The 69,941-nt window shown below is 35.9% G+C and overlaps 8 protein-coding genes across 11 annotated transcripts in view; 5 read left to right on the plus strand and 3 right to left on the minus strand.

Annotated features, from left to right (window-relative positions):
- The first annotated feature begins 70 nt into the window (after positions 1-70).
- On the plus strand, positions 71-3,462 carry LOC117632570 (double-stranded RNA-binding protein 2). The gene is made up of 3 exons (XM_034366096.1): positions 71-670; positions 1,708-1,927; positions 2,466-3,462. The coding sequence occupies exons 1-3, from the start codon at positions 425-427 to the stop codon at positions 3,233-3,235; spliced, it is 1,236 nt and encodes a 411-aa protein (XP_034221987.1). The 5' UTR covers positions 71-424; the 3' UTR covers positions 3,236-3,462.
- An 11,965-nt stretch (positions 3,463-15,427) lies between these two features.
- Positions 15,428-23,028, plus strand: LOC117630959 (homeobox-leucine zipper protein REVOLUTA). The gene is made up of 18 exons (XM_034363842.1): positions 15,428-16,645; positions 16,943-17,102; positions 17,530-17,609; positions 17,714-17,804; positions 17,945-18,040; positions 18,150-18,263; positions 18,359-18,442; positions 18,596-18,751; positions 18,830-18,904; positions 19,406-19,512; positions 19,656-19,839; positions 20,351-20,539; positions 20,708-20,788; positions 21,124-21,258; positions 21,420-21,757; positions 22,045-22,150; positions 22,281-22,430; positions 22,693-23,028. The coding sequence occupies exons 1-18, from the start codon at positions 16,413-16,415 to the stop codon at positions 22,840-22,842; spliced, it is 2,529 nt and encodes an 842-aa protein (XP_034219733.1). The 5' UTR covers positions 15,428-16,412; the 3' UTR covers positions 22,843-23,028.
- Positions 23,029-24,383: 1,355 nt separating this feature from the next.
- On the minus strand, positions 24,384-26,645 carry LOC117632691 (CASP-like protein 5A2). The gene is made up of 3 exons (XM_034366240.1): positions 26,006-26,645; positions 25,726-25,858; positions 24,384-24,919 (listed from the first exon to the last, which is right to left on the minus strand). The coding sequence occupies exons 1-3, from the start codon at positions 26,218-26,220 to the stop codon at positions 24,728-24,730; spliced, it is 540 nt and encodes a 179-aa protein (XP_034222131.1). The 5' UTR covers positions 26,221-26,645; the 3' UTR covers positions 24,384-24,727.
- A 2,371-nt stretch (positions 26,646-29,016) lies between these two features.
- Positions 29,017-30,959, plus strand: LOC117632873 (39S ribosomal protein L41-A, mitochondrial-like). The gene is made up of 4 exons (XM_034366476.1): positions 29,017-29,068; positions 30,126-30,276; positions 30,383-30,447; positions 30,614-30,959. Exons 2-4 carry the CDS (start codon positions 30,132-30,134, stop codon positions 30,680-30,682), a joined length of 279 nt encoding a protein of 92 aa, XP_034222367.1. The 5' UTR covers positions 29,017-29,068; positions 30,126-30,131; the 3' UTR covers positions 30,683-30,959.
- Positions 30,960-34,680: 3,721 nt separating this feature from the next.
- On the plus strand, positions 34,681-43,922 carry LOC117629917 (serine/threonine-protein phosphatase 6 regulatory subunit 3-like). 2 transcript variants are annotated; one of them, XM_034362585.1, is made up of 19 exons: positions 34,681-35,090; positions 35,834-35,937; positions 36,153-36,239; positions 36,379-36,454; positions 36,544-36,618; positions 36,713-36,766; positions 37,440-37,499; positions 37,587-37,703; positions 38,324-38,418; positions 38,518-38,726; positions 39,239-39,336; positions 39,613-39,716; positions 39,901-40,066; positions 40,356-40,478; positions 40,735-40,817; positions 41,123-41,264; positions 41,437-41,466; positions 41,694-41,764; positions 42,704-43,922. In XM_034362585.1, the coding sequence occupies exons 1-19, from the start codon at positions 35,052-35,054 to the stop codon at positions 43,515-43,517; spliced, it is 2,547 nt and encodes an 848-aa protein (XP_034218476.1). In that variant the 5' UTR covers positions 34,681-35,051; the 3' UTR covers positions 43,518-43,922. The 2 variants fall into 2 exon arrangements, with proteins under 2 accessions (XP_034218476.1, XP_034218475.1); XM_034362584.1 differs by having other exon boundaries at positions 34,727-35,090; positions 42,701-43,891.
- Positions 43,923-45,448: 1,526 nt separating this feature from the next.
- LOC117632256 (ubiquitin-like protein 5) lies at positions 45,449-46,054 on the plus strand. The gene has a single exon (XM_034365694.1). The coding sequence runs from the start codon at positions 45,603-45,605 to the stop codon at positions 45,822-45,824; it is 222 nt and encodes a 73-aa protein (XP_034221585.1). The 5' UTR covers positions 45,449-45,602; the 3' UTR covers positions 45,825-46,054.
- An 8,288-nt stretch (positions 46,055-54,342) lies between these two features.
- Positions 54,343-58,687, minus strand: LOC117631510 (auxin response factor 18). Of its 2 annotated transcripts, XM_034364717.1 has the most exons (5): positions 58,367-58,687; positions 56,931-58,262; positions 55,029-55,933; positions 54,807-54,872; positions 54,363-54,626 (listed from the first exon to the last, which is right to left on the minus strand). In XM_034364717.1, exons 2-5 carry the CDS (start codon positions 58,035-58,037, stop codon positions 54,545-54,547), a joined length of 2,160 nt encoding a protein of 719 aa, XP_034220608.1. In that variant the 5' UTR covers positions 58,038-58,262; positions 58,367-58,687; the 3' UTR covers positions 54,363-54,544. The 2 variants fall into 2 exon arrangements, with proteins under 2 accessions (XP_034220607.1, XP_034220608.1); XM_034364716.1 differs by having other exon boundaries at positions 54,343-54,626; positions 56,931-58,643.
- Positions 58,688-68,083: 9,396 nt separating this feature from the next.
- LOC117633257 (GATA transcription factor 10) overlaps positions 68,084-69,941 on the minus strand; it is a 3,674-nt gene continuing 1,816 nt past the window's right edge. For both annotated transcript variants that reach the window (XM_034366979.1, XM_034366980.1), the window contains exon 3: positions 68,084-69,039. In XM_034366979.1, the coding sequence (XP_034222870.1) occupies positions 68,392-69,039 (648 nt within the window). In that variant the 3' untranslated portion in view covers positions 68,084-68,391. The remainder of the gene's footprint in view (positions 69,040-69,941) is intronic.

Genomic DNA, 69,941 nt, shown 5'->3' on the forward strand with positions numbered 1-69,941 from the left:
TTAAACTCCCCCAATATTTTATAATTACATCCCAAAAAGAAAAACTCCACTCTCCAAAATATTACCCCCCCTCCTTCCTCTTTTCTCCCCCCCTCCCTCTCTCTCTTCTCTCTCTCTCTCTCTCTCTCTCTCTCTCTGCTTTTTTCAGCTCCACATCCCCCAACTCCAAAGCCCCAAACCTCTTTCTCTTTCAAACTCAATTTCACATCCCCACCCCAAAAAAACCCTAAAAACCTCTGATCTTAGCCGGTCCCATTTCTCGCCGGCCCCCCAAAACCCAAACCCAGCTTCGACCCGACCCGAAATCGGCGCCGATCCGATCCGGGCTCCTCCCATTATAGCACCCGAACTCGGGGCTCCGAGAAGAGTCGGGTCGGAGACAGAGAGCGAGAGAGAGAGGCAGGATAGAGTAAGGGGCGGAGAAATGTACAAGAACCAGCTGCAAGAGCTGGCCCAAAGGAGCTGCTTCAATTTGCCTTCCTACACGTGCATTCGGGAAGGTCCAGACCACGCGCCCAGGTTCAAGGCCACCGTCAACTTTAACGGCGAGATCTTTGAGAGCCCTCAGTACTGCTCCACCCTCCGTCAGGCCGAGCACTCCGCCGCCGAGGTCGCCCTCAACTACCTCTCCAATCGCGGTCCCTCTCACTGTCTCGCCGCTAGGATTCTGGTCAGTTCTCTCTCTCTCTCTCCTTCTCCTGTCGCCGTTAGGGCTACGTTAGGGTTTTGCGCGCGTGGTTCTCAGTCGCCGCTCAGTGGCTTTTGGTTGTTTGCTCGCTTTCTCACTGATAATTTAGTTTCTGAACTCGCAATTGAAAACAATACTTTAAAATTTTTAATTTTTAATTTTGTTTTTTAATTTTTAGTTTTGGTTTTCTTTTTCTATTTGTGTTGCTAATGTGCGCCGTGCAAGTGATCAAGCTTGTCCTGAGCACAGGAGTTGTGTGGGAGTCGGAGGTGTAGATCACTGGCCGGCCGGGATGGGGCTTTGGGGTTGGGAACTTGGGTAATGACGGAAGTAACCCCCTTCTTTTTGTACTTGGGGTTCTTAAAATGCAGTTAGATTCTCTGAATTCTGAAAAGCTGACCACCGTGTGAAATGGAAATGTCAGTAATTAAATCATTCAACAGGGGGTATTTTGGTCATAAAAATGTGGGTTTCGAGAGTCAACTTTATGGAACCTGTTCTTCCTCGTTGACCGCCTGATTGGTTGCCGGGAAAACAGAGGAAGTCTTTATTTTTATTTTTTTTAGATTCTTCATACTAATGATATTATAGGGAATTGTTTCAATTCTTAAGTTGACATGTGTATTGGTGTATTGGGAGGAAATTTGATCTCATCAAACTTGACAGTGTAGTTTTTGATGGAAGTTGAATGCATTTTAGTTGGATTAATAGGTATCAAGGAAGTTGAAATGCCCATTAAACTTTGTTTCCATGCCTTATCAACTTTTTGGGTTGGTTGCAAATTGATAGGACACCTAAACTATGTTCCCTTTCAAACGAATCTTGGAAACATTGGTTATTGTATTGCTGAAATTAAAATGTTGCTACCAAATATTATTAGTTTTATCGGGTCAGTGTAATTTTCCCAATGTCATTGTCACTTTCAATCTGCATGGTGCACTTTGATTATTCGTATACAATGTTTTTGTACTTTAATTAGTTATGTTGTCTTGATACTGATAAGGCCTTAATTTTCTCAGGATGAGACGGGGGTTTACAAGAACCTCTTGCAGGAAATTGCTCAAAGAGTTGGAGCTCCATTACCACAATACACAACGTTCAGGTCTGGCCTTGGCCACCTACCTGTTTTCACTGGGACAGTTGAATTGGCTGGAATCACATTTACAGGGGAACCTGCTAAGAACAAAAAACAAGCTGAGAAGAATGCAGCAATGGCAGCTTGGTCATCTTTGAAGCAATGTGAGTGGTGGTCAGGCTTATATTCATCCCATTACATTTACGAATTACACAACATATAGTTAGATCCTTACCCCATAGTTGGAATTTGATTTTACTTTAAGATCCATCTTAATCAAGTTTTTTGAACTAATTTGGTGCATTTTTTAATGCTAAAACTTATTTGGTGCATTAAACAACAGTCTTCATTGGAGCTCTTGCTTAGTTTTTAATGTTCTCAGTTATTGCGACCTTAAAGGGTTTCTGACTTTTTATCATTCCTATCTGTATGATATTAAGGCATCTTCAGCAACTCATTATAATTCTGAACTCATCTATGAAATTGATGTCACTTATGCCCCTATGCTCCTCTTTGAAGTCATTCTTACACATCATGTTCTTTTTACTGTTCAAAAAATAAATAAAATATAAATGGAGCAGTTTACCTCTGTGTCATCTTTACATATTAAAGTTGTAAGCTTGGTGACATAATTTTGGAGAGTCCAGATCAATGTCTAGGAACTTCTGTGTTAACTTGAATCACATGTTTTCTTTTGGCCAGTGGCAAAGGAAACTGCAAGTTCTTCATCTGAACCAGAGAACAATGATGAGCTGGAACAAATCACTATAGCACGAGCCTTGCTCACTTATCGTTTGAAGGAAAAGATGGCAAATCCAACTGCTCCAATACTATTTCCGAAGAAGTTTCCAGTTCATAACCCCAGACCTACAAGTCCACAGCCTCCATCTGCTCACACCTCAAAAATACTGCCCTTAATTTGCCAAAAGCAAGCTCCTCGCAGCAGACTCCAATCAAATGCAGCAAATGATAATCGTATCCCATCATCACAGCCTTCTCCACTAGAAAGCCGTGTTTTGCGTCCCCATAGATTCCCTGCTGCAGGAGCAGCTCCCTATGTTCCCATCCGACAATTGAGGACTCCTTGCCATGGGATTGCACCGCCAGTGACAATAAGGACAGCAGTGCCTGTGTTCTCGGCACCACCACTTCCGCCACCTCCTGTGATGCCCTGCCAGGCAATGCGTGTCCCACCACTACGAGTGGCTCCACCTGTCACTATGAGGCAGGCTGTGCCTGTATTTTCTGCTCCACCGATTAGAAAAGATGATCCACCAACCACCCGGAAAGAAGATCCTCCAATCATTGTGAAAGAAGATCTTCCAGTCATTCGGAAAACAGATCCTCCTGCTGTTATTGCTTCTTCCCCACAGAATGATTTGATAGCTCAAGTAGAGGAAACTGGAAGCGCATCTTCAAACAGTTTGCAGGAATCCAAGACAGTGCAAAGCTTGGAACAACTAAAAATTTGATGGTGATCGGGAAGAACTTAGTGTATGGGAGGAAAAATAGTTGTGTTGCCCTTAAGTTTGTTTTGTCATATTTCTCATCTTATTATATGTGTTTTATTTTCTTGCCCATCTTTTCTTAATCTTCTACCCTTTTTTGTTTTGTTTAAAGGTACAAGTTGGCAGGTTGGTTTAGAATTAGCAATCTCATATTTATGCGATTTAAGAGTAGCTGTGTCAGTTTTGCTCCAGTTACTAAATTCTGCATTTAGTTGTAATATTCATGCCATTGAAGAAGAGCTTTGTGCTGGAGATTAGGGAGGGAGGAGACATGATATAGCATATTATATTAGTAATTCAAATTTCTCAAGTATATAAGGGGAAAATATATTTAATGTGACAACAGGCTGATCAAAAAATTAAATCAACAGGAGTTCTCAATTGTGGATCCTACAGTTGGGTTGATCTCTTATTTATTATATATGAACGCCCTTGCATATCAAAAATTCAAGTGAATCAATCTAATCATTCTTTGAATTTTTTACCATTTGAATTTGAGCCTTGTGGGTGAAGTTACATGCTTAGGCCTATTTTGAATTAACACATGGAGAAGTCATTGGATGCACAGATAGCCCAATGCTTTTCGGGATATCTGGGCCGAATCCTTTCCTCAAAACCATACTTCATCACCACAACATGGAAAAGGTTTTCTCAAGCCCAGCATGCCAAGTTGAAGGCTTTATGGTTGTTGTCCACACACATGATCCAAAACCTTAATGGAAGGGATCAAACATTTGGAGTTCTACATGCATGTTATGGTCTGTTTGGTTGGATTGGAATTCCCTACCTCTTCAAATTCATAAAAACTGATATGAGAGAGAGTACTTAATTTTAAGTCAGTCTAAGAATTCAAGCATTTTTTGAAAGAGCATTGGCTTGTTATTATTAATGATATGAAAGATAATATGGAGCACCCATCTTCAATGCAAAAACAGTATAATTTGGGAACATATTCTTAATATGCAAAACAAATCAAACACAGGGCCAACAAAGTTTAGCCTAGTGAAAAAGAGCATTGATTTGCAAATAAGTGGTATTAGGTTCGAACCTCCATGACACTTAGACAGTGTGTATGTGAGAAATTCCCTTCCCCTTATAGTTAAGACTAACGCTTGTATTATAAATATATAAAAAAATTCAAAACCCAGCTAGTCTTTCAAGTCCTATATAATATTTTTTTTGTCTCTTCTTAGTATTATTTGGTAAATGCCCACAAGGATTTGGTTCTTAACTCTGTGAACATAAAGACTGTGGTGTATATATATATATGGTAGTCTTCTGCTCTTTTTCCATCCACCTATTCTTGAATGTGGTCACACCTAAATGGACCACAAGGTTTTGAAAGCAAGCTTAAAGCAAAGCATGTCCTTAATTTCTTGAAATGAAGGAACCAGAATACCAAAATGTAGCAAAACAGAGGGTAGAGAGATGAATGCTTTATATGAAAATGGTTATTCTCACTCATTTATTGTCATTCAAACCATACTGTCCTTTACCACCTGTTAATCTGTCATGTCCCTCAACCAACCAGCCAATGAATCCCATCAATCTTTAATTTTAGGTAGAAATGGTTCATTATTGAAAGAGGAAAGGAAACTATACAAAATCATCCCACTTCAATTGCTGCATCAGAATCTGCAGGTAATATTTTTACCCACTTTGCTTGGTTATAAAAGTGCACCAATTGGTACTGGACAGATTTCTCAAGACACCCCAAGTGAATAGGTAAATTCAACCACAGTAAATAGAGGCTTGGTAAATTTATTTAGGGTTTAAACAAGTGTCATCAAATCAAACTAGATTTTATGGTGCAGTGGTCCAAATCAACTACAACTTTGTCTTGCAAATCTTGTGGGTACAATTCATTTAATGCATGTTTTTAAGTTCATCCATATATTCCACAGTCAAACTCCACATCAGTTTCTGATAAAGAGGAATCAGCCATGACCAGATCTTGAAGCATCCTGAGATGAGAAGAATATGAAGAAACTTATGTTTTAAATTGGATCCCTTTAAAGTTAGGATTTAGATCCATGTGTTTTATAAAATCAAAGTGCCTAGTTTATGTGTTTTTTTTTTTTTGTGTGTGTGTGTGTGGTAATTAAAGGTCTGTTAAAGTCAGGTAGTTATACAATGGATTACTTTCTTTTTGGCTAAAGTTGATCGCTAGATCCAATGCTCTCAAAAAGGACTTTGTCATATAGTGCTTAGAATAGTGGTCTTAGGGGTACCCCTCTTCTAGAAATTCTATTTTGCATATAGCATTCTTTTCTTTTTCTTTTTCTTTTTCTTTTACTTTTTTACGGTGACTAATTACGTAACCAGCATATGAGAGGTGATTATAAAAAAAGCGCCGTGTATTCTTGACTAACATGTAAAAAGTGATTTAGAAAGAAATATTGATTGCATATATGTGTTGTATGCTAGAAATTTTCACTCTAGGGCAAAGTGGCTTCGAATTTACTTGAGCAAAACCCTAACCAGCTGTTGCATCTTCATCCATTTGAGGGTTAAAAGCTTTTAGGGTGGGAAAAGAACAGAGCATGAAGAGTGAAATGATGTAAACTAGGGGGTCAATCATGTGTACCAAACAAGCAAAGGTTCAAAGGCAGAAAGAGGAAGAGGAGAGAGAGAGTGGCTTGCTTGGGGTGGGCCCAAGTCTCCACTTCAACGACACCAACCCCTCAACAAAAGCCACGTCAGCATTCTATTGATTTACGCAACAACGAATTTTTTTTAAAAATATGGGGCCAGGTCCAGACAGGATGGGCCCACATGATTGGACTGGAGATGGGGCCCAAAAGGGGTTTTTAAGAAGCACTGGCAATATTCCTTTCCTATGAGAAAAGCAATGGCTCAAGGCAAAAGGAAAGAGAGAAAGAGAGAGAGATGGGAACCCTCCACCCATTAGGAAGAAGAACATCAAGCAAATAAAGCAAAAACCAAAAACAAAAGGGAAAAACAAAAAAGAATTAAGGGATGAGGGGGACAAAGTGGAAGGATGTTAATCCCATCATCTAAAGTTTATAAAAGAAAAGAAAAAAAATATACCCATTTGACTTTGTTATAATCCCATCATACCCCATTCATTGTCTACTATTTATATGCAAACAGTTAACATACATGTCATGCATAGCCCACCTACCATGTGCTATATGCTTCTCTTTTGCAACATCAATCTTTCTACTTTCTTAAGCCTTGTGTTTTTCAAGCAAAAGATATTCATTATCTTTAGGATACTGATTGCCTCCTTACTGCGAATTAAGGTAATTCATCAAAAACACAAAAAGAAAAATTTATGCAGATATATCACACTATTATTGATAGGAATGTAAGAACTTCTATTTACATGATAAGAATGAAAGTATGTTCCTTATTTTTATCAAATTTTACCCATATTTTAGCCAAAAGTTCTAGTGCCGTCTTGTTTATTCTTTGAATGTATGATCTTGATTCACAGTGTAAAATTAATATACGGTTTTGATTAGCTCTAATTAAGAGTGTGGGAGCCACATTAGCCCCCCAAGATCTTGCCCATACATGAAGAAAAAGAATATACTTGGCTCCCCTTTCCCCTCCATGTGCATGAAAGAGAGAATTATGTCTGAACTGATTATGTATGCACAATCATGCCAACAACACCATATCCATATATGGGGCATGAAAGAGCTTTTCAATGCTCAAAGTCAAATTCTTTTACTTTTTTTGTTTATATATATTTGTTTTTCTTCCAAATTCTTTTGTTCCACATGTTCTAATCCCATCAGCATGCTTGGAGGGTAGGGAATGCAAAGTCATATTGGGCAGACATCAGACTGGAATATGTAACCTTTTTGTTGAATTTGGGTTTGAACCTAAGCTTCCCATTATCAGATCCGAACAAAAAACATCTATTCCAGTTATAGTACCCAGCCACTTACTCATACCAATCAAGAAAAAACAAAATTGAACAACTCTTAAAACCGAATAATAAGCAAATTCTATTTTCCCTTTTTTTTCTCGTTACTATTTATCTCCAAGCAAACAAACAACCCTATTTACAATACGTCGTTATCACGAGAATAAGTAATTTTCATATAACAGCAATGTCATTATTACAGTATCTCAATTTATAACATTCATGATTATTTTAAAATACCGTCACAATAACATCTCTAATCGAAAGTAAGTTTCCTACCATTAGCACATGACATCTATGAGATTTAATAGGAATGCATAAATGAATGGGCAGAGAGAGAGGATCACACAGGATCTCTTGATATGACAAGTTCTAAATTTTCACAGACGTGCGGGATTTGTTCCTTACGAATTTTGTGCTATTTTTGGAGTACATAATTCTTTCTTTTGCAGTGCTTTCATCATGCCTCCATAAGGATCAAAGATTCACGATCCGCAGGCTGACAATGCTTTATTACATAATTATATTTGTATTTTTTTTTCTTTTGGTTGCCATCCTTATTAATATTATCTTATCTATTTTTTTACATTAAATCAACAGCTTTTTGGTTATTTTCATATTATTTAATTACAAATAATTGTTCAATAATCTTTATCCAAAAACAAGTGGACTTAAAATATGAACATTGGACACAGGATAAAGTTGGGATGGCGGCCTAATGACATTTTTATATTTGTTAATATCACAAACATTTGTATAAAGTTCAAACTAGGAATGCAGGTCATGCGGGTCAAGAGACCAACAATGAGCTTGACCCAAAACGCTAAAATCAAATCTTCAAATTTTATTCATGAATAAACTCAATCAAATTTATAGGATTGTGTACAGTTTCGATTCAATTGGTTCTATGGCCGGAATTGACCATCGATCTAGTAATGTCAGCCGGTTTTGGCAATTTTTTTAGTAAAAATGCCTCCTCTAGTAAGGTCAATCCATGATACAGATTTGAGATATCCAAACGAATTGAGTAGAATTTAAATAACAAATTCGCCTTGTACAATTTCATACTTATAATATTATATGATGCAAATCCATTTTGGTTGAACTTGAACTTGTGATGCACCCCTATTTCATATCTATTAACCATTTTCAATATCCACAGCTCAGTCCCATAATTTAGTGCTTAAATAATAAAGACTAAAGGCGAGCTAAAATTTATAATTAAGAAACACATTGTCATATCATTTGGTATATAAAATTTAAAATTCTCGAACAATCATAATTATATAAACCACAAATTTAATGAATGTAGAATTACTCTTTAAAACATCGGCCACAATGTGAAATGGAAAATGTTCGAAACATTTTTCAAAGACGTAATTTGACCTATTTTTACCATTTGCAAGTCTACACATATGTCTTGAACCTTTGTGGTCAAAACACACAACTCTTCTCGTGTGGACTTACTGTGGAGGTCCATCTTGTACTTGGTGGATTCTCTATTTCTTTGAAACTATTCTATCTCCCCTGTTCTGTGCACTTCTTTTTTTTTTTCTTTTTCTTTTTGGCGAAACAATAATAATCATTGTGCACTTCTTCAACATAAACATTTTTTTTTCTGGGTAAATTAGGTGGTAAAAGACGAGAACACCCTCATTCAGAATACCGTAGAAGAACATATTATGTAGCGAGGGGCCCCTCCTTCCTCGAATTCAGCTTCAAACCTTAGACTGCATATTATCATGCTGCTCGTAAATGTACTCAACTTCAACGAAAGTTTCGCTACATTTAATATTTTGACATGGTAAAATTATACACGGCACGAGTTTGCACCAAAAAATTGTGGATTCAAGTTGGAGCTTATCGGATTGGATTGGATTGATAATGGGTGGATTTATTAGTCACCCGTTAAGGTAACAGCAATAAGATGGTCATTTGTTTGAACCATTAATAAAATTATTTTAATATTTATTTAAACATTGTTTGTAGTTTCTAATATTTTTCACTTTTTAAATTTAAAAAATATTTTATTTCGGGTTTCTTTAGTTATATTTAGTATTTTTTGTGATTTTCATTGATTTTTGTTGTTGTTTTAAATTCTTTTATTACGGGTAAAAGGGTGGTAACGGGTTGAATTGGGTGCTTAATGGGTTGAAGTCAAATCAATATTTGTCATCTTAATGTTGTCTAGTGTCAACCCTATAAGAAAGTGAATCATGTCGGATAGGATCCAAAAACGAAAACATCAATCTTTATAATAAGCTTTTCTTATACGGAATATTATAGAAGTTCTTAAGTTCAAATTATCATTGCGGAAATAATAAAAATAAATAAATGAATAATTAAGTAAATATATTATTATTTTCGTAATCATTTTTTTTTTATGTTAACAATGTTACCAATATATGTAGCTCGTATTGGAAAAAAAGAAAAAAAAAAGAAGAAGAAGAAGATGCATGTAGCCATCGAGAAGCAACACACATCCCCTTTGATGGTGAGCAATCTGATCAATTTGGCAAATGCAAATTCTTGATGGGTTCACACCTCCATGTCCTGCACTCTAGCCCATGCGATCACCACTTTTTTTCTTTCTTTAAATGTATTTTAGTTTCTACAAAAATAAACAATCATTGTATCAAAAAGATTAATTTCAACCTGATGTGCAAAATAATAGTATTTTATACACGTTGCTGTTGCTTGTGATGCAAATATAGCCTTTTGGTATTTGGGTATTGCTTCTTTATTCATAAAACAGAAAGACATTTACTTGTCCAATGCAAAAAAAGAAGAAGCAATAATTAAGTCAAATTGAGTATGTTTTCTCATGAAGACACATTAATAATAATAATAATAATAATAATAATACATGTTTTTGCATATGGTTTGGGATTATGGGAAGCATGTGAGATTACTTTTCACGCATGCGAAAAGCAAGTGAAAAATGGCACAAACAAAAAATTATTTAATAAAATCCCCATTATTTTTTAATTAATATTAAACCTTAAATTAAAGAATGCAGCAAAATGGACAAATCGTATTCTTTTTTAAGAATATTTGAAGTTTTTGTATTTGATATCAAACGTTAAAATGCCACCGGCCAAAAAAGCTAACGTGCGCCGTCCGTTCCGGCTCCGCCGAAAAAAATTCTTAATCGTTATATAATTTTTCAGATTAAAAAAAAAACAACTTTGTTAAGAAACAACGCCTTGGAACCTCATATTCAAAGCCGCTGGTCCTCCTCCTTCCTCTATTTTTGGCTTTATAAAATGTTTTTCATATTTGGGAACATTCTCTGGACGTCCACTTACTTTAACTTTTATTATTTCTTTAGATGTTAAAATAATCATTTCCCCTTTTTCTTTTGGCCAAATGCAACATATTCTACATGCCTACTAAAAAATTAACTTATTGAGTATGAGAATGTTTTAACGATGCCACTTTATGCATCTTCTTAGGTACTATTTGTACTTTAATGGGTTAAATGACATTATTTCCTTTTCAACGGAAAATTGGGTTATTTATCTCTTTTAATTCTCAACAATACAAGCGTTGAGCACTTTCACACAAAAACAAAACTGAGAAGTATTCTTTTAAAGACTTTTTTGTTTTTGTTTAAGTTGAATATTACATTTGTTACATAAAATTAGGAAGTACTTGAGTGATGAGTGGATATAAGGATTTTTCTTTTTTAAACAAGGATATAACAACAACAACAAAAAAAATGTGTTGAGAAATTCTAGAATTGCATTTATAATTCAATTAAAAAAGTCACTAGCCACAAATGACCTTTAGGCCATGTTTGGCATACCTCCTTGGATTGGCTTTGATTGGACTAGCTTAAATAACACTCATAACCCATGTTTGGTGTATCCCTTCTTTAAGTGAAATGAGACTAGAGAATCCGGTCCTACAAAAAACGCTTCACTCGTTGGCACAAAATAGAGAGCTCTGAAGAGGTGCCGCTAAATAACGAAGTCGTTATCGAGTCTGCCTTTCTCTTCGACATTGCTTTGCTCTCCTCCTTTCTCTTCGACGTTGCTTTGGCTGTTGCTGCCTTAACTAAACAAACACAGGTACAAGTGGTGCCTTGGTCGTGTTCTATCGGAAAAACAAAACACCCAAACTCAAATTCTCATCCAACTTCAATTTCTCAATCAACCATCCAAAAAAACACACTCTCAGTCTCTCAAATCTCCAATTGCACCTTTGGGTGTTGACATTTCTGAGAGAGTGACATAGTTTGGGAAAAATTCAAGGGATGAAGATTTTGGATTCTTGAAAATAGAAGAGGATTAATGGTGGGCAATCCAATAGGACCCCATCATCATCACCATCATCCCCATCTTGTTTGTTTTGTTCATGTTGGTCAAAATTCGATGGCTTTAATTAGGGGCAAAGTGGGGGTGATAGGGAGAGAAGAGTCATGGTTGTGTTTATGGAAAACATGGCCTGTGTGGTTTAGGGAGTTCGGCAAATGAGTTTGGAGAGGTAGGAAAATGGGTTTGAAGAGGATCATTGGTGAGGTGACGGAGAGATGAAGGAAGAGAAGATATTTGTGGTTTTCTTTCATTTTTAAATTTCAAATATTTTATTATTTTAGCTATTTTATTTATTAATTGTATATATCTACTAAGATGTTATTATCTAGGTTTTTTACATTAGAATTTAATTATTGTTTTAATTATTTTTAAAACATAAATAGCAAAAATACACTTGAAAATAGCTCACATATTATTATTTTAAAAAAATATTAGAATTTTAGCCTTTAAAAAAAGGTCAGAATCCCTAATTAAATTTAAATATTAGAATAAATTTTTTTTAGTCTGACACAATAGGTCTTCACTATTTTTACAATCCAGCTTCTTAGTCCGATGTAGCACCAAACGTAAGTCAGTACTTATTCCAGCTTAAGTCAATCCAAGCCAATCCTAGGATTTAGTCCAATATATAACAGTCTGCCATATTAAACGACCCATTACAGTAATGGAGTGATTTAACATCAAAATTAATACAATCTGGTGCGCCTCCACTAACGATCATGCATGATCGAAGAAACTCTGACATAGACATCCTAACTAAGATTGCAAACACAGAATAATCGAAAAGAAATAAAGCTTGAAAAAATCAAGCCAAAACAATACAAATAAAACTCTCACAAAGGAGAAATGAAAAACTCTCACAAAGGAGAGGTGAAAGGCTCTCACAAAATGAGAGGTGAAAAGCTCTCACAAAAGGAAAGTGAAAACTACACAGAGAACCCAAAAAGTGTATGCGACTTATTCCAAATATAAAGAAACTGCAAAAAGGATGGTGATGGATATCCGAAGCCAAAACACGGGTGGAGATCCGACGCCGAAACATAGCCGCATGTGATGGTTGGAGGAAAATCATAACAAAATGAAGACAAATAGGGGAAACCTTATGTCTCTAAAAATGGGGGAAGAGGAGAAGGGAGGAAGAGAAGAGAGATAGGGAAGGAAGAACAACGGCTTCCTCCCTTCAAAGTGAAAACGACTCTAAGAGTGTTTTTTGGGAGAGAAGGATATAACGAATTCAAGTTGAAGGAAATTCTAAACTAGAATGAAATGTCATTAGAAAAGCGCATGATTAAATGAATTTCCTTATTAAAAGCCAACTATATGTGTCATGTATATGTTTATAATGACATAGGACATGTGTGGAAGATGAAAAACATTTGGCAAATAAACGTACATGTTTGATGTTTTTAATAGGTATCTTTAGGTGTAAGGAGTTTGTAGTTCAAGTGGTTAAGAATATTTACTCATGCACTTGAGGTTTTATGTTCGATTGTTTTAAAGACCAAATTATTTAAGAGTAAAATTAAAAAATTACATATAGAAAAGGGTCCAATTGCATCTTTATTTGTTTCAAGCACCATATGGAGTAATTAACGCAAAAAATTGAAGTGTCAAAATATTTTAGATGAACATGGTGCTTCAATAAAATACTAAAATGACAACCATCAATTGAGTGGTCAAATGGTTTTAGATTCAAGTGATTTTTTTTACATAGATGATCTTTGAAGGAATACCTAAAAAATAGACGTTTGAATCATTTAAATACAATACGGAGTGAGCCATACAAGGTAACTATCAATTGAGTGGTTAAATGGTTTCGTATTCAAATGATTTTTTGAAGAAATACCTAACAAATAAATTGTTTGGATTATTGAAACTAGCCTCTCCACACGCGCTTCCGCGCCTGTTAGGGGATTTTTTTTAAAAAAAATTTAAAATTTATTTTAGAATAAAAAAAGATACTGGGTAGTTGTGTTCCATAAAAATATGATCCATTATCCGAATTTGCTTTTTTAATTTTATTTTTTTTAAATATGAAAAGTATGAATTTACCATATTATCATCATTTAATTAATAATTTCAATTCTTAATATTTTCATTAACCAGGGGCATTTTTTGGTATTTTGAATGTTTCACCATTCTCTGCATTTTGCTTTATATATAGAATATAGATAATAATTTCAATTCTTAATGTTTTCATTAACCAATGACATTTTTTGGTATTTTGAATGTTTCACCATTCTTTATCTTTAGCTTTATATATAGATACAATACAGAGTGAGACCTATAAGGTATCCCTTACATAAACTTATTTGAGCAATACTTGAATTCGTTATATAATTTCAACTCTCACCTGCCATTACTATCCTTATAGCCCGAAAAAAAAAATTTCCATTATTATTCATAAACTAAATGCAACTCATTAGTACAGTATTACTGACTGTAATTTAATAGTCATATCAAATCGCAAAGTCCTGTATTTGAGTCCTAGCATCCGTGTAGTGTGTGTGAGTTTAGTATGCTATCGCCCATTTCAACAGGAAAGGTCCTCCAAAAAAAAAAAAAAAAAGTCATATCAAATCAGTACCAATCCTCTTTTTCCTTCGTATGGCAAGACAATGACATTTAGTTGTGAAGAAATTTGCACTCAAATCACCACACGACAATCTAACTACTAAACAAGGAAGGCATATTATCTTGCGAAGGAAAATGATATATCTTCAAGAAGTAACTTCTCATATTTGTTTATACATCCATTGTCCATACATGAGAATGAGAGTGAAGGAAATTGGTTTTAAAGCGTACACAAAGCTTCATTTGAAGAATATCATGCTGAATTTCGAAATCCCATTTTCACTTGACTAGTTTCATACATTTTTGGGAAAAATTATTCGATTTTACTATATAACTTTTGCTATATTTTTTTAAATCTTTTTTTCTTTTTATGATATATATTTCCTTAATTTTGTTTTAGTTAAGAGTTCAACTCTATGTATGAGTTTAAAAAAAAAAAAACTCAATATATAGGTGAGGAAAAGTTTTACTTTTGTTTTCAAGAAGGAAATAATTAAGCATTTGAATTAATTACTTAGTTCGAGTTGGTTCGATTTTACCTCCATTTTGTGATTAAAAAAAGAAGTGAAATTCATTTTTGAGATAAAAAGAGAAGTAAATTTTAAATTTGTTCTAAAACAAAATTATAAGTGTTGGTGTGTATCACCCTTACTATCAAGGTACCATAGAAGTTCAAACCTAAGACTACTAATCAAGAAGTCAAATATTCTTTTGCAATGAACTAGCCCCTATTGGTGAATTTACTGAATTTCTAAGATGGAAGAAGGTTGTGCATTCTCATAGACTTTATTATTATTATTATTTTACCAACTCATTTATCTAGTGTAGGTAATATACTAAAAGGAGTTTCTTTTTCAATACACAAAATGTATTTTAATTCGCAAATGATCCACTAGTGTAGTGATTTGAAGTATTTACTCTCTCAAATAAGGTTTTAGGTTTGAATTTTAGCATTCGTGTAGTGTGTGTAAATTTAGTATGTTATCGTCTCTCTTAATAAGAAATGTCAATAAAAAAATGTATTTTAATTTGAGGAAATGGAAAATTTTTTTTTTTGAAAAAAAAAGAAACGAAAAAGAAAAAAGAAACGATATCCAAAGGATTTGAAGGACAGTTTTGGATTTATACATTTGTTTTCTTACTGCCAAGAGAGATTTGGTTTACTTGACCGAGGCAGCAGATGACAGAAGAGCCTCACCCTACAATGACCTCTTTGGTCTAAGACGTCATTTCAAAGATACAGTAGGGACAACGACGTAAATGCGCCGAAATCATTTAAAAATCATCAAATTATAAAATATAAAAAAACCCCACTGCTATATTTGTCGGTATGCGTGCCACATAAACTCTCTCTCTCTCTCTCCCTCGCTCTTTTATTCTCCACTGTTTCTGCTCAGCTCAGATCACTGTCTTTTTGGCTCCCTCTCTTCCTCTGAAAAAATAAACAAACAAACAAATCTCCCCATAAATATTTTTCTCACTGGAAAGTGGCAAAAACAACTTCTTTTTTTCTCTCTCTATGATGATTATGATTAGGGTTTCACTCTCTCTTCTTCTGGATTGTCTCCTCCTACATCAAGCTCTCTGATGCTTTCACCCACTGGCTCTCTTTATCCAGAGAGAGCCCCTACTTCTTGATTACTCTCTGTTCCTTCCCTCTCTATGATTTTGAGCTTTGTATTTCTGTTTAAACCAAAGGTTGCAATGTGTAACAAGCTTTTATTTATTGTATGAAAAAAAAAAACTAGATTTTTAGCTGAAAAAAAAGGACAGAGATTGAGGTGGTGGTTTTGAAAAAAAAAGTGGGTTTTGTGAGTTTGTGTCATTTCTTGGACCTTTTTTTTTTTTTTTTTTTTTCAGAAATAGAAGGAGTGGGTTTCAGTTCAAAACAGCCAGAAATTTGGCTAAGCTTTGGTTTGTAAATTTTGTTTTGTATTCAAAGTTTCAGTTATAGCAACCAATAACAGAGCTTTGAGAAAGAGAATAAAAACAGACTTTAGTTTGTGTCTGTATTGTAGTCAAGACCCCATTTTGGGTCTTCACCAACAAGTAAGCAATTGCTGTTGCTGTTTCCGCAAAAGCCAAGAATCTTCTAGCTCAAAACCAGTCTAGCTCGTCCGTTTACACTTAATCTCTCTCTCTCTCTCTCTCTCTCTCTCTCTCTCTCTCTCTCTCTCTCTCTATCCTAAGCGGACGGACTTTACAAAGGCAGAGAATCTTTAACCTCCTTCTAAAGCCCAAAGAAAACCAAAACCAACCAGCTCTTTAAAGCGCTCTCTCTCTCTCTCTCTCTCATTTTTTGTTGTCTATATTTGGTTTGAGATTTTGTTGATTTTGGGGTTTTGGGAAAATGGCTATGGCTGTGGCTCACCACAGAGAGAGTAGTAGTGGGAGCAGCATAAACAAGCACCTTGATGCCGGTAAATACGTACGTTACACTTCTGAGCAAGTTGAAGCTCTTGAGCGAGTCTATGCTGAGTGTCCCAAGCCAAGCTCTTTGCGCAGGCAACAACTGATCCGAGAGTGCCCCATTTTATCAAACATAGAACCCAGACAGATCAAAGTCTGGTTTCAGAACCGAAGGTATGAACAAGTCGTTTTGGGCAACTGGGTTTGTTTGTTTTTTTTTTCCTCATTCTTTATGCTATTTGGGCACATAAAGTTTCTTTTTTAGGTGATTGAAAAATTGGGTTTGTTCAATTCCCCAGTTTGATTAAGTTCAACATATATATATATATATTTTATCGTTTTAAATTTGGCTTGAGATTATGCATTTTAGGTTAAGCATGGTTTTTTCCCAATTGGGGTTTTAATGGAAAATCTAGGTGGGGAATCTGTGGTTACGGGCTAAAAGAAGGGGCTTTGTTTTTGGGTATGCAGGTGTAGGGAGAAGCAGAGAAAAGAGTCCTCGCGGCTGCAGACTGTGAACAGGAAATTAACAGCAATGAACAAGCTGTTGATGGAGGAAAATGATCGACTGCAGAAACAGGTCTCTCAGCTTGTGTGTGAAAATGGGTTTATGCGTCAACAATTGCATACTGTAAGGATATGTTTGTTTTCTTCTTTTTTTCTGTATTTAGTGCTCTCTCCCCCCACTTCCTTTCTTAGTCATGGATTTTCCTGTGTATGATTATCAAAGAATTTAAGGAAAGAATTCACCTTCTCAGACCAAAAAGTTCAAAGAATTTTTTTGTTATTATTTTTTAAAGCCATTATGTGGTTGGAATTCTATTTTGTCCTTTTGCAGTCTTTCTTATTGAAAAAAAAAAAAAAAATACTTGCCTCAAGTTTCATGTCTTTGTTTAGTTCTTTTTGACACTGGTACATTTCAGTCACATTAATTGCATCTGCAAGTTGTGCATTTATTCAAATTAATGGACGTAGTATAGCCAACCGAATTACACTTAGTACTTGCTAGAACTTTGCCATATTGGACCGTTTGTAACCTCTAAGTGATTTTCTCGTAGGCACCAACTACTGATGCAAGCTGCGACTCTGTGGTTACAACTCCTCAGCATTCTCTCAGAGATGCTAATAACCCTGCTGGGTAATTCCCACAACTAGTGGAGTTCAGCTTTCCCTTTGTAAATATTTACTGCCATGATGATTTTTTTGTTGTGCATGATCTAATCTTTACTATGTTTTTGGCAGACTTCTCTCCATAGCGGAGGAGACCTTGGCAGAGTTCCTCTCTAAGGCTACAGGAACTGCTGTCGATTGGGTCCAGATGCCTGGGATGAAGGTTGCTTCTTCTTTTTGATATTTGGAAAATACTAGTTTGTGTTTTTTTTCTCTACCTTATTAAGTTTGGACAAGCCGGAATTGTATACATTGTCGTTCATCTTATGGGTGCTGAATAATCTTGTTTAAATGTTATTGCAGCCTGGTCCGGATTCGGTTGGGATCTTTGCCATTTCACAAAGTTGCAGTGGAGTGGCAGCTAGAGCCTGCGGTCTTGTAAGTTTAGAGCCAACGAAGGTAAGAGTGCACATCATTATTTTTGCTACATCTTTGTAGGCAGTTTATTTTCCATGTGATAAGGTTTACAAGCGATTGGGATTTGAAATTAACTATTCATATACAACAGATTGCAGAGATCCTTAAAGATCGTCCATCTTGGTTCCGGGACTGTCGGAGCCTTGAAGTTTTTACCATGTTTCCTGCTGGAAATGGTGGAACTATAGAACTTATTTATACACAGGTGAATAAAAACTGTTCGAAATTCAGAAAATTAAACCTCCTGATGTTTGTTTATACATTTTGTTTTGAGTAATAACTAACATTTAACTGCTCCAGACATATGCTCCATCTACATTGGCTCCTGCAAGGGATTTCTGGACTCTAAGATACACTACAAGTTTAGATAATGGCAGTTTTGTGGTAAGCATGTCTGTTGTACATTGTGTTGCCATAGTTTGTGGATATCTGGCTATTGAATAGTCTAATTGGTAATCTTTCTTTTTTGTTTTTTTTCCTATTCCTGTAAGTGGAGATCTAATGTGCTCTCTACATGTTTCATTGTCTTTTTGTAAGGTATGTGAGAGATCTCTGTCTGGTTCTGGCGCTGGCCCAAATGCAGCTTCCGCTGCACAGTTTGTTAGAGCTGAAATGCTTCCAAGTGGTTATCTGATTCGACCATGTGAAGGTGGAGGATCAATCATTCATATTGTTGACCACCTGAATCTTGAGGTCTGAATTTTGGAAATTTTCCTTTCTTATGTCTCTTTGTTGCATAAGAAAACTCAATTGTTTTTCATCTTATTCCAGGCATGGAGTGTGCCAGAGGTTCTGCGACCGCTTTATGAATCATCCAAAGTGGTAGCACAAAGAATGACTATTGCGGTGAGTAGAATATAATTTATTCAAGATTCAATATATTCTTCTCTGCAATTTTGATTGACATGCATATCAGCATCTTGAAAATGAATTATGAGTTTTTAATTTAGCATATAGTGTATGTTTCCCGAAGCATAACATAATATTGCCCCTAATCAATGTAAACAATGTGCTTGATATTTGTGAGATCGTTGTCAACTCTCATGATGTATGCCTTTATATACAAATCAAACACACCCTGGAAAATAGAAGTTCTCACCAATAAATCCATTTATCTCAACAATGCTGCTGTGATCCTATGTTAATAGTACTTATGGCAGTAGAATCTTCCATGTCAAACTTTTTGTTGTTTGTCTTGGACTAGTACATGTCGTATACAAAAACATAGTACATATCTTATCAAGTCGAATTCTTTTGGGGTAAAATATAAACCCCTCCTTCCCAACCGACAAGATGAGTAGCTATGTCAAGAATAGAAAAAGTACTGACTAAACTTTTTTTATGAAGGCATTGCGCTATATCAGGCAAATAGCTCAGGAAACAAGCGGTGAAGTGGTATACAGTTTGGGCAGGCAGCCAGCTGTTCTGCGAACTTTTAGCCAAAGATTGATCAGGTGGGGTATTGTTTTATCTACTCATTTTATTTAACTGTTATAGTTCAGTCACCTCTTTGAGTGTAAATGAGTGTTGTAACCACTCATTGGCTTTCTCCATAGAATTTTTTCTTCTTTTGAATTACCTGCATGTCTTCTTGTAGAGGGTTCAATGATGCTGTCAATGGGTTCAATGACGATGGCTGGTCATTGATCAACTGTGATGGTGCTGAAGATGTTATAATTGCAGTTAATTCAACCAAGAATTTAACTACTTCGAATCCTGCTAATTCCCTTGCATTACTTGGAGGAGGTGTTCTCTGTGCAAAGGCTTCCATGTTACTCCAAGTAAGTCTGGAATTTGACCGTCATCAAATTTAAAAATGATAGTTTGTGTGTTGTGATCTAGGATGCATTAAATTTCTATTCTTCACACATTTTGAATGAGGATATATCTCTGCCTTTTGAACTCAATTATGTTGCTTGAATCCTGGCCTGTGTATATTTTCCTGAAGAGCCTGACCTATGATTGTAGAATTTGAGTTGACTATTCTGTGTTGGGAAATGTCCATGATTCTTCTTGCATCACCTGTGGTTTTTTGTTTTGAGATTAGGCATTGAACTCTTCTAGGTAGGACCTGGGTTTCAACTTTGCTGTCACCTCCACATCTATTAATGTCTGTGATGCCTCGTTTTTTCTGTTTAAGTCGAAGTGCACGTTTTTCTTGAACTTAATTGGATTTTTTGGTTTGATCATCATCACGAATCTGGAAAGTGGTGGTCTTTGAATGTTTGAGAGGTTATATATTTTGTTTTTAATCTAATGAGATCTTGTCATGTGTTTCTTTTTTCACGCCAGAATGTGCCCCCTGCTGTGCTGGTTCGCTTCTTGAGGGAGCACCGTTCAGAGTGGGCTGATTTCAATGTTGATGCCTACTCTGCTGCATCTTTGAAAGCTGGTTCCTATGCTTATCCAGGGATGAGGCCAACAAGGTTTACTGGCGGCCAAATTATCATGCCACTTGGCCACACAATTGAACACGAAGAGGTAGGTTCTCTCAATGATAATTATTATTGTTTTTTATTTTGCTATGAAATAGTACATCTAACAGGGTAATAGTTGCAGCAATGTTTTTGTTGCATTGAATTGAAAATATGTTCTACAAGAGTAGTACCCTCCTCTCCCCCTTGTTCTAACTTCTAGTTTTCATTCCAGTTGCTTGAAGTCGTTCGACTTGAAGGCCATTCTCTCACTCAAGAAGATGCCTTTGCATCAAGAGACATTCATCTCTTGCAGGTGCTTGTTGTTCAGTTATTTATATTGGTTGTTCTTTCAATATCTTGGTTTGTTTTTGTTGGACAATATCTCAGGATTGTCTTGATATTTATGTGAGGAATTTTACCATAATTATGTTCCAGTGTCATGTGCATACCTGGGCGGTCTCACTATAGTTTGGAATGGTATGGGAATGGGCTAATTGTCAAACCACCTAGTTTAATTTGGTTCTCAGGTTGGGATTGGGAATTTGGGCAGATTGGTTGGTCTAGGGTCATAAGTTTGGGTAAATCAGTTAGGGGTTCTTATCTGCTCGTGTATTGATCAATGGAACATGTCTTATTTCCTATTGACAGATATGTAGTGGAGTGGATGAGAATGCTGTTGGAGCCTGTTCTGAACTTGTTTTTGCTCCAATTGATGAGATGTTCCCGGATGATGCTCCATTGGTTCCCTCGGGTTTCCGCATTATCCCGTTGGATTCAAAAACAGTTGAGTTTTATCGTGCTTCACCTGAGTTTTACCTGTTTGATTTGAACCAACTAAACTGATTCATCTATTTTTGGATTCAGTCTTTGGGCCTTACTAGCATTCGTCTTAATGTGTTATTCCCCCCTTCCCCAACGCACTAATGTCTTGCTTATGAATACAGAGTGATTCAAAGGATACATTGGCTACACATCGAACATTAGATCTGACATCCAGTCTTGAAGTGGGATCAACAACAAACAATGCAGCTGGAGAGTTGTCTTCGTTTCATAATACTCGATCTGTGTTGACGATTGCCTTCCAGTTTCCTTTTGAGAATAGTCTACAGGAGAATGTGGCAACCATGGCACGCCAGTATGTTCGAAGCGTCATTTCATCTGTACAGAGAGTTGCGATGGCTATATCTCCATCTGGACTGAGTCCGTCTGTGGGGGGACCAAAACTATCTCCTGGCTCTCCAGAAGCTCTGACACTGGCCCACTGGATCTGCCAGAGCTATAGGCAAGTTCTTTTTTGAATCCTTAAGACTGCATGTTCAATCTGTTAGGAGACATGCCCGACCAATTTACCAATTTGGCTTGGCAGTGATATACAAACACATTAAAGTGAATTGAGGAGAATCATGCTTGAGATGCTCGCCCTGCATGCAGAGAGGGCTTCAAGAGCCTCTCTTCTGACAGGCTTCTTTGATACGCCATCTAATATTTTTTTAGTGTTAGCTATACATGTTTCTTTAAATTGTATATGCAAATAATTTATGTCTCAATTCTTTTCTTTTACCCTTTCAGTTTTCATGTTGGGGCAGAACTGCTGAGACCTGATTCCTTGGGCGGCGACTCAATGCTGAAACATTTATGGCATCACCAAGATGCCATTTTGTGTTGTTCATTGAAGGTACAAGTGCAAAGCCGCTGACAAAGATGTTAAATATTTTATATCAACTCCCATTAGCATACGATTTCAGCGTGTCATCAGGTTCAATAATTTCTGGAGATCATAATCTGTGGAATTGTTGGTTTTGCAGTCACTCCCGGTTTTCATCTTTGCAAACCAGGCAGGGCTTGACATGCTCGAGACAACATTAGTTGCCCTTCAGGACATCTCGTTGGATAAGATTTTTGATGAGTGTGGACGCAAGACGTTGTGTGCTGACTTTGCTAAACTTATGAATCAGGTGAGTTTTACATCAGAATTATCCGTATATTATTTCCTTCATCAAAATGTCTGGCTTTCTGTTTGTTGGTTATGGATGCTTGGAAATACTTTGTTTAAATGTTTGAGCTTTGAGTTTCTTGTAAGCCATCATATGCCATCTCCCATCGTACCTTCATTTTTTATTGTCATAAATCAGCAAAGAAATGTACACCTATGAAAAGCATGTGAACTTATTTGTCCAGAGAAATTTCTCTTTTAACCTTTTTATTTTCCTTTATTAGGGATTTGCTCACTTGCCAGCTGGCATTTGCATGTCCACAATGGGGCGCCACGTGTCATATGAACAAGCCGTTGCATGGAAAGTACTTGCTGCAGAAGAGAACTCTGTTCACTGCCTTGCCTTCTCCTTCATGAACTGGTCTTTTGTGTGAACATTTTAATTTATTCATCCATCACCACCTTTCTTCCAATTGATTATGGAAAAGAAGTTTGAGAAAAAGAAAAGGAGAAATGTGGAAATGGTAAAGAAAACCAAAAGTTTTGTAATATCTTTCTGTACCCCTGCCCCAGGTTTGCATCATATTAATTTAATTTAATTTTTATTTCAAGCAACCAAAGTTTCCAAATGTTCTGCATTTCTGTCCACCAAGCAAGAAACTATGTGGTTGTTGACGTGCATTTAAGTGGCGAAGGTACAAAAGACCCACCGTTTTGTATTTAATTTCTTTCCCATGAACAGGTCTTGTAGTTCTAGTGGTGAAGAGCGTTTACCTTTCCACTCAAGGTCCGAAGGTTCTAGATTTAATTCTCCCTTCTCCATTATCGCTTGTATAAAATAAGAAAAAAAGGTTGAGTTCCAAAATAACCCAAGAAGATGTAGGTAGGGAGGGGACGTGAGTGGTTAACTTTAGTTTTGAAAGGAGACTTTTGCTTCTTGTGGTTCAATGCGCTTGAGCTCGCTTATTACCTATTTCATATGTTTCTTGTAGTGCAAGGATTTGTGTGTCCTCCAAATGATATGGCCACAGGCGCGCAATGTAGGTGTTGTGAGATTTTGTTTGTGTACTTTAGAGAGACAAATGAATAATATTATTCATTTATTTCATGTACCTATTACCTATTTAATGAGACAAAAAAAAATGTATTTCATGTGTTTCTTTACAAGGGTACCAAACAATCTTTTTCATAAGAGAGAACTCATTGTGTGCGTTGAAAACTTGAAATAAGCATTCAACAAATTAAATCATGCACAAATGCTAGTCTTTCACGGGATCTTTCGGGGTTCCCTAGCTATAGGTTCACTTAGAGCATTCACAACAGATTTCCTAAACCACCTCCTTAGATAAAATTTAGGGAGTGAGAAAATCCACCTCTAACCATGCTCCCTATCCAATTCCTAAAATAGGGAGACCTCTAGCAGCTCTTAAAGCTGTGGCGAGAGAAAGGGCTCCTAGTGGCTCCCTATAATTTAATGCTGCTTTATTTTATGAGTATTTTAAACTTTTAATTAATGCTAACTATTTTTAATATTTTTATTTTATGAGTATTTTAAACTTTTAATTAATGCTAACTATTTTTAATATTTTGTTTTTATATAGATGGACCAATTAAAAAAGAGTAATAGCATTTATGAATCCCTAAACTAGAGAGTATGATTAGACTTAATATTTCATGGAAAGCTCCTAAAAGAGTTTTTGTATGTTTTTAGCTAAATTCTGACTCAAAAATAGAGAGCATGATTGTAACTTTTTTAAATACCAATTTTGATCACATTTTGTCACCAAATGCTATGTCAAATCTCACCAATTCAAGACAAAATGACTCTTTTGGCTAGGAAGGCTATCATGAAACAGGGGTTATTAGTTAAGAAGTTATTCTGATCTAATAAGGATGTTCAAATAAGAATCTGTTGTTTAACAATTAGATTAGTCGTGAACAACTGATATCAGAATTCTACTCAAATCACTTGAAATTGCCAAAAATAGAATGGAAAGACAGTAAAAGTATGCATGAGAAGTTAATGGCAAGACAATACAGATCTCTTCAAATTTCATGTAAATGTTTACCACAAACAGAATGGATTATCCAAACAACTCAATCTCCTAGTTGACCACATAACTAACCAACCCACCTTCACAACCACAAATGTTGATGTTACAGCAACTATACACACAAAAATACAAGTTTCAAATTAAGCACATTGCAATACATGACAGGCAAGAAAAATCATGCAACACACAATTAGCTCAAGCAGTGTTTCATCACGGCCCATGTCTTCATTCTCTTCTCGAGAAATTTTCATTAATATACATGCATTCATCGGGATGCCAGTGACCAGAAATTCAAGAGAAAAGATGGTAATGCGGTGAACCAGGATATGAAGGCCATGGCTGTAGCTGTTTCAAACTGTGCACAATGGTTGTGGGCACAGCTATCAAGATCATTGTCTATAAGAACTGTGATTCCTGCGGAAGCACAAGCTGCAGCAAACGTAAGAGTGGATGTCATCTGCAGCAGAAAATGGTAGATTGTTTCAGCCACAGCTCACAACTACATGCTCAAATATAAACTGTGCAGAATGCAAGCAAAAGGGAGGGAAAATGTTGAAAACAACACCAATAACTGGAAGATCTAGAGCAAGTTAGGGGATTGCATTAAATATATTTCAGCATTTATTATGCATGGTATCACTACAGGAATGAACTTGATAAAGAGGATTTTCCTTAGATGGGAAAGCTTTCCCTACCAAGTATGTTGGGGCTTCTAACTTTGGTTACAATGCTTCCATAATTAATATATAAGGATTATTTTCCTTAGTTTGCAATAAAAACATCCTATAGTGACCTAGGAATAGGAAGTTAATGTCCACAAATCAAAGCAGGACCATGCTAATTAGGCAAAGCACTTCCTACCACCCAGGTTACCATAAACACGCGGCTCGAACTAAGGATAGAGTGAAACCAGTTTTGTTCCCAAAACAAATGCAAAGTTGTCAGCCACTCCAGTTAGACTCAGAATCAGATCCATTATGCTTTTGCATTATCAGTGGTCAGCAATGAATTGGACAGCATCAATTAGATTCAATATTACTGATTATAAAAAAAGGCTATACATCTTGTAAATAAGGCTATAACTTTTTGGCCATTTATAAGTAAATTTGACAATGAGATCTTGATGAACACTAGAAAATGCTTCATTCTGAATGTAGACAGTAGAAACCAAACAAAAAAAAGCAAGACCCAAATTCCCAAATGGTTGAAAACAATGAAATCTGCTAAAAATCATATCGAATTACACCTAATCTTGATTATTACCCCATCACCAAGGGTGAAAAAGCACACAACTCGATGGTTCTGCAAAGTCCGCCTAACTAGAAGGGCATAAACGTCAACAATGGCCAACGAGCAGCTCCACAAACACTGCAATCCAGCAGCTGCAACAAGGTAGCTGAAATGCACACATAACAGAAGAAGAAAACCAAAAGAAGAAAAACCCAACTGTTACCAACCATATTGAAATCAAAAAAATTAAACCATCAAAAAGACAACAAATCTGAAAATAGCATATGGGTTGGTTGAATGTGGCGCGACCCACCAAAAGGCTGTGACTGAGGGGAAATCAGAGGTGGTGGCCATGACTACAAGAGCGGCGGCGGAGAAGAAGAGCTGGGAGAGGCGCAAGGCAAGACCGCCGTGGGTGCCGGGCATGCCCGGAAGGTCCTTCATTCGGACCCGGAGCGGGTGGGGAACGGCGCCGTCTGTGGTGGGTACATCTTCAACTGGGTGAACCGATCCATGGCTCACGTTCATTTCCTCCTGGGTCGGTCTTCAATTGTTCAGAACCATGAAACAGTCATTGATTAGTCAACGATCGTCTTCTGGGATCTGGTGGGATGAGAGTAGAAACTTGTGGGTAAAGCAGCGCGAAAGGAAGATGGAGAAACTGGAGAGAGGAGATCAAATGGGTTTATTCATCTCAGGAGTTTTTTAGTTTGTGAGTGGTTTTGGGTTATGACATGACTGGTGGATCCATCCAATGAGATTTGGACATTTTCGCTGTTTTCCTTTTTGTAGTTGTTGTAGTTGTTGCTTCTTGTTATTGTTTACTTCCTTCCTCTTTGGAATTGGTTCATCGGCCTAGGGTAGTCAAATAAGATTTTGACAGTTTCATCACGATTCACTAGTCTAGATATGGGAAATACTTCCCGTCTTACCCTGTGTGCTGGAATACTTTCCAAGTTCGAATTTCCATTCCTATGTCACACAAACAAAAAAACAAAAAATGAATTTACCATACTCTACCTAGGTAGGCGATTCTACTTTGGACAAACTACATAAAAATCCCCAAATTATAAGTTCATTTTCAAGTTCATACTCAATTTTAGAGACATTAACGAGTACATACTCAAATTCCTGGAAACCCTACAAATTGCCCCCTTCATTACTTAAACCGTTAGTGAATCCATTAAATGTTGATGTGGTAAATGTGGGACTCTTTTTTGATGACGTGGATTTCCAAGTGGACAAAAAATTAATTTATTGTTTAAATTAATTCAAAATTTATAAAGCAAAAATAAATAATAATCATATTAATAATTTGGAAAAACCCAGCAGCCCCCACCCCCAAACCGAGCATCCCCCCACAGCTCCAACGAGTGACACCTAAGCTCAGCCAAGCTTCAGTAATTCTTAGACAATGGTATGAAACCCATATTCTCCATATTCGAACCCTGAGTTTGGAGAAATTTTAGACACCCAAGCTCAAAAACATTAACAATCAAATCAGACTGCAAGTGAAAGATGAACTTTTCGATTTCAATTTCCATTTTGAATTTCGACATTTTTTGTTTTCCCAACAAACCAGAACAACAAACGCTATGGGCAATCCAAATCCATGGATCCAAATAGAGTGGAAGCTGAGCGCTTGCTCGGAATCGCTGAGAAGCTTATACACAACCAAGATCTGAGCAGCTGCCGTGACTTTGCAATTTTGGCTTAGGAGATCGAGTAGCTATTGGACGGTTCAGATCATATCTTGGCCGTCGCTGACGTGCTCTTGGCCGCCAACAAGTGCGTAAACAACCACCTCTACTGGTACACAGTTCTCCAGGTCGAAACTCATGGAGACTAGAGATGGTTATGGGTATGGAGGAGAAATGACGCAATCGCCAAACTTCATCTTCATCGCCAAATTGCCACAATCTTTATCGTCGAAGCCCATCTTCATCGCCAAACCTAAAACTAGTTACTTGTTATTTTCTAATTGATTCTTAGTGTGTTAAAGTTTTCTAAGAATCAATTAGAAAATGACATGTGCCTAGTTTTGGATTTTTCTCTCCAAATAGACTCTATATGAGTTTTTGTATAATATATCATGCTAAAATGAGCTTATTTATAAAACCTATTTTTCTTATAGTAGTCAATACATTTTTTCTCAAAATAATTATATATTTTTAATATAATATTTATGTGTTTAATTTCTTTTTATTGTAAAATTTTAATCATTTTATGCATTAGCATTTTAAAGGACTTTTCACAAATAGGTTCATTCTAAGAGCATCCATAGTGAGGGGGTGTATTTTCGGGGGTGTAAAGCCACTTTTACGTCCCCTTTACACCTCTGGGGGGGATAAATATGTTTTTTGCTCCAATGAGAAACGATGTAAATCTAAGATGTATAATTCTTCATCTCTTTTCTTGGGTGGGTCCCACCTATAAAAGATGTAAAAATAGATGCAAATGTGCTTTATTTTACATCTCCATGGTGGTGATGTATGTTTACAACCCTTTATATCTCCCCATTGGAGATGATTCCGGTGACAAGGGGTGTATATTTAACATACACCCCCTTATACACCCTCCCATTGTGGATGCTATAACATGCTCATAACCATTTGAAGCTTACGTCTTTAGTGGGGGTTACTATAAGAGCATCACCAATGGGAGGGTGTAAATTCGGGGGTGTAAAGCCACTTTTACATCCCCTTTACACATCTGGGGGGTTTAAATACGTTTTTTGTTCCAATGGGAAAAGATGTAAATCTAAGATGTATAATTGTTTTGTTTGTCTTAATTCATTTTTGTGTTAAATTTGTATTTTGTGTTTACTTTATAATTTTTTTTTTTTTGTATTAGGTTAATTTTAATTTTCCAAACAAATAGACCTAAAAATATTTAAATTTGGAGAAGATATGATTTCATCCAAAAACATTGGGGAGCATGAAAACCACAAATGAGCAAACAACATGTGATTTTTTTTTTTCCAGAAATTACTGTAGCCATGGGTCCCACTTTTTATGCTGACTGTTCTCCATTTTTTCTCTTATTTTCCTAACTGGGTCTAACTTGCAAGAAATGTAAAAATAGATGTGCAATTGCATCTATATTTACATCTCATGGTGGTGATGTAATTATACATCCATTTACAACCCCCATTGCGGGTGATTCCGATCACAACGGATGTATATTTAACATACATCCCCTTATACACCCCCCAATTGGTAATGCTCTAACCTACCGTGCAACCCACCGCATGTAACCATACATACCCAGTCGATGTAATTTGTAATAACCCTTTGTCGCGCCGCCTCACTCTTTCAATTCTTAGTCGAAGCCCACCTTCCGGTGATTCTTCGCGCCCCGCTGTCGCCGTTCTCAGGTAAACTCATCGACCCTTTTTCAGTTTAGTATTATTTTTTTGGGTGGCGGAGCGCACAAACAAGCTGCCATGAAATTTATTGAATACTATTTTTTACTCTGTGAATCTTTGAGGAAAAATGAGAAGGCTTTCATTAGCCTTAGCCAAAATCATGAACTAGGTCTAGCCCATAGGAAATAAAATGCTTGCAATTTCATAGCTTTCTGCAAATTTCCCGGGGAAACCAGAGTTTTCTGAATTGGCTCCAGGCCTGGTTAGAACTTTGAAAGTTAGCAGTAATTCAATGGGCCTTGTTTACTTGCTTGTGGGAATGATGTAAATGTGTTTGTGTATTTTCCTGTTTGAGTGATACAAGTCATGGCAGGTCAGAGGGTTACATTAACTGTTACTGTAATTCTTCCAGCTAAAGTGAAATGTTTTCTATGCCCGGAAAAGAAAATTGTTGTGAAAGATGATAGTTTGTTATGTCATAGAAAAGCTATGTTACTAATATGCTCTTGTCGTAGGTTTCATATCCTACTTGGGAATTCGGAATGAAAGGGTATGCTTTGACTGTTAAGAGTAGGTAACTTGTTCCATGTGTCTTTGTTTCGATTGCATTCTAGCTCATCATATCACATTCTGTTCTGCGATATTTGAGTGTCACTGTCAGTGCCTTGGCTTAGGTCCGGGATAATCCTTTGTTCCACAGTCTGGGGCCAATTACAACTTTCCAATTAAGAATTTTCAGATGTACTAGCAAGTGTTAGATTTTAACGTACATAGATTGTATAGACAATGAGGTATAATGCAACGTTCGAAGTATGAAAACTTGTTAAAGGTCGTTATGACCTCGTAATGTTGTCTTCAACCTTAATGAAAGTACTGTGAATCAATAATAAAACTTTGGCGTTTATTGTCCTGAGATAAATTCTTGGTTTCACCTCTGTTTTCTTGGCCCTTTTTTAACAGGCAATGCTCCTCTCTCTTCAGCTGATTTCTTTGTTAGTTTTAGGGTACGCATTTATGGTTTCAAGCATGTTTGCTGATTAGTTTTAGTTTGATTTATTGTGGAAAGAAGAAAATGGCATTGGGACTAATACTAGGGCTAGGAAGGGCATTTCGTCGAAAGCGCACATCATCGCTTGACATTCTTTCCTCCAAACGTGCCCCTAGGGACTACTACAAGGGGAAGAATTGCAAGCCCATTGGTTTCCACACTAGAAAAGGTTTGCCTCATTTCCCTTTTTGCAAACTTCACAAGGTGCTCGTTCAATTTTTAAGGGTAAGAATTATTACTTGACATGTTATCCAAATTGCCCAAAACTTTTGCAGCTAAGTATGTCGTGCAGCAGGAGACATTACCTAACTATGTAGTCCCCGATTTAACCGACTTCAAGGTGAACATGTTTCTATTTTTTTTTTTTGGTTTTTTTTGTTGTATTTATCATTTATAGTTTTTGTTTGTAAATGAGTGTTTCCAATTGGAAATTCATAGCTGAACTCTGCAGCTCTTACTTCAATACTCATGTAATTCTAAATTGCTTTTCCCCTTCTTGCTTGCAGCTCAAACCATATGTATCTCAGTGCCCAAGAGATGTCAAGACTAGCGAGTCTGCTGGATCAACTAAATAAGCATACTGAGTGACAAGCATTTGATTTGTTTGTTTATTGTTTTAATCGTGAATTAGGTCAATATCTTGTTTGGCAGGTTCATGCCTTGGACTTGTTCAAATAATGAACCTTTCTTCTTGGTTGAAGCATTGCTTTATTTATTTTTCTGGTCAACTGCACCAGATTATTTATACGCAAGAGAAGGCGGCAGAAAATTGCCGTATAATATGTAATTGTAGCAAAAATTATGATTTGGTATTTGCTAAACACAAAAATTAATTAAGGAACTAATGCCAAGGGCAAGCAGGTCTTAGAGCATTTCCAACCGATGTCAAAAGTGCCACATAAACATTTAACGGCTAGAAATAATATCTCACATCAGTCCAACTGAATTGTCAAAGCTGATGTGGAATGAAGGTTAGGTTCAGCCGTTACTTTTGACATCCCAAAAGCAAGATGTCAAATAAATATTTTATTATTTTTTAAAGACAGTTGGCTATTATTTTCATTTTTTATTTTTTTCTTCTTTATCTTAAATGATTTGACTGTTACAATAATTATTTATTGGACAAATCGAGTGGAGTGTAAAACTGTGTAAATGTCAAATTGCCACATCAGTCATCAAATTTAAATTTGATGTTTGGTATTTGACATCTCCCTTGGAGATGCTCTTACGAAATCTTTGGTTGAGTTTTTGGGTTCGACTCCTGGCATCGAAATATTTTTTAAAAAAGTTTGTTTTACTGTTTTATTTATTGAGTTTTTCTATTTAAACTCCACACTTTTCTTTGTTTATTCCAATACTTAAATCATTAAGCTCTTAAGTTTTATTATTGTGTAAAAAGACAAAAAAGGTCATCCAACTTAATACTTAACCCTAGTACATCTATACACACACCCGCACACTCCACCACTCTTCATATTAAATTTTTGAAAAACACAAACTACTCAACACCTTATTGTCAGAGATATGTTTGCGATATGATTGTGACTTTGCCGATATAGAAAATCAAAGTACCACAGTAGGATCACCAATTCGGACACCAAGGAAAATAGCTTTAATTGGTTTCACATTAAGTAAAGCCTCCAAACCAGACTTGAAATCTAAGTGAATGATATCTAGTTGCATACCATAGCTGCTTAAATAAAAATATGTCAATTTAAGGCTACAATCATATCGTAGACATATCTATGGCTAAAATTTCTTTTAATACACTAGTTTATTTGATGATGGTAACTTACATATTAATTTAACTATTAACATTTCTCTATCAAAACCTAACAGTTTATTCTGAAATTTTTAATAATAATAAAAATAAAATAATAGTGCTACACATTTGACAACAGTGTTTTTATCTCTTTAAGTAATATGAGGTTGAAGTGAACTTAGAGTGGTGAGGAGCAATAAAACGGGGTGTAGGATGTGAGGTTGATGAGTTTTTTATTTTATTTTTTCTGTTGGGTGCGTATTTAGAGATAGTTTGGGAAGATAATTAATTTTTTTATTTAGAAATTGTGAAAATTTGAATTAGATGTTGGGGTGAACTTAGAATATAGGATGAACATAGAGAAGTGTAGAGTTTAAATAGAAAAACTCTATTTATTTCTCCATCAGTGTGGAAGAAAAATAAATTTGAAAGACTTCTTGGGAGAGAAACATATGGGAAGCAATAACTTTTAATAAACCAAAGGAGTTAGTGGGTATAACTTTTAGTTGGGTGAACTCTTCCACTTTTATTCATGTGGGCAGAGGTTCGAAACCCCCAAATGCCAAATAAATATTTGTGTAAATTCCCCTCCCCAAATCGCTTGCACTAAAAAAACAAACCAAATGAATTTAAGATTTTAAAATACCAATAGAGATAGCAATTACTAAGAATTTTTTTTTCAATCTTTTAATTTTTAATAGAAAATTTAATCATAAGTACATTTTATATATATTCTCTTGTTAATTTTTGAGAATTCTCCACTTCAACTAAGAGTAAGAAGAACAACATAATATAACAAACATGTTTCACTAGATCTATAGCATAAAATCAATGTATATATTTTACGCATATAAACCCTAAACATCGTTTGAGAGAAAAAAAAAAATCTAGAAAATCTCGTGTGGTTTCACGGAAGTAGCTCAAGAGAAGATATTCTTTGAAACATAAGGCTCGTTTGTGAGTGATTCTAGATAGGTCAAAATCACTCATGGGAAGAAACACCTCACATGTGCTTCTCTATATAATCACTTTAATGGCTCGTTTAGGAGTGATTATGGATAGGCCAAAAAGCACTTCTGTGAAGAATCACTTCTTTATATAATCACTTTAAGTGGTTTTAAGTGATTTTATGGAGAATCACATAGATCCCATAATCACTTATTAAAATCACTTAGGCTCCATTTGGTTCACGGAACAAATTTAAGGACAAATCACTTCCCATGCCATTTCCCAAGGGATGAGAAATGAATATTCCTTTCCCATGTTTGGTAATCATGGGAAAGTAACCAAGAAATACCACTTTATTTCCTTTCACATGTTTGATTTGTGTAGGAATGTAAAACAAAGTTTGTTTAATTTTTCAAATACCCAAATGAAATCAAATAAAAAAAGAATGCATTTAATATTATATTGTAACTCAAAATTGTTAATGGGTACAATATGGTCATGAAAAATGTATATTTAATGTTGGCTTATTTTCCCAAACTTTCCAATGAGGAGGAAAGCAAAACCCAAGGGGGGATGAGGGCTTCACTTTCCCTCATACTTTCCCATGTGCAAGACAATTATTTTTCATCCCTGGACTTACCAAACATGGGAAAGTAAATGATTTTCCATCCTCAAGTCTCATTTCCCATGAACCAAATGAGGCCTTAAAGTGATTATACATGGAGAAAGCATATGGGAGGTGCTTTTCCTTTTATGTGATTCTGTCTTATTCAGAATCACTCCCAGACGAGCCCTAAGGCCCCATTTGGTTTACGAAACGGATTTGAGGGAAAATCACTTCCCATGTCATTTCCCAAGGGATAAGAAATGAAAGATTTCTTTCCCACGTTTGGTCATGCCGAGAAAGTAAATGGGAGATTTCACTTTATTTCCTCTCCCATGTTTGTTCTGAGTAGGAATGGGAAAACAAAGTTTGTATAATTTTTCAATTATACCCATATTAAATCAAATAAAAAAAAGAATGCATTTAATGATACATTGTAATTCTAAATTGTTAATAGGGACAAAATAATCATGAAAATGTGCATTGAATGTTTGCTCATTTTCCCAAACTTTCTCACGAGAAGGGAAAACAAAACCCAAATTGAGAGAAGGGCTTCACTTTCCCCCCTTACTTTCCCATGTGTCAGACAACCATTTCTTATGTCTGGACTTACCAAACATAGGAAAATAATTGATTTCCCATTCCCAAGTCTCATTTTTCGTGAATCAAACGGGGCCTAAGTGATTTTGAGAAGAAACACATAGGAGGTGATTCTCCATAAAATCATCGAAAACCACTTTAAAGTGACTATATGGAAAATCTCTTATTATTATTTTTATTTTTGTATAGAAGTGATTATTGATATTTTTAAAATCACTTCCAAATAAGCCAATATGTTTGTGCATATATTTTGGTGTATATTGGTTAGTTGATTTTCTCATAGTTCATGGATCAAAATGAACTATTTTAGTATGGTGTGGAGTAGTTGTGCTGTGATTTTGTGCTTTAATGTTTATTTTTTGTAAGAGGGGAAAAAGGCCACGCACCCTAAGGTCAGCCACTAAAATCAAATTTCACAATCATACAACACCAACACTATGTAGGTTGCATTATTTTATACACATAAAAAGTGTCACACATTTCATGCATGCATCAATCATCATATTTCTTTAATTCAAATTGATTTTTTATTTTTTATTTTGTCATTAATCTAATGATTTTACCTTGAGGGAAAATCAAAGTAATTCATGAATCATCATAACATGTACCACTTGAAAAAGTAAAAAAAGAAAAGAAAAGAAAAATGTTAATTTCACCTTATTTGTAGTTTTGTGCTCCTCTCTCTCTCTCTCTCTCTCTCTCTTCATCAGCATTCAGCAATTAGCCAAATAAGCCAACAAGCCGATTACCCTTTTTGCTCTCACAGCTTATTATTTTTTTGGGGGCTCATTTTCTCTGTCTCTCGATCTTCACGGCCTTTGCTCCCTCCTCCTCACCTCATCGATCTCTCAAAAGAAAACTAGGGTTTCGACTTTCGAGCTTCAAAGCCACCGACCTCCCCGCCCCTGCTCTCAAATCCCCACCTCTCGGCTTTGTCCCTGAAGAGGCCCTAGATTTTCTGCTGCTTCTTCTAGGGTTTACAGATCTAAGACAGCTCTTACTTCCCAGCTCTGCTTTCTCCTTCTTCACCATGTTTTGGAAGCTCACTGCTCTCTCTGCCTCCTCGCCTGTAACTCTATCTTTCTCAATCTATTTCATTTTAAAACCTAGTATGAGCTTCTTATTTTGAAATTTACTGGTCTTCTGTTTGATCAATTTGCTGCTTATTCAGAAGTTTAATTGCTAAATATTTTTGTTTATGTTTCATCTCTAGCTGAGGGGCGTTTAATTTTTTTGTCTTATTGCAATTTACTTTTGACTGATCGGACTTAGCTGTATTAGTTTTCGAAGTTGAATGAACAACTGGTTTTAGTAAGCAGTATTTTCCAGGATTTGTTTTTTACTTTACAAGTACCGTCTTTTATTAATCTAATTGTGATTAAAGTAGGTGAGCTTAAATTTTCTAAATTTGGGATATGTGGTTACCCTCTTCTTGGTTGCTGAGAGAACTTAAGGATATGTGATTACCCTCTCTTTGGTTGATGAGAAAACTTAAGCATATGTGATTACCCTCTGTTTGGTTGCTGAGAAAACTTAAGCATATGTGATTACCCTCTGGTTGGTTGCTGGGAAAACTTAAGGATATGTGGTTACCCTCTATTTGGTTGCTGCTCACTGTAGCAGCTTCTAGTTCCTATGTGATTACGAGGGGTACTGCCTTTTAATATTTGGCCAGCTATAAACATGAGTAACAGTGTTCGACTGTTGTAGTTTCAAGTAACACAGGTTTCTTAGCTTACTACTGCAGGATTTTTATTCTTATGCCCGCTAATTGTTATTGTTGTTTTCTTTTCTGTTTTTTCTCCTTTACAGGTGGAGTCGGTGCTAGACAAGGAGAATTTTACACTGGATGAGCTTCTGGATGAAGAAGAAGTTATCCAAGAATGCAAAGCTTTAAACACTCGTCTCATTAATTTGTAATGTCTCATTGTTTTCCTCTGTAGGGCTTGTACTGTTCCGTATATTATCAACTTCCCTATTGTATATATTATAAGTCAATACCAGAATTTGTTCTTTTTCCTTACAATTTTCTTGAATTTGTGAAGGAATGAATTGTACATGATATCTTGTATAATATGGAACTTGATTGTGGATGATACATTGATACCCTTGTGTAAGTTTTTGTTTTCAGTTTAAGGGATAGAGCCCAGGTGGAGCAATTATTGCGTTATATTGTTGAAGAACCTCCTGAGGATGCTGAAAGCAAACGAGCCTTCAAGTATTGTTCCATCTTGACAAAGATTTACTTTGACCTTTTTTATACTTATATTCTAATGTTCAAACTCCAAACTTTTTTGGATTTTTATTTTTGTTGGTCTTGCTTCTGATTATTTGAGTAAACCTGTTTCATGATTTAGGTTCCCTTTCATTGCTTGTGAGGTTTTTACATGTGAAATTGATGTTATTTTGAAGACTTTGGTGGATGAAGAGGAGGTAATCATGACCACATGCTCTATTTGAATGAGGAAGTTGATGTATAAAATCTTGTTTAGTATTGATAAAGGCTTATTATGTGCTTACAGCTAATGAACTTACTTTTCTCCTTCTTGGAACCAAATCGTCCTCATAGTGCCCTGCTTGCTGGGTATTTTAGTAAGGTATTTTTTTATATGATACTGGTAACCTTTTGTCCTACTTGCTCTTCTCTCAAAACGGGTGTCTTGATCCACTATTTTTTTGTGGCAACTTTAGGTTGTTGTATGCCTTATGATACGAAAGACAGTCCCACTTATGAATTATGTTCAAGTAAGTAACTTTTTAACCTCATCTTTATATTGTATATTTTTAAGTTTCTGCCAATTTTTTTAATAAATTTTTATATCAATTGCATGAATGCATGACCAGATACTTGGACCTATTGCCTCTTTACATTGCCAGCTTTAGCATCTATAACCCACATTTATTTGACTGCCATGGTTACCTTTGTTTGTTGGGCCTGCTTCCGTTGTAGAAACTCCCAGTAGAATTGAGAGTTTGTTGCTGAAAGTTTAAATCAATGTTATCTTTCCAGCCAATCATGACCCTTGATGCCAAAATTTGTGTTGTTCCGGCATTAATTATTCTTTAATAAAACACCAGCATATTCTGACAATTTAGCTCTTGAAGTAAATCAAGATTTAAAAAAAAAAAAAAACACACAGAGATTATGCCTAGTGGTTTGGAATATTCTCTGTGTTTGAAGTAATTCCTAATGTTTGGTCTTGTTTAATATCTGAAAGTTCTATGCTTCTTACACACAATTTGGAATTGGGCTGTGCCAAAAATTAGCTACTTGCCTATGACAATTCTTCCATTGACTGTTGTTTTGGAAAAAAATTTCGAGGCCACTGTTTTAGCTGAGAAATATAGGTGTTATCCCAAAATCCATCTTTTGTTTATTCGTGTAAATGTTGTGGATTACTATCGTTGTTGTTTACAGGCCCATCAGGATGTTTTCCGCCAGTTAGTTGATTTGATAGGAATTACATCCATCATGGAGGTAATTAAGAATAAAATTTTCAGAATCAAGTTCAAAGTTTTTCAGATGCTTGTTTGTAGTTCAATCTGAGGTGTTTTCATGGTACAGGTTTTGGTTCGACTTGTTGGCGCGGATGACCATGTGTATCCCAATTTTGTAGATGTGATGCAATGGTTAGCTGAAAGTAATCTGCTAGAAATGATCGTAGATAAATTGAGCCCTTCTGTAAGTCGGAAGATTATATTCTTGTTTATCAGTATAATTTTTTCTTTCAGTCATTCTACATATTTATGGAACATATTTGTTTAATGAATACTTAGTTATGCACTTGTAACATCCATAGCCATTATGCATATCCCAGGTTACAGTTTATTTTCTTTTGTCATTCTGGTCAGTACCTTAGAGAAACCATATATGTTAACTAAATAACCCATTGGAGATTTTTTATTATTTGAATGCTCATATGTCTTGTGTATGTCCACTTTTGAGGTGGATTTCCTCTGTGCACTTCTTTAGATGTTACATAAAGGTGCAGCCTCTTGGATCCAGAAACCATAGTTGAACAGAGAATTGGGAAGTGTTGCATACTTTGTCACCTTAACTGTATGCCTTTGGCCTTTCTAGCTGGAGTTCTAAATGATTTTTATTGTTTTTGGTAAGAATTGATAATGAAAGCGAGACTACTGTGATAGACTTTTAAATAATTAAATGGAGAATATACTAAATGGTAACTCATAAATGTTTCATCAGGTTAAGAAGTTTGGAACAAATGTTAAATAACTTAGCTCATTAGCAGCCCTGGTGCATATTGTACATCTAACAACTTCCTTTTACTTTTGGATCAGAATTCTCCTGAAGTTCATGCTAATGCAGCTGAGACACTTTCTGCTATAACTCGAAATGCCCCATCAGCCCTAGCCAACAAACTTTCTAGCCCAAGGTTTGTAATTGGAGCACTTTTTGGTTGGTTTTGAGTTATTACGTTTCTATATATTCTTTATGGGCAATGGTTTTGAGTTCTTAAATAATTCATATGCAGTTTCGTTGCAAGGATTTTTGGTCATGCACTGGAAGATTCACATTCAAAGTCTAGTCTTGTAAACTCGCTTTCTGTTTGTATCTCTTTGTTGGATCCGAAAAGATCAGCAGTTTCTTCCCCCTTGTTCCATTCTTTTCGGAGTCAACACATGTATGAGTCTCCAATCCCTGTTAATCCAGACACTGTCAGTGCAATGTTGCCAAAACTCGGTGAGTGTGCAATTATATCTTGCCATGATTTTTTCCAACAATGGAAATTTACATTTCTGTAGCTGCATAGCATGTAAAATTAATGTTTTTTTTTTGTCTATTTCATTCAGCTTACATCATTGTTTCAGTTTTTCAATTACATTTTCCAACAACAATTTGGAATCTCCATGCTGCTTGTAAATTTTCAATGTAACATGGCCTTTTGTAGCTACTTGAAAGTAGGAAGGGGATAGTGTAGGTCCATGAAAGGTAGAGGTAAAGTGATTGAACCTCAGAGTGGACAAAGCTTTGGCTTATGACAAGGCTCATATAATAAGGTGAAAAATATTGCCATGTCCGGGGAGTGATATATCATATTTGAACAAAATCTGAGGGCTCTTAGGATTAATCAGCGGAGTGATACTTTTTCGCTGTCGTTGATGCAAGTCTTGCATTATATTACAGCTGCCTTAAAAGGAACAGAAGAATTGTTTCTTCAGTATGATTTCAAGATTTAAAGTTTGGTTGTCCAGGTGACTTGCTTATGCTTTTGAATGTGTCGTCGGATGAGAAAACACTGCCGACAACATACGGAGAGTTGAGGCCTCCACTTGGAAAGTATCGTTTAAAGGTTGGTTTTTTTTAATTTGGCTTGTGCGAGACAGTTTATTCTCCGTTTTTACCTCGTTGGAGTTGAGACTAGTATTCTGACTGGTGTTAATGTAATAAATTGTTAGACAAATTTCAGAATTCAATTCGGTGCTGGTAGAAATTATTTTTTATTTATAAGAAATTATGTGTCAATGACTTTTCCACCCTAGATCACAGAGAGCGAAAATTGTTAATTATTGGATATTAGAACTGACAGTGTCAATTGCCATTTTAACTGTTCTGCAATTTATTTCAGATTGTGGAGTTCATTGCTGTTCTATTGAGATCGGGTAATGAAGATGCAGAAAAGGAATTGGTTAGCTCGGGAACCATCCAACGGATCATTGATCTTTTCTTTGAGTAAGCTGTTGCTTCGATTTATTTTATTTTATTTTGAGATAGTTATTGGATATCTAGATTCTCTCTCTCTCTCTCTCTCTCTCTCTCCTGAGGATAGCTTGCCAAGAGACATGTTCTTCTCTTTTGTTACACTGAATGATTTACCTGTTCATATTAACTTAATGGGTTGATCTAATTAATGCAGGTACCCCTACAATAACTCATTGCACCATCATGTAGATAGTATCATATCGTCATGTTTGGAAAGCAAGAGTGATGCTATTGTTGATCATCTCCTTCGAGAGTGTGATTTGATTGGGAAGTTTCTCCAAACAGATAAACATCCTCTTCTGTCTGGTGATACTAGCAAGGTAGAGAGATTCAGTAACTGGATAAATGAATGCTTGAATGTGGGCTACTTCTTAAATTTCTGACTGTTGTGGCCAAACATTAAATGCTCAACATGTTAGATATTGTTTATAATGCCTTTAATTTCCTTGTTGGATGAGGTGTAATGTAATAGAAAATAGAGCATGCTTAACCTTAAATGGAGTTTGGATTTGTGCAATAGCGTGTAGTTATATATATTGATGATTACCTATACTTGGCTGTTGATTTTATTTCATGCTCTGATAGTTTGAATTTTCCCTTGTTATGTAGCCAACGGTACCTGCTGCTGGTAAATCGGCACCACGGGCAGGAAACCTGGGACACATTACACGAATTTCTAATAAGCTCATTCAGTTGGGAAACAGCCAAAGCCGTGTTAAGGCATGCCTTCAGGTAGGTTTCAGGTTTAAACTTTGAATTGCTATAAGCATAATGATCACAACTTCTGCTCAAAATTGTGATTTTAACAATGATCATATCTGATCTTTTGTAACTGTTATAAGCTTCTCTAATTTTTTCACCTTTACCACTCTATTATTGGCAAAACTATGAACATTAGCGCTACTTGAGTGGGATGTTAGTCTTCTTAGTGGCTAATATTTATCTTTAAAATTCTTTGTAAAACAACATTGCTTTGCTTGATCTCTAGGAACATAGCGAATGGAGTGACTGGCAGACTACAGTTTTGCAGGAGCGCAATGCAGTTGAAAATGTTTATCGATGGGCTTGCGGGTATGCTGTTGTGCCATATATCTGCTTTGCAATGCACAGTTGTCAAGTATGATTAGGGGCCATTATGAATAAATTACTGTGTTCTGGTTTATATAGCACTCAATCTGAAGTAATGAATTTAACGGTTGGGTTTAAAATAAGGTGTTAAAGATACCTACTGTGATGGCGCATTTTGCTTCTTTTAGGGACAGAAATGGTTGTCAAGCCTTATTAAAATGGTCAACTTAGTTAACCATTCTATACATTGATTTTTTTAGTTGGATTTGATCTTCAACTTCCGTTTTGTTTCTCCTTGTTATGCACAGCCGCCCAACTGCTTTGCAAGACAGGACGAGGGATAGTGATGACGACGACATGAATGACAGAGATTATGATGTAGCAGCTTTAGCAAATAATCTAAGCCAGGCTTTTAGATACAAAATATATGGGAATGAGGACGCAGGAGAGGTATCTAGCTGGGTGCATTGTATTTATTAGTTTCAGCTTTTCGTCCTTTTTAATTTTCCTTGGGGGTAAGGGGATAGAATAGCTTCGCCCGGGACATTCGTCCCCTTACTCTTGTTTTTGGTTCCTCCATTTGTTATTGTTGGATGAATGTTTTGAATTCTTTGCATTGCAGGACCATGGAACTCTAGATCGAGATGACGAGGTAATTAGTTTGGTCATTTCTACCACTGATGTCTTTCCATAGTTTCATGTATTGAGCTTGATGGTAATTATTTTTATTTTAACATGAATAAGCTATGGATAAAGCTCTGAGGCAGAAACATGATAAACCATGAAAACATGTTTAATTTTTTTATTTTTCTTTTTGTAAAAGTAAATATTTGGTTTCATTGCATCCTGAAATGAGTTGGTTTGATTTGTAACATACAGGATGTCTACTTTGACGATGAATCTGCTGAAGTAGTCATATCATCCTTGCGGCTTGGTGATGACCAGGGAAGGTGAGTATTTTGGTTCTTATATCAAGGAAAACAAACTCCGTATGCCACCAGTTTAGGTTTAGTGGAAATACATTGGATGCATGGTCTATAATGATTTGCAACATTTTCCAAACTCTCTATAGCTGCTAGCGGCTGGACTTCCCGACCCAAAAACACAAAATATCCACAAGAAAAATGAAAAAAGAGATGTACTAAAACTTTAATTATATACACAGTAATGACAATAATTTAACATGGTTCAAATGGTACAAGATTCCCACACAATACGGAAAAGGATACCAATTAGTCTCCAGGCTTATAGGTTGAATCTGATTCAATATACTAAATACATAAGAGATGACTTTTTCACATCTTCATTCAGAGATCATCCTTGCAAACAATCATGCAAATTGAAAATCATTAAGGCATCTAATTGAGACCAACAAAATCAATGACCATGGTGCTTCAAGAAAGTATTTCAATTTCAATAATTTAATTGAATGGTCAAATGATATCGGATTCAAGTGATTTTTTGTAGAGATGATCTTTGAATGAATATCTACAAAATAGAAATACAATGAGTGGGCCCTACAAGGGTGTCCCTCAAATAAGTGTATTTGAGTCCTGTCTGTCTCTCTCTCTCTCTCTCTCTATATATATATGAGCAATTTTCATTTGTCAAATAGTCTAGTATTTTTTCAAACTATGAATTATGGTTGATATGGTGTGGAGTCATTTCTGAAGTCACTTTCCCAACTGATAATTTGACCAAAAAAAAACATGCAACAGTTTCTTTATATATGTTCTTGTAGTGCCTGAAATGGTTGGCAATGATTTGTCATGAATTTTCTATCTCTAGTTCTGGCAATGATGTCTTCACAATGTTGTGCATCCTAAGTGTAGCTGTAGAATCAATTATGTAATGGCGATGCTGAATAGTATTAATCCTGAATGCAGCAGTTTATTTACAAATTCCAACTGGTTTGCATTCCAAGATGATAGAATGAGTAATGCACCAGTGGGCACATCAGAGATGGAGGAAGTAAACTTGAATGGGACTGCGAATGGTGGTAATAGCAGTAGTGATGATGAGGTTGTGGTAGGGGAGGATGATGAATTGGCCGGAAGTAAAGACTCTGTCGATGGCACATCCACTTCCAACAAAAACCTTATGAATGGATTTAATGGGAATCGTGGAAACATGAACCCAGATGGTGAGAACGCAAGTGCCTCCCATGATATGGGTGGATTCTTCAGATTTGAGGCAACCGACAATGAGGATTTGTTTGGAGACAGGCCTTTGCCCGAATGGGTGGGATGGAGTGAATCATCAGATTTGCAAGTTGGTGGTGCAAGTATAAATCCATTCGAGGATCATGATGAATCAGATGTCAATCCTTCCAGTCATGCCGAGGTAGTGGCACCTGATGCTAGTTTGCCTTCAAGTGGAGAATCTGCTCTTTCAAATGGCTCTCCCTCCTCCATTGCTTCTACTGCAGGATCGCCGGGTAGTGATGGGAGCCAACGATCAGCTGCAGTGCCATCATTGTTTGAAGAGGATGTTGAATTTGTTGGCGTCGAACTAGAAGGTACTGAGAAGGCTATGGAGCAGGCTCTTAAAGAGGGCATAGTAGGGGAGGCAGGGCCGTTGAAGAAAAACATTATGCCAAAGGTGCCAGAAAAGGACAACTCCGACGATGGTGGGCCTGCAAATAAGGAGTACAATGATGCAAATTATTGGAGGGTTGATCAGGAGGTTGCTGTTTTGGAGTGAATGGTGGGTTGATCCTGCTTTGGCTGTTCAAATCTGAAACTGGGTACAACAGCAGGGACCCCATTTTCGGGATGGCAGGGTGCCAGCGGCCTATGCAGCAGCAGCGGGAGGTCATATGTACAGTATATTTTTGTTTCGACATGGGATCAGATGGTAGGTTGTGTTATGGTTATTTGCTGTTTACTTATTGTTACTCATTGTTTATTATTGAAGTTTTTTTTTAATCTTTGGTTTCGTTCTGATACTGATAATGGGATTTTCCCAAAATCCAAAATATTTTTAGTTTCGTTGCTGGCTGGAATCATTCTTAATGTGGTATCTTTCATTTGATGAATCTGGACCCGTTACCTATAAATTGGTTAGGTATTGTTATTATAAACATATCTACCGCAGTTTTGATGATCAGTGCAGTGCCTTTTCTCGCCCTTGATATTATTTTTCTTATTAGCAGGCGAAGTGATTGAATATGTTGTCTTCCTAATGGGTTTGGTGATTCAGAAATTTCGCGCATGTGAATTGACATTCATAAACAATTCTGACAGCAACTCTAAAGCACCAAAGTAACTTAAGGGTTATCTACGCACATAAAAGAACGGGGTCTTTTTAAGAAAAGATTGTTCAAGGTTAAGGGTAACATTTCAATGTTTAAAAATTAAATCCCAACAAATAAAAGAAAAGTTTAAAAATTAGATGCGAATATAAAAAATTGAAAAGAAAAGAAAAAATTAGATGCACAAATTCAAATGGCATCTATGCAAGGTAGTTAAGTCCTTCAGGGGTGTTTTTGTCCAATTATTTTGGGGAAGCCTTGTAACTCTCCTAATCCTTGTGTCACACTTCTTCCCTGTGTATCTCTCTTATGACATGGCTAATCACGAAATAAAAGAGAGGTTATGAAACAAATTGAAGTTTTTGTCCCAAATTAGAGTGCCCGACTTTATAAATAATAGTGAAGTTTATTTTTTTCTTTTCCACTTTATGTGTTTACTTATAAGCCTAGTTAGTAAAATACAGAACGAAAAGTACGAATAAAATATGTGCTTATTTTATTCGGTAAAATTTTGGCAAGATACAACTGAAAAGTGTATATAATATTTTAATATAATTTATTTAAATATAATATGTATATAATACGTGAATTTTGTCTGTATTATTTAAAATTTTGTAGAAAAATACTTGTATTAAAAGTGAAAAATACGTACATACGTATATAATACATGCATTTTGCCTTTTTTTTATGTAAAAAAATGTGTATTTTATTAAGTCTTTAAGACGTATACAAAAAATAAAAGTATTATTGAAAAATAAGTACATACTAGTATAATACAAGTAATTCTTTATACGGGTAATAATTCTAGAAAAGTAAAAAATCAAAATGGGATAATAGAGACTCGGGTAATGGCCTAATAGTACTAAATAATGCTCTAAACTATTCCTATTGATAAAAAAAAAAATTGCGAAAATTTTTATGTAAAAAAAAAATATATATATATATATATATCCCTAGTATAGCCGCGCGGCTATACTATTTATAAAAGAGATATTTAGTGATATACCAATTTCTAGCACTAATATTATAAATAAATCATACACAATTGAATTTCTATAAACAAATTCAAAAAATGACAGCTGACCTTATTGAATTTAATATTAATTATTAAATTATTTTGATACCCTATTAAGTGTTTTGAGTATTTTTATGAGATTTTGGAGTTGGGCTTGTTTTAAGAAATTGATGGTAGTTTTGTAATTTATAAGAAGTTAAAAGCTTTTTTGTTATGTTGTAAATGGGCTTTTGGTGTTTTTATAAAGTCCATTTCATATGGGATATTTTTATAATTTAGGCCTCCATATTGGGTATAATAGTGAATCTCCCTTTATAAAATAGTATTTTTCCGTTTACTAAGAAGAACAGTATTGTTGCACTGTAATCCAATACAAGAAGGGCCTGCTGTGCTGACGTGAATATGGTATTACAAGTATTTTGCGCCTCTGCAAGTCCGTAGACAACGAATCCAGAGAAACTCGGGATAGGGGTCAGGGGCCTTAGGGCTTGAAACCTTGCAGAAGAAGAAGGAGAAGAAGATGATCGAGGTGGTGCTGAACGACAGGCTGGGAAAGAAGGTTCGGGTGAAATGCAACGAGGACGACACCATAGGCGACCTGAAGAAGCTGGTGGCGGCCCAGACGGGGACCCGAGCCGATAAGATCCGAATCCAAAAGTGGTACAACATTTACAAGGATCACATCACTCTCAAGGATTACGAAATCCACGACGGCATGGGCCTCGAACTCTACTACAACTGAAACTCATCAATTCAATTCTTCCTACCTACCTACGTCGTCGTTTCTTTTCTTTGCTTAAGGGCTTCGGTGGCAATTAATTAATTAACTAATTATGTCATTGCCTGCATGTTAATTGTTAATTGTCAATTGTTGGGTAATTAATTTGATGGCTAATTGTTGTTGGGCAGCAATCAGATATTGCTTGTTCTGTTTTGTCATTGCAGATTGTGGGTTGTGTTTTTCATTTTTTGATATGATCTGCTTCTTCAAGACTGCATATGTTATGCATTGTGTTTTGTGGAAAACATTTTAAGAAATAAATGATTTGATTGCTCAGAAGATAATTCTATATGTCTATGCCTTAGTAAACATGCCACTAGTTTAGAGAGACGTAAAGATGCAAAATGCTTTGGAACCCAACTCTGTTGTTTTAACTTTTTTTTTTTTTTTTTTTTTTTCCTCAACACTTTCACTTGCAAGTGATTAAACGCAATGTGAACGAGTTGAGTAAAGAGTTTGGGGCCTGTATGTTTATGGGCATTGATCGTCGTATCGTAAACATTTGGACATCGGAAATTTCAAAGCTCTGCATTGTTTCTTACATTGATGATGAGCGTGCTCATCAACATGGTCTAGACAGAGAGATGAATTTCTGTTAAAATACAGATTTTGTTCAAATAATGTTGATTTGAACTTATACAAACCATCAACTGCTCATGATATTGTGGACAAATTTAATGCAGTTGTTTCCTGTGTCCACCAGAGTCCAGCTGAGAATATATGTTGTTTGCGACTTCTAGCTTTTGCTCCCATTGTTGGCAAAGACGTGTGAAGTGACGTGAGGAAAAAAGTATTTACGAATTCATTGTCTCAAATCTCAACAGATCAACAGGGAAAAAAAAAGAGAAACCTTGGCAAACAAGGAAAGACAGAAAGAAATTGCAAAGTTCTGTGTGAATGCAAGAATAGGTTTTCTGTTGTATAGGCGAACCATTTTAATGGGAGATGTTGCAAGTTAGAATTGGGAGTTTACTGGTTTTAGATCCCAAAGAAAAGAAGAAAACAAAAGAAAACAAAACAAAAAGGCATATTGTGGGTTTCGATGGGAAAATCTGAGTGCATCTGTTCTGTTTCTGTTTTCTCTCTGGTCTCTCTTCATGTCTCTGTTCAGTGTAACATCTTGTCTTGTCTTTGCTAATCCGTCCCGTATTTGGTGCTCTTCAATTCTGTCATCTCTCCTTTTTTACTTTCTTTTTCTTTCTATTTTCCGTTTGATTTGAGTGACACAAACTTAACATGAAAACTTGTGTCAGTTGGCATATTATCCTGGTGTTTCATGACACAAACTTAATTGAAAAAAACAATGAAGTAATGTCAACTGCAAATGTTTGAATTTGGATGGTGGATGGATCGGATCAGCCACGCTTTTTGTTTTGGACTGAAAATCTGAAGAATCCGAAACCCTGGAGGCTTCCATTACCTTCACCACCGTGCGGAAAGGATAAAAGGATGCATGGTTTTACCATTATGCTATTATATATTTAAGGACTCTCATACTTTTGTACTTTGTGGTCTCGGTATCATTTCGGAACCCTTATAGGGCTATGGTTTAGGGCCCCCTTTTTTTATTTTTATTTTTTTATGCCTTCTTCTTCTTCTTCTTCTTCTTTTTAGGTATGATAGGAGGGCCTGCCCTAGGAAAAAAAACTTTCTTATAACGGGATAGTATTGTTTTGCTATTCCCAGTTAATAACACAATGACACATGAAAAATTGATCTTACGTGTCATTGTGTTATTGATCGGGATAGCAAAAAATGTAATCCCCATTGCATGAGGGTTTCTCTCATGCGCTAAGGTTTGCCATTTGCAAAGAAAATTGGCCAATTTGGCCAAACTAGAACGATCGTACCGATTTGGTATGTTTTATTTTTTTGTTGGAATTTCGAGGGTAACTCAAACATGAATCATGATCAACTCAACAAGTTTCATTCACGATTTTGAATTTCCGAATCGAAGGTTTAACTAAATTGGTTCAGCTTGCATTACTTTCCTTTTTTGATTCGAAAAACTCACATTTTCTACTCGGCATAAGCCTATTCGTTTGGCCCAAAACTTACTATAGTCCTCCTCACACCAGATTTTTATCATTTTAACTTACTAATCTTACATTTTGTCTCCTTCAATTAGCCACAACCAACAAAATTCTCTGTGTCAAGTCTTTCTTAAAGTCCTCTCTCCCTTCGACATCCATAGATGCTCTCAAGATCTTGTTGTCAAATGTCACCATCGTCACTAAATCTTGTCATCATTCTCATTCGAACTCACCAAAATCGACCCGCATTGAACTATTGATTTGGTGAGTCGACTGTGGTCGGTGGATGAGTAATGGGTTGGTGTCGGTCCCATATATATTCTTGCACTGACTTAGTCGGTTTAGTGAACGATCTCAACCGACTAAGTCAGTGCAAGAATATTTAATTTTTTTCTGTTCCTATTTTTGTTTCTTTGTTTTTTTGATAGAATATTTATTTTTAATGGAATATATTGGATTTAACTTGAAACATTAGTTTAGAGCATTTGGATACAAATATTTAATTTAATTTATAATTAAAATAATTTTTAGGGTGTGATGGAAACATATTTAATACTTAAAAAAAAAAAATTATAAGTGAAAGTGAAAGTTTTTTTCCTTTTATCAAACACTTTAACAGAAAAACCATTTCAACATAATGCCTTTTTTAGTCATTATACACAACTCACAATACTTTCACAAAAAGAATTTATCAAACACTTAGAAACTGATTATTGCACCAACATCACTTTTAACAAAAAAAATTACCAAATGTCAAACTACTTTTTCTCATAGAAAATCTGACAGCGATTATTTTTACAGCACATCAATATCAAACTGACCCATAATTGAAGAAGACAATGAAGTAATGTAAACTGCAAAAAGGTTCTATTATGTTTGAATTTTGGATAGTGGATGGATAGCCACGCTTTCTGTTTTGGACTGAAAATCTGAAAGCTTCCATTACCTTCACCACCGTGCGGAAAGGATAAAAGGATGCATGGTTTTACCATTATGCTATTATCTATATATATATAAAGCAAAAGGCAGAGAATGATGAAACATTCAAAATACTAAAAAAAATACCCTTGGTTAATTTAAACATTAAGAATTGAAATTATTAATTAAATGAGGATAATATGGTAAATTCACACTTTTACATATATATATATATATATATATATATAAAAGAAAAAGATAATGGATCCTATTTTTATGAAACACAACTACCTATTATCTTTTTTAATTCTAAAATAAATTTAACTTTTAAAAAAAAAAAAAAAAAAGCCTCTCTCAAGCGCGGAAGCGCGTGCGGAGAGGCTAGTAATATATTTAAGGACTCTCATACTTTGTACTTTGTGGGCTCATTTTCATTTCGAAACCTCTATAGGTCTATACTACACATTCCGGCCCCTTTTTTTGTTTCTTTTTTTGGGGGTTTAATAGGGCCTTGTACGAGGAAATTATTTTTTTTCTTGTAACAAGAGTATCATTGTTTTGCTATTTTTGATTAATAACACAATGATAAGTGAAAAATTTGTCATACGTTTCATTGTATTATTGATCGGGGATAGCAAAAAGTATTATCCCCGTTGCATGAGAGTTTCTCTCCTGCCCTAGAGTTCGACATTTGCAACGAAAAATTGGCCAATCCGGCCGAACTAGAACGATGGTGCCGATTTGGTATGTTTTATTCTTTTGTTGGAATTTCGATGGCAAAGCCAAATAAGATCAACTAAGCCAGTTTTGTTCACGGTTTTGAACTTACAAAACGGTGGTTTAACCAAACTAAACCGGCCCATATTACTCTCTTTTTTGCTTTGAAAAACTCACATTTTCCAGTCGGCACAAGCCTATTAGTTCGGCTCAAAACTTACTATAGTCCTCCTCGCACCACATTTTTGTCATTTTAATTTATTAATCTTTTTACCTTTCGTCTCCTTCAATTAGTCACAACGAACATAAATTCTCTTTGTCACGTCTCTCTTGAAGTCTTCTCTCCCTTTGTCATCTATAGATGCTCTCAAGATCTCGTTGTCATGTCACCATGATCGTCATCATCGTCACTAAATCTCGTCATCGTTCTCATTCGAACTCACCAAAATTGACCCGCACTGAACCATTGATTTGGTGAGCCAACTGTGGTCGATGGACAAGTAGTGGGTTAGCATCGGTCCCATATATATTCTTGCAATAACTTAGTCGGTTCAGTGGACAATCTCAGCCACTTGATCTGATGAACCAAACCGTGTTGAGCCCTATTATATACTATCAACTCAAATTACTTAAATTCTTTTGTGCATTATTCTTCTTAATCAATATTTTGTGATTTAGACATAAATGACAGGCAGGTCCAATATATTGTGGTTTGAGAAAAGATGGGCTACCGAACAAAATATCTATAATTCATGTCGAATTATGATTTATCTACTTCTCCATATGTTGTAATCAATCAAACATTGGTTATGTCGTTGTCCTTGTTGCGCACATATAGCTCATGCACAGTTGCCACTTGTTGCGCAGATAAGCACCTAAGTCTATCCATTTATTTTTCTTTCAGTGCTTTCCAAGCTGGACCGCTTAAGAATTATGCTTACAACATTAGCTAAGTAATGCTTTAAAGAATATTAAAAGAACCGGAAAATAATAATAATACAAAGATTGGAGGGGCAACAATCACGGCTGCTAAAGGTGTTGCCATGCGTTATGCTTTAGTTCATGCTCTTGATCATGAATGGCGAAATCTGATTGTAGAAGGGGACTCCAAATTGATAATTGACTGTGTCCGAGGACATTTATGCACGGTCTTTCTTCTCGTATCAGTTGTATCTCCTTTTTATTTTGACCTCTTTCGGCCTGCTTGCCTTAAGGGTTTTGTCTTGTAATTTTCTTTTTCGTATAAAAAAACAAGAATGATATAGTTATAAGAGTGTAGTATTATTATTTTTAAAGGGCACAATATCTTTTGTTGAGTGTGTTTTATTTGTGCAGATATTATGTTGTTGATGTGTTAATGATCCATTAAGACACTTTCCTATCCCAATGCGAGAAACTCGGATCCCGTAATATACGGAATTTGGAACTGAAAAACGTAAGCAAAAAACTGAGAGAGGAAAATATGAATTTATTGTAAACATGTTTATGTCTTTGCACAATTCACTCCTTCTTTGGCTCTTTCCCCAATCCTTTCTTTGACCATTTGACTATTTGACTTTCCCTTCACTTTTTCTTTTCTTTTTTTATATTTTTTTTAACATGAAGTTGAGAAAGATGCATTGAAATGTTGGCCAAAAATAAAAAAAAAGGTTTATTATAGTTTTTTAGCCTGTTGTTAAAAAAAAAATTATTATGTTGTATCGATTTCTTGGACTACATGGGTTGAAAAGATTTGTGGTCAACTCACCGTTGGATGTAAATTCAACGGTTCACTCACTCTTACACTCATTTTAAGAAACTTTTTTGAACTATTAGATTAACATCCAACGGTGGGTGACCACAATCTCTTGGACCCCTGTGGTCCAAGAGATCGGGGCTGTCTAGATAATAGGTAAATTCACATTAAGAATTGAAATTATTAATTAAATGAGGATAATATGGTAAATTCACATTTTTTCATATTAAATAAATAAAAATAAAAATGAAATAATATAATAAGTCATACTTTTATGGAATATAACTACCCATATTTTCTTTTCTTAATTCTAAGAATAAAATAAAAAAGAAAAAAGAAAATCAACGCATGTGCCAAGGGGCTAGTATATATAAAGCGAAAGGCAGAGAATGATGAAATATTCAAAATACCAGAAAATGCCCTTAGTTAATGCAAACATTAAGAATTGAAATTATTAATTAAATGAGGATAATATGGTAAATTCACATTTTTTCATATTAAAAAATTAAAAAGAAAAAAGAAAAAAAAGATAATAGATCCTATTTTTGTGGAACACAACTACCCATTATATTTTTTAATTCTAAAATAAATTTAAAATTTTTTAAAAAAAGCCCTTCGCAGGTGCGGAGCCAATTTGAGTAACTCATGCCTACAGGTTTTCAAAGTAACATGATCATATTTTCAAATTGCCATGTTCTCTATAATCTTTGTTTATTAGATTCATGGCCAAGTCATTTTCTGTAGTAGAAATAAGTGATGTAGAAGATCAAAAGATGGAGAAAGACCATACAAAAACCTTTTAAAGAAAGATAACCCAAAAATCTAAATTCAAGTAAATGATTAAGAAAGAAAATGGTGTGGCTCTCATAATAATTGTATTGTTGATACACTTGAAAATTAGAGTAACATCACAATTTCCAATCCCACAGTCCTCCATGGTCTTTAGTACTGGCTAACATGAACATTTCTAATTTCAAAGCAAAACAAGTAATATCAATTTCCCTAATTAATTGTCACTAATTAACCCCAGATTAACAAATAGGCACTTGGGTTTGAGTGTACTTAGTTTGAACCAAAACGCATCGTTTTCAGTGATTAACAAGTTAAAACAACAAGAAGTGGACTAGGTGGAGTCAAATCCCAATCCCAATCCCAAATCCCTAATCTCTAAACCCAATCCACCACCAAAATCAACTGTTTAGACCGCAAATAAAAAAATAAAAAATAAAAAAGGCCCGGCCATCAAAAAGGCGACACAAGTGTTGGACCGCACGTGACTCCTGATGTCATCAGCCCTTCCTTAATTGTCATTTGGGTCCACGCCACGTGTGTGTTTGCTTTGGGCTGGGAAATCCAATTTTTTAATTTGGTTTTTGTACTTAATTTTTGTTGGGATTTAAAAAATAATAACAATAAAGAAAAATTGTGGTCTACTGAGCAGGGCAGGCAGGTCATGTTTTCTGGGGGTTTCAGATCCCAAGCTCTGAGGCCCAGGTTATGTCAATAAATTATATATAATTTAATTTCTTTTAATTTAAATTATAAAAGAGTGGTGATTTTCCCACTCCAATTTTATCCACTTACACTTCATTTTATAACAAAAAAAAAGTGTAAGTGGATAAATTGGAGTGGGAAAATCATTACCCTTATAAAATGGTCGAAAACATAATTTTGTCGCCCTCTCAGCTGACTTTATTTTTCTATAAGCAAAATACAAAATTTGTATAGACCTCTTCATCATAGAATGTTTAATACCATTAGACCACTAATTGGAAATTATAACTTGTTTGGACCCCAAAAAATAAAAGATTATAACTTGTTAATTTTATATATATATATATATATAGTTATTCTCTCATCCAGATGTTCACACTTTATTATCGTGTTGATGTTATTGTAAACAGAGAGAAAATCATAGAGGGTAATAGAAAATACATGACGTCCGCACAATAATTACTATATATATAAATTTTTGAGCACACGAAGATCAAAGTTCCTAAAAATATTATAAAGCAGGAGTCAAGGGTTCAATGTTTGGTGGAAGCTAAGTGGCAAATAGAAAATGTAAATTCAATGAGGTTTCATTTTCATGCAATTCTTCTATTATGTTGAAGTTGAAGGACAAAAGACAGAGTCTATGAAGCATAAAAAAGTTTTATTTTCTATTCTTTGGACCATAAAAGGGCAAAAATGTAAGACATTTGGAATGGAATGGAAAAAAAAAACACCAAAGAGTAGGACATGGGTACATTGTTTGCCAATGCACATCCAACAACAGCAAAAGCCAATTCAATAAAGTAAAAAACAAAATGCCAATTTCATGAACCCAAAAGCCCTTCACCTTTTTCAATCATCTTAGATTCCATTTCACCATAAACATGTTTTTGACTTGTTCATGGGATTCTTTTTTCTTTTTTTTTTTTCCTTCTGAATTTGTTCTTTTATTTGAGAATATGGGAGATATTTTTGTGTACTATTGGCAGCTAAGAGTGGAGGTATTAAAGTATATCTGTCTCTATATACCATTTTGTTGGAATCAACTTCACATGTAATTGGCTTCACGCTTAACATGCATATCATGGAAGCCAACCAAGCACCTGGTTTTCTTAAAAACAAATCCCAACAACCAGTGGGTTTTTCATGTCTTTTAAGAATCCCAACAACCAGTGGGTTCATCATGATTTTTGTTTTGTTTTTCATTTTTAACTAAACCTACTTTGCACTATTTTCCTTTTCAATTTTTTGATCTGGTATTGTATGAATAATACTACAAAATTAGAGTGGTTCTTTTTTTTTGCCTGACACATGACATAAGGGTGCATGTTAATTTGGTGTCATCATTCACCTTACCATGAAGCCAACATAAAATTCTTCTAACTTCAATTGGGTTAATGAAGGTTGAACTGGCCATTGAACTTGGTCATTCTCTTAAATGCAAATATGTTTGTTGATTTTTCAAAAGCATGGAAATGCTGAAGATGTGTTTGAGTGAAATCTTCTTTGCATTTCCTAGAAACACTATGTAGGTGAGAACATGACCTCTGAGTCTTAAAAGAAAATAGATCACATGCAGAGATGACAGGCATGCAAAATTTTCACCATAACATTGGGCTTTATTAATATTGAGTACAACATGTACACTTAGCACGAGAAATATACTAAGATGACACAGTTAATAAGAGGAGTTCAATATCCCATTTCTCCTAAACTAAAAATTAAGCGAACCACTTCAACATTCATTCAGTATTCTTGGATTTAGTCTCAAAAGCCATACTAGACTAAGCAAATATGCTCAAAGGACCAGTCTTATTTGTTGCGCTGAGTCCATTTTCCGCATTTTGCATTCCTCGAATCCACGTCCTGCAAAACAGTTTTTCAAGTTTCACGTTAAATCAATATCCAGGTAGGAAGCTCTTCTCATATATTCAACATTAGATTGGAAAGTTTCTCCATATGTTTGGAAGAGAAATGAATGCATTGGAAGAGAGATCCATATATATATATATATCTATTAAGCGTGAGATCATTTTTTTCACTTACCTGCCAATACTTTCACCGGTTGGATGTGTTAGAATGGTCAGTCTTTTTGCTTTTTTCATAAAATCACTGCATTGCCAACAAAAGGAGAGAGAAAAGAAAAGCGAATAAATATATCGCTGATGAAACCAAATTCACCTGAAATGGGAGTTAAGACTCCATGCAGAGTTCAAAATTCATATGACAATAGTTCAGAAAAGAAAGATATAACATAATAAATGATACCTGAATGGTTCAACTCCAGTTTGTTTAACAGCACCTGTCACATCCCGGTAAAGAACATGGCTCAGCATCTGTGGTTTTTCTATTCCAAACATGTTGGCCAGCCTCCTGTACAGCTCTTCATAAGAGCCAAGAACCGAGAGGTCCAGAGTCCGTCCCACATCCTCTGACTCCATGAAAACCTTGCAATGACCGGTATCCAGGTCAAAGTCAGAACCTTGAAAATCCTTATTCCATGGAAACCCAGCATTAGAGGATTTTTCTAGTGAAACTTGCATCCCATGTGCAGATTTTGAACCATCAGAAAGAAACTTTGTTCTATCTTGGTTCCCATCTTTTGAATCTTTCCCAGTAAGAAGTTGTGAAACTGCATCACTGGAACAGCTCCGAGAAATCTGCTGCTCGGTAAGTATTGGTTGACCAAAGAGTAAAAACTGGTGTTTCTTCACATTATCAGATTTCTCCGAGTTCTGACTAGAATTCCCCATTGTCAGCAAGCAAGAAAGGTTTTCATTGCTGCTTGTATGGCCTGCCCTAATGCCATTGGAGATTCTAGAATTTTGATCAAACCGCTGGAAACTGGATTGGAACAGCCCCGACTGCAGTTTGTTGTTAACGTGGAGATCTGATAAAGATATTCTAAATTGAGCATGCCTGGCTCCCTGTATGCCTGCAGGAGTGTTGTCAGGTAGACAACACAAGGGGCTGCTGGGCCCGAGGGGGTTGCCTGAAAATGATGGCAATGTTAATTGCCCATCAAGAGTAAAGTCTGGTTGCGGGAGACGCAACTTCTTTCTTGGTGGTGAAAAGGGTGACATGTGGATCATGGGAAAATTTGATACCAGTTCAATCAACCATGGGCTGACACACTTCACATTCTGTAACAAATCTGGCTCATCCCACGTCACCTGTAATATGGTGATTTGTCAATAGATGTAAATGGGAAGTGATGCAAAGCAGGATCAAATGAGGTTGCACTTTTTAAACAGACTACAAATAGGACATAATTGCAACATATTCATCAATAGAAGGTAACATACAAAAAAACTGAGTCTATAGTTAAACAGTTTGGCTGTACTAAAGAACAGTGTTAATATTGTCTTTCCATGTAGAGTTCATAAATTTTCTTATAACATAACTTACAATTCTTCCTGCGCACAGTAAGACCGATGGAATGAGTTTGGCTTAAGAATGATGATAACATTCTTATCAACTAAGAGGACTGGACATCATGTGTTCTGTTTAGAATATTTAGGAACTTCAGCAGAAAGGCTGAAATGTTCCACAACTAAAACAATATAGATTCTCTAATGTTATGTCCCACACTACTACGAATGACCATATCGAATCATGGCAGCATGTGAGCTCCATGAAAGTCATGTCAGACACCTGTTCTAACAGCAACAGAAGTTTGGTGCTTCAGACCCCGCATTTACAGCCCAAGCACACAAGGATGGTGGCCGACGAACATAAAGGAAGCAAGAACTGCAGCAATTCGCCAAAATAAGATGGGGGAGATGAAAAACTGTGAATTTGGCATGTTGTAAATCATTTTTGTCTTAGCCCTGCAAATGGGTCAAAAAGCTAAAAACACACTGATTCACTCAAAAACATTTCAGCACATCTAACCAAATGAGAAGAGCCAAAACCTCGAGACCTCGGATTCAAGAATTTTCACAAACTGATACAAGGCAAAAGATGCAAGACATGACATGATATGAGGGAAGAGAAATCTGATTGTTCTCTCCCTAGTCCCTACCAACAAACCAAACAGGACAACATGCAAGAACAGCCCCAAGAACACAACCTCAGAAAAAAAAAATAAAAATAAAAATAAAAATATAGACAATAAAATTCCAAAAACGAAGTACAATTTGAGCACCAAATCACAGAACAATACAATACCTGTAGAAGTCTCCAAGGGGAATTGGGCCAGCGAATTGGGTCAGAAACCTGAACAGAAGCAATTGTACCCATGAACCAGCTTATCCTAGATGAGTCCTCAGTCTCAAACGCCATCTTGAACCTCATTCCTGAGCACCACTGCACCCTCATCGCCGCCCTCACCGCCGAGGCCTTAACGCAAAACTCCGGCGTGCTGGCCCTCGGATAATAAACCACCTCAAACGCCTGCCCATTTGCCGCCATAGTTGCAGCTTCAACAACACTTTCAGGCCTCACTCTGCCCTTCCCTCTCAAATTCCCATTGGGACTCAAATTCCCACCCCCGTTTCTCACCATCTTGTTCTCCTCCTCTCTCAAAAACACAGAGAACCCACCATATGGAAGAACACAAGCTCCAGAGCCTCCTCCATGGCTGTTGTTCCACCCAGATGCCAATTCAGGCCCACCAGCGCCATCCAATCCTCTCTTGGCTCGCCTAATCCCGACACAAAGATCACCATTTTCAGCTCTCAAGAACACAATCGAGTCGCCAGCCACCAACTTCTTCTGGTTCACAAATGTGCTCCACCCAGTGGTCAACAAATGGCGCCTGGGCGTGCCTCTGTAAATGTGCCTGAACTTCCATATCTCGCCATGAACGTCCTTAGCAATCACGGTCTGGACCGGCGGGTCGGCCGAGTAATCCAATCGAGGAAAAATGGTTTCAGCGCAGTACCTGGGTACAGAGAACCCACCGCCATTGTTAGCGTCCGATTGGGTAAGAGTCTTAGCGAAAGATGCTGGCTTTTCTTGATTTTCAGACCCATCAGCCTCCATGGAGTCTTCATCCGAGGCATAAGGCTCGTTGTTTTCAATTGGGTTTAGCTTAATCTTGGCGAAGACCTCGTCGGTTTCTGGGTCCGCCATGAATTTGATGGAGGCCACTCTACAGAGAATGAGAGATGGGATTCTGAGGGAGGCTGATGAGAAATCGACATGGGCTTGAGCGTGCTCTGCGTGGCCTTGTGGAAAGTAGAAGACTTTTGAGTTCACCGGAGGCATGTGGACCATGCCTCCGGCACAGGCGTGCCATAGCTGAGGATCCAAGCTTCTCTCTGAGTCTCTCATGGTTTTGGGTCAATTTCAAAAGGTACCCGGATGAAGAAAAACAGTGAGTGTTTTGGGGTTTTTTTGTTTTCTGGTTTTGGTTGTTGTTGTTGTTGTTGTTGTTGTTGTTAGAATGTTGCTGTTGGTTCAAGGCAATAAAGGCTTCAACTTCATGGTAACGAAGAAGAAAAGGGAAAAGGCTTTGCACTTTTTTGAGAGAGATTTTGGTGATTCAGTGAGTAAATGCTGTGAGCAAGAAAAACAAAGATCCCAAAATGAGTTAATACAAAAACAAAGTGAATAAAAAGTGGACCTCTAACAATCACGGCATTAAATTCACAGTTTTTTACCTTTGTTGGGTACAACAAAATCGTCGCAATAAAAAATAATTTTACCAAATAGGAGTGTCGAGTATGTGTGTGGTTCACTTTTTTACTCCAATTCTTTCATCTCTGTTTTTGCTTGCTTTAGCCCCTTCCCTTCTTCTTGTTTCACTTCAATGAAACACACAGGAATCAGAGAGAGAATGACTGTTTAGATTCTCTCATTACCCAGTAGCCATCTGCTTTTTCTCACTGTGAATTAGCTCCATTACTTTAAAAAGCTCCAAGCTTTAATAAGATCAGGTCACTCTCTCTTCTCTCACCGTGTCTCTCTCACCTGAATTTTTCCTCCTTATCTTCGTTTTTGTCGTTCATATATTCATTCAGATGTAATCAGATCTGAAGACATGGAGGTTTTCTCTCTCCAGAACCGAAACAAAACAAATCTTTAAACCAATAAGATTAATGGGTTTTTCTTTTTCTTCTTGAAATTTAACAAATCAATTCAAAGAATTAGCGATAAAATGAGAAAATATCGCGAGTGAAACTAAGTAACCAGTAACTAGTACTTGGACTGGCTCCGAAATCAGAGCAGTCAAAAAGACAAACTTTAACTCAACCCTCGAGTTAAACTTGACTCTTCTTTGATTTTCCCTTGGTTAACGGTTAACCAGCCCGTAGGATTAGTACCAACCTTTGGGGGATTTTGTGCACTCGATCTCGCGGGAGCGTGACGGAAGTGTCACGCGCATGGTTAATGGGAAAATGAGGAACACGCGCAGGAGGGAGCGTAGGGGAGTGTTTGGTGGGGAAGTGGGGGTCCGCGATGTTTTGGTCGGGGCCGGTGAAGGGGGTGTGATAGGGAAAGGAGCGTTGGTAAAAAGGGTGAAATGGTAAAAGAGATGAGAAGTGGTTGCTTTGTGTGGAGACTCGGGAGGAGTGGTAGTAGGGTGTATACACTCTTCTCTCTTTTCTCTTTTGTTAGAGAGAGAAGGGTGTATACGCTCGTTCGCTCGTACAGTAAGTGCGTACGCTCGCTTATTAGTAAGGAGGAATCGCTCTTTAGTAAGGAGGAATCGCTCTAAAAATTATCGATGTATTATTACAAGTTCGCACAAATTGTAATGGATAGCGATCTCGACACTTTCTCTTTTGCCCATATGCACTCCAAATTATATGGTTTACAGTTCATTTTTTGCATTCAGAGAATAAATAAATGAGCCTAAAATAATAGTGTTCAAATCATTGTCCACTATAAATTTGTACTGGATTTAGGGTTCACAACTTAGGATTTAAGGGTCTAATTGTAAATGTGTTATAATTTGGTTGGATTCATAACATTGTATTAGCATGTTACACAACGATGTTAGAGTCTTACCAAAAAATTACTCTCACGTCAAGTTTTTCTGTTTCCGGTTAAGGAACTTTACACAAGTGTTTTTCTAAAACATAAATTCATTTATTTTTCTTCGTACAACTTCTCAAAATTTTCTCACCAAAAAAACATCTCAAATCATTTTTCTTTGTTTTTTGGAAACAACTTCTCAAAATATTCAAGGCCTGAGTAGAAGCCAAAACTGATGGTCATGAGCTACAAGACGAAAACGGCAAATTGAGGAAAAACACCAACTACTTTTCAAAAGATTTGTCAACATTACCTAAGCATAACTTTAGACGGAGACCAGAGAATCTCAATATGTCACAACCATTTCACAAAGTTATGTCTTTACTTAACAATGTTTTTTATTTTATATATATAGTATGTTTACTTATTTGTTTAAATAAAAATTTTTTTTAACACTTTTGGTAGATTTTAGGTCAAATCAGCTGTTTTCAATTTATTTTTAATCTTCATGACACTGAGATTGCATATATGTCTAAAATTCTTTCACTATAAACTTCATTTAAAACATCTTTCAAACCCTAACAAATTCTAATCGCGTAAGAGTATAAAGTTAACTCTTCAATTCCAAAACTACATAGATAGTTTTGAATGTAAAATATATTGTGAAAGAAAACACATTATTAGTAAAAATGTTTTTGACATTTATGATATTTTTATTAATAAGTAACAACATCAAATCTGTTACGGAAAATCCCTCTTTTGTGAAAAGGTTGAAAGCTTTTGGTGAAGTAACAAGAACAACATCAATCCCGACAGATAACATCAAGCCAATTAGGCCTCTTAAAGAATGTCATAATTGTTACATTATTAATGAAAAAGAAGGAAAGAAAGAGGCCCCCTCTTAGCCTCTAGGCATGCTTTAGGCATTCTTTTTTACCTTTTAGTTTAAGCCTATAAAGCCAAGGCTTCTTGCATCAATTGCCAATCCCATAGAGAAATCAAATTATTTTATTTTATTTTAAATTAATTGGTTGGGCAAGCATATGAGAATTGATACCAAAAACACAAGGTTGAGACAAGAAATAAATGACGTGACCTTGCAATTAAATTTAGCATGGCTATATATATGAAATTAGGTGGTTTTTCTAACCATTTCTTATCTTATGCTTAGGCCAACATCCTTGGTCCAATTAACGTACAAATTTGCCGTCTCCATAATCATGCCAACCAACCCTATTATGCGTGGGGTCTCATCAACCTCTGGTTTTGTTTGCTTCTCTTGAAACTTTTTTTTCTCTCTGTGGTCCTTTTAGAATTGGACCCTTTTTTGGTTTTTTGGATGAGAAAACCAACTTTGGCTGCCGACGCTAGCTACTGCCCAAATCTCTTTAAAGAGAGCTCTTAAAAGTATGTCATCATTAAATAAACAGTTTGACATGTCATTTTATCTGTTTATTCAAGTTACGTGTTTAAATAATATTAACGTCACATATCAGGAAACATAAATTAAATTGAATGTCGCGTATCTTGTTTATGAGTCCCAAAGTGACATATACAAGTGGTGTTTTATTAGTGATGAACTCAAACCAAGGTATGTGAGAAAAAGGAAAAGTTTGGTCCATGTAGTTGTTGGTAGGGTATTGCACCATGTGAAGAAGGCCAAGGATCGATACATGCAAAGCTAGTCAATTATCAAACAGTTTGGTCCCTGTAATTTCTTGTTTGTTCCAACATCCAACTCCTACAAAGCCAATGGAAGGTCCAATATTAAAGCTATTAGATGAGCTGGAAAAAGTAGCAAACAATCACACCATTCAATCCGATCCAAAGCTGCATTTATATTATATTTCATGTTTCAAAACTCCCAAACAAGCATACCGTTAACTTATGCTCCTTTCACAATTTCCATTTTTGTTCTCTTCCCCTCCACACACTAAATACTTGAAGAATGAACGAAAAATAAAAAGAAAAGAAAAATGTCTACACGGGTTAGCCGACCAGTTGACGAGGACAATAAATCCATTTTCTTACACTCAAGTTCGGATTTCTTTCCTCCTAAATTAATTCCTGGTTTGCATTAGACCAAATCACCCAACGACATCTTTGTGTTTGGTTCGCCCGCTTAAAACGACAACCCAACTGACGCTACTGCCGGTTAGACTGTCATTGTTCAAACAAAAAATAAAAAAAAGAGATTAAAATAATAATAAAACCAGTGGGGACAAGACAAGTCATGTCTTCTACGGACCTTCGCTAAAGTGAGCCGTGGCGCGCATTCAACCACAGACCAACTTTCCCTTCTGCGTAAGGCGGAGGAGCGAGAGAAGGAGAGTTGGACAGCTAGAGACAGACAACCCACGAGGACGGATGATGAGAGAGAGAGAGAGAGAGAGAGGTCGTGCGAGTTTTGACCTGAGGAGGAGGAGGATTATGCTGACATGTCACTGCCACATCTGTAGAGTTTTAATGCACTGGAGGATTATGGGGCCCACTCCGTGCGACAGTCCACGAAATCTCTGTCGTTTTGGGGTTTCTGAGTTCATCGCGAAGAAACTCTCCTTAAGTCGACTCGGTGTTTATAAAGGGCGGATCTCGTGACACGTGTACGTGGAGGATCGGGAAGAGCTAAAAAGGAACCATACACCACCCAACAATTATCTGAAAACACATCGTTTCAAAGCTGTGACGTGGGCCCGTAACTTTCTTTCTTTCTTTCTTTTTTCTTCTTACTTAGAAGAATGTCGGGCTCACACTCAGATCAGATCGTATATATGACGCAACCCAACTAAAACCCAAGATATGTATTATTAGTTGTTAACCTTCAATTTGAGTTTCCTTTAACCATATTCAAACATGACCAAATTTGGAGCTGGATTGAATTTTTAGCATCCCCCATTTTACTTAAACACATATTTTTTACATCCACAAATAAGAAAATGCTAAGAGTCATACGTCACCCGAGCGAGAGCAACTCCCAACCGTCCATACATTACTTTTAACCATCCAAACATATCCATTTTTTGAGTTGGATTGAATGTTTAGCATACCTAACCCCAAATTGTAATTAATAAAACATATAATATTATGTATAATTCACAAATGAGAAATGTAAATAACAGTCGCTTTTTCGTGCGCAAGCCACTATCCCAAACACAACTCCACAAAACATTGGCCGTGAAGTATTATATCCATGGGAAAAAAAACCCTCAAGTTGACATAAATCTTGATATCAATGCTGATCCTTGGACTATGAGTCACAATTTTTTATTTGAAATTTTTCACACACACGCTATTAAAGTGCCATGAAATTTAAACTTAAGACCATTAGTCTATAAATCAAAGTCCTTTTTCTATTGAGTTAGACACCGTTTGCTTGACTTACAAATTAAAACCCTCCTTTTGTAGGTACAATTACCAGGGCGTTGTGTAAAAAGTGAATACAAATTGGGCCTAAAAGGATAAAAGTGTTCCAACTGGAGAAAAAATGTTCAATTTTCTGGTGAAAAGTCTTGGACATAAGTATTTAAATGGCACAACTCAAAAGTAGCAGGAGATAAGAATCTGACTAATAAGAGAGATACAAAAGTAGCAAAAAGCTTTCAAGAGAGTCAACCGAAGATCCAATCCAATTCAATAGTTAATGGTTGCATGTGAACATCGTGCTCCAATTGATTGCTAGGTTGAGCCCAACACTCACATTTTGCTTACAAGTTTTTTTTGTATCCGCATGTAATTTGCGTTGCGTGAGTGCTAACTGGCATAATAAATTCAATTAGAAAATGACGTGTTTAAGAAAAACAAACATATCATAAAATTTGTATACATATCATATCACTCAGTGTTTAAGCTTTGACGAGGAGGAAGTTTGATGAACAAATTTAATAACTCTAGGATTATGATTTTATTATTTGCATAGCATACAAACACAAGTATGTCAACACACAACCAGCCAAGGGCCGTGTGGCCGCTGCCTCCCTTTTGTCATCTGTGTTGGACTTTTTCTTACACCCTTTCGTTGAAAGTTGGAACTCTCTAATATTCATAATTAATGTGTTTTTATATTTATTTTAATATCATCATTTTTATGTTTTTCTGTGTGTGTTTCCGACATCTCATTGTGCTTGCTTAATGTTGAAAGTTTATTTTATTTTATACAAGTGATATTGAGGGGAAGGAAATTGAACTTAGAACATCATGTGCAGAGATAAATACTCTTAAACATTTAAACTACAAGCCCTTTGCTAATGCCCAATGCTCTCTAATCGCACTATTTTATTCATCCTCTGCTTGCATCCTTTTGGTTTCTGACCCCTTGAAACTTTCTTTAGTGTCACTAAAAACCCTTTAAACACAAATACATTAGTTTATGTTGCTTTTGATTGCCATGAGAATTTGGATTTCTTCAGCTAGTTTTATTTCATTGGACTTATTAGGGGTGGGCATCAAAATCGAAATACCGAATTTATCTAGAAACCGTGTCAAATCGTGCCAATCTCGTGCCGTCCCGTTTGGTGTTGACTTATAAACGGGATGATATCGTGTCATCTCATTACTGTTTGACACGACATCGGTTCCACATTTGTGATCCCGGTTGGTGTCATACCGTATCGAACAATAAATTAGTTTTATTAATCCTAATTTAATTTGGCTTCATTTGTTTTCTAAAAGTCTATGTGAGATTTCCATTACTTGCTTTGTAATTTGACATGTCTTGAACTTGAATTCTTGATTGATTGTTTGTTTTGTTTGTATTAGGCTTAATTTGTTGTAAAAGCCTATATGAGATTTGATTTTCATTTCACTTGAACTTTGTATGAGATTTCTATTTCTTGATTGGTCTTGAATCTTGATTGAGGGTTTAGTATCTCTCTCTGATGACCGATAGCTCTGATGCTGTGTCCAAATAAACATGCAAGGATAGGACAATGCAGTTAACTAACATAGAGTTACAGCAATAATTCATGAACAAAAATTTATTAATTTGTGCACGAAATATATGTTGCATTGAAACAAAACTCAAGTCCAAATTTTCATGGACTCCCACATTGGTCTAAAGGGTTGTAAAAAGGTTTTTAACAATAAGAGAAATGCAAATGTTGCAATGTGCAACAGTCACAAATTCTTCCCAACTTTATTAACGTGAAAATTATGAAAGTTGTATTATACTTGATTTATGAAATGTTGCAAATTTTTTACAGTATTAACATTGATACCGAATTATACCGATTTCGTTTGGGTCCGGTATGGTTTGAACGTGTTTTCAAAAACTCCAATCTCGTGTCATTCCATTCTGATTCTCCTATTCGAGATTGACACCGAGATGACCTCCATCCCGTGTTATCTCATACCGTGCCCAGCCCTAGGACCTATAAAGGCTTACACACTAAATAAATATTATTTATTGCATTGCCGATTTTACAAGAAAAAGGTCAAAAAAGAAACAAAACAACAAGCAAAATCACATGCTAAGGGTTGACCCCAATACACATGCTTGGGATCATTCACTCTCTTTTCATTATCTACACGCCATTATACTTTACTATTGTCTATCTCATTTCTCCCTCTAAAAGTTATTGAAGTAAACTTAGTGGGTTGATTCTTGGCCCATGCCCTTAATGTAAGGCCCAGCCCATTATAAACCTATGGTATTCTATCTCTAATCAGTGATCAACTCTAGTCCGTTGTTTTTAAACCCTGAGGCTTTTGGCTCGCATTTCTCTTTTTCAATGTCGCTTGTATTAAAAAATAAAGACTATTCAAAATATTCTTCAATAGGCTGCCGCATAGGATAATTATTTCACGACTTAGTAAAAAAACCCAAGGCAAAATCCTTCAAAATTTGAATAGGAAGTAACTTGTAAATACAAGAATTCTTGTGTGCAACAGTAATAGCATGTGGCAAAATTGGAAGAGAATACTAAGTACACAATAATTTCTCTCTAAATAAACCTATTTATTTTTTCTCTCTAATCATCCTTTAATTTGAACCCAAAAAAAAAAAAAGACTCATCCTTTAATGGAATTATTTATGATTAAAAAAAAGCACGGACATTTTACGCCCAATAAAACAAGGAAAGCAAAATACATGGGAACAAGTCCAGAAGCCAAAATATATGGGAAGCCTTGTTACCCTAAACTTAGAGTAGAAAGGAACAATCAAAACTCAGACTATCATGAAAGTTTAAACAACTAAAACATAGAAGTAATCGAACAAGGAAGCCAGTAAAACGAAGAATAAGAAGAACTGCACTCACATATAGTTAGGGCCGCAATAGTTCTTCAAGTGTGCTTACAAGGATTCTCAAATTTTTATCTGATATGGTTTTGCTTTTTAGGTTTATGTGGTTTTGAGGGCATTTGAATCTTTTTATAAGAGTTTTTGGTTATTTTTGAAAGTTTTTGAAAAAAACTAATATTTATGAAAGTAAGGGGCAAATTGTAGCTATTTTTTATTTTATAAAAACTCGAAACTTACACACAGAGATACCATGAGGGCTCGAACCCATAACCATTTTAAAGCAAACCAAAGACATGGATCAATCCAACTAGGTCCAAAGAGGTTGTTTGCTTGCTAAGAATAAGTTAAAAACTTAACATTCTAATTTAGAAACAACTTCTATGAGATGGGCCTCTAAATTTATGCGTCTCTCTAGCTTTCTCATTTCCTTACAAAATTGCATCCATACTAATAGAAGTTGTTCATAAAGTAATTTCGTTTCAAGAAACTCACGTCACGTGATGAGAGAGATGAATACCCAAAGTTATAAGAACGTGACATTAAAATATTTCTCAACAATTGCTGAGTTGATCTTAATATACATAGTTGTACTTGTACCAATAATTCCATTTGCTGATTCAGGTCAATCTTGTTTGCTTTCAATCAAATTGGGTTAGCGATATAGAATTGGTACATCACAGCCACACATAGTGGTCAGTGGATCACCTCAACTCAATAATGTGCACATGCAGCAGATGGCTTGAGTAAATGAGCTCATGATCATATAGATATGATATGAAAAATTGTATTGAAAATTAGCTCATCAAAGGTCAGTTGAAGACAAAATTGAGTCATATATATGTATATATATGTTCACCTTTTTTTTTTTTTTTTTGGTTTTGTTTGTATATATAAATTCAGATCTTGTTCTGTTTGGTGGCCTTCTACGGAAATATCACGTGAGCCTTGGTGAATCTTTGGAGCCTTTTACCTCAACCATTCTCTAAAAATACATCAAGTCTACAACAAAAGCCCCATTAGTGGCAACGGGTCTAGCCCAGTGAAAAGAGCTTTAATTTGCAGACCAGTCATTTCAAGTTCGAACTCCAACCCGTTTGGTTCATGAGAAATGAGACTTGGGAATGAGAAATCAATTGCTTTCTTATGTTTGGTAAATCTAAGTATGGGAAATCATTGTCTGGCTCATGGGAAAGTAAGGGGGAAAGTGAAGTCATCCTCCCAACTTGGGTTTTGTTTTCCCTCATGGGAAAGTTTGAGAAAATGAGCTAACATTAAATACATATTTTTAATGACCATTTTATCCCCATTAACAATTTAATATATCATTAAATGCATTCTTTTTTTTAAAATTTGATTTAATATGGGTATAATTGAAAATTTATACAAACTTTGTTTTCCATTCCTACTCAAAACAAATATGGGAAAGAAAATAAAGTGATATTTCCCGGTTACTTTCCCAGCATTACCAAACGTGGGAAATGAATCTTCTATTCCCATTCCTTTGGGAATGACATGAGAAATGATTTCCTCTCAAATTCATTCCATGAACCAAACGGGATGATGTGTGAGAAAATCACCCTCCCCAATATCGCTAGTAAAAAAAAAGCCCCATTTACTGTAAAAATACATCATATTATTCCTCTAAAACTAAAGTCTAGTCTCTTTCCTAAATTTAAATTGGACTTGTGTCCTCCCAAATCATGAAAGAGTTTCTTTAGCTATTGTTTTTCTAATAGTATTTGTTTTCTTTTTGGATTACTTCCATTGATTTTTGAGTTTTAGTAAATTTAATCTACCAAATCAAGTTACACTATCTTTATTTTTAAGCCGGTGCTTATTATTATTTTTCTATCAAATTTCAGAATATCATGACTTTTATTCTACATACTAATTTTTAATATAATTTGTACTTTTGTAAACATTCGTCCATCGAATGAGAGTACAAGACTCATTATGAATATCAAATAAGTTTTATGCAACAGAAATTGGATTTAAATTCTTAACAAACTCTTCATCATCTCTCTTCAGAATCTTATTTGCATATTTGTTGAACACCTCAACAAGAAATTTGAAGAATATAAAGTATAATCAGTTTTTCTTTTTTTGGGTTAAGAATTTTTCATCAAGCAAAATATAATAGAATGGGAAATCAAACACAAGACGAGACCGCGAGTCCACGGTAAATGCTCTACTACACTCTAATTTTTGGTTTAGCATAAGATGCCTACAATTAAGGGTACTCTAATTTTTTCTCCTTCCTTCCCTTAAAATGTTTCCCTCGATGGAGGTAATGACTGCTCTGGACCGATAGGGCAACGACCTCTTATTCCATCATGTACACAAAGAACATATAAAATAAATTAGAAATAAAAGCAATAAAACAGAGACAAGAAAGGTCTCTCAGCTAAGAGGACTGTTCTGATTTTCAAATATAATGAAAGAAATGACTACCCCTACTATATGAGTTTCCTACTGGGCCGAGGATAAAATTCCCATAGTAGCCCCCTGGCAACCCTTGTTTCTCAACTCTATAACCTTCTTGTGGGAGTTGGAATGGACCGACGCAACGAATGTAGGACTTGCAGCAGGGCGGTACTCCGGAAAGAGACGGCCAGACCTATAACGAACCCCGCATGCATTGCAGAGGGTCTTTGGTCCTAGTGGCCCTTCCCTCCACTGAGGGGTCTTCGTCACTGCACAGTGCATGCATCTTTTAGTCTCCCGACTCTCACCTGGTTCCTCCGTGGAGAGCTTTCTCATCTCTGCACTTGAGAGCTGCGATAGATTCCTTTTCTTCTTTTGTTTTCTTTTGGCAGCATTCGACATCCCCTCAGTGAGAGAGCCTTCTAAGTCTGATTCAGATGCATCCCAATGATATAAATTTTCAGAGGCGGAGGAGTTGGATGAGGTGCTGGGGAAGAACTGAGTATTGAAAATAGCAGGGCTGGAACGCTTGCTTCGTGAAAGCTTGCTTCGGGTACGCTTTTCGAACTTGGGCTCAAATTGAGCAGCACAAGAGCCAATACTTTCAAGGTCCTCGCTGCGAATACTGCTTATGCCTCGGGTAGTATTAGCAGCAGTCCTTGGTAATTGATTTCGCTGAGAAGTTTGTCCATACTGAAAGCAAATCAAAGGACAATCGGAATAACCAAAAGAAATAGATGAGAGAAGGACCAATGTTGCATTTATTACATAAATTCTGGCTAGAACAATATAAAACCCCAAGTTTCTTTGCAAGAAACGAGACAAGAAAAAGGCAAGCAAATTTAAGATACCAAGTACAAATGAGGTATCATACCATTCCTAAACATAAAACTCAGTGAGTTTTCATATGTGTTTCCCATCAACTGCACGGAGGTTATAACTAATTTATATGGGCCACAAGGCCATTATGCAGAGGTTGAGTCTTCTCAAGACTAAGATAAAAATTGAACACCATCCACATTGATAGACTTAAAGAACACTTCAAAGAAACAAAATACCCTATTTTTAGAGTATGCTCTATATGAAAAAAGAACACCAGTCACCTTAGTCCTCTTAGAATTGTAAAACTAGAGCTGAAATCTTCAAGTGAAGCCTAAAACTTATTTGAGATAAATTGCAGATGCATAATAAGCAGTTTTCTCTAATCAAATACGTATATCTTATATAAATCCTGCCAACCAGAAAAAGCCTAGATGTCTAATTCATCATATCCTTTTATTTGTTCTATAAAAAAAAAATCAATACTGAATTAATGTATGGTTCTGATTCTTGTACATTACAAACCATAAGGAAAGACTCTAATACCTATATCACAAAGTGAAGAAACAATAGTGATGCAGGACACATAGGACCTATGCGTCCTGCATCAAATAGTCTGTTATGCATTGGTTAAATATAGTCTCAGAATATACTCTGAGCCTCATTCCATCAAAGTCAGCCAGTAACACCATATGATTTACATCCTTCGAGGAGATGTTCAACTTGCAGGAAGCCAGTTTGGGTGGTGGAAATACAAGAGCAGGCATGAAAACTCA

This window comes from Prunus dulcis, chromosome 6 (genome assembly GCF_902201215.1).
Source record: "Prunus dulcis chromosome 6, ALMONDv2, whole genome shotgun sequence".
Taxonomy (NCBI): Eukaryota; Viridiplantae; Streptophyta; class Magnoliopsida; order Rosales; family Rosaceae; genus Prunus; species Prunus dulcis.

Coding starts and splice junctions, on each gene's coding strand:
- LOC117632570 (XM_034366096.1), top strand. CDS start 425: ATGTACAAGAACCAGCTGCAAGAGCTGGCCCAAAGGAGCTGCTTCAAT. Junction 671..1,707: donor GTCTCGCCGCTAGGATTCTG/GTCAGTTCTCTC, acceptor TAATTTTCTCAG/GATGAGACGGGGGTTTACAA. Junction 1,928..2,465: donor TTGGTCATCTTTGAAGCAAT/GTGAGTGGTGGT, acceptor TCTTTTGGCCAG/TGGCAAAGGAAACTGCAAGT.
- LOC117630959 (XM_034363842.1), top strand. CDS start 16,413: ATGGCTATGGCTGTGGCTCACCACAGAGAGAGTAGTAGTGGGAGCAGC. Junction 21,259..21,419: donor TCCCGTTGGATTCAAAAACA/GTTGAGTTTTAT, acceptor TTATGAATACAG/AGTGATTCAAAGGATACATT. Junction 22,431..22,692: donor TTGCTAAACTTATGAATCAG/GTGAGTTTTACA, acceptor TTCCTTTATTAG/GGATTTGCTCACTTGCCAGC.
- LOC117632691 (XM_034366240.1), bottom strand. CDS start 26,220: ATGAACGTGAGCCATGGATCGGTTCACCCAGTTGAAGATGTACCCACC. Junction 25,859..26,005: donor CCCTCAGTCACAGCCTTTTG/GTGGGTCGCGCC, acceptor TGTGCATTTCAG/CTACCTTGTTGCAGCTGCTG. Junction 24,920..25,725: donor TTTTCACCCTTGGTGATGGG/GTAATAATCAAG, acceptor TTTCTGCTGCAG/ATGACATCCACTCTTACGTT.
- LOC117632873 (XM_034366476.1), top strand. CDS start 30,132: ATGGCATTGGGACTAATACTAGGGCTAGGAAGGGCATTTCGTCGAAAG. Junction 30,277..30,382: donor TGGTTTCCACACTAGAAAAG/GTTTGCCTCATT, acceptor AAACTTTTGCAG/CTAAGTATGTCGTGCAGCAG. Junction 30,448..30,613: donor CCGATTTAACCGACTTCAAG/GTGAACATGTTT, acceptor TCTTGCTTGCAG/CTCAAACCATATGTATCTCA.
- LOC117629917 (XM_034362584.1), top strand. CDS start 35,052: ATGTTTTGGAAGCTCACTGCTCTCTCTGCCTCCTCGCCT. Junction 36,455..36,543: donor CTTTGGTGGATGAAGAGGAG/GTAATCATGACC, acceptor ATGTGCTTACAG/CTAATGAACTTACTTTTCTC. Junction 40,479..40,734: donor GTGTTAAGGCATGCCTTCAG/GTAGGTTTCAGG, acceptor CTTGATCTCTAG/GAACATAGCGAATGGAGTGA.
- LOC117632256 (XM_034365694.1), top strand. CDS start 45,603: ATGATCGAGGTGGTGCTGAACGACAGGCTGGGAAAGAAGGTTCGGGTG.
- LOC117631510 (XM_034364716.1), bottom strand. CDS start 58,037: ATGAGAGACTCAGAGAGAAGCTTGGATCCTCAGCTATGGCACGCCTGT. Junction 55,934..56,930: donor CCCCTTGGAGACTTCTACAG/GTATTGTATTGT, acceptor ACCATATTACAG/GTGACGTGGGATGAGCCAGA. Junction 54,873..55,028: donor ACTGGAGTTGAACCATTCAG/GTATCATTTATT, acceptor TTGGCAATGCAG/TGATTTTATGAAAAAAGCAA.